The following is a 72,089-nucleotide window of genomic DNA, read 5'->3' on the forward strand; positions in this document are numbered from 1 at the left end:
CCCATGCATGCAACACTGAAACGTACCCTTGCACGCACGCCTGCATGCACACAGCACACGATGCAAGACACGCGTTCAACCTATACGTGCATGCACCCTTTGTTAAGGACATGGATTGTTACGGGTATTAATCAATCTTATCTGTGATAAGCAGAACATTGATGTTTGCAGCGGTCTTTATGAATCACAATGTATCGAACGGGCTATCAACATAGTAGGCTTATCTACATGGAAAAGATGACGTCACACTCAATGAACAATCATCGGTTTATGAAATGCCCGCTTCTGACCGCCCTGGCCCACCAAAGGTTCCTCTGCTGTGCGCTGCCTGCGTTGGGTCACTGACATGCAGGCCATGCACCCAAAGAGCCCACACGCCGGCCAAGAATCGCACACCTCCGCCGCTCCCCTATCTCCTCCACCATTTTGTCTACTCTTACAATGGCTTACGAAGAGTAGTTATTCCGCATCCAAGCCGGCTGTGTAGCCTGCCGGATACGAGCTATGCAGCTCGCTGATCCACCTTCCTCCCCTCGCCTGATGGAGCCAGTTGCCGCCCCAAGCCGGCGCGCGGTTCAGCAACTCGCCGCTCCAGGCCAGCTCGACGAGGAGCGGCGCACGGGCGTCGTTGCTGCCGTCCACGCCGCCGCCTCGTGCCGCGTCTCCCGTTTTTGTGGCCGAGACTTCCACGCCGGCGGCCGCACCATGCAAGCAGTGACAGAAGCTGGGTGCGCGGAGAGTGACGAGTCGGTGGCCAGCGCCTCCGCGTCCGCCGCCATCATCGAGGAGAAGTAGAACACGAGAGGCCGCCGCCGCTTGGGTCCCATGAAGGCCATCGTGGAGGCGGCGCCGGCGTACACAACAGGTGTCTTGCCAGATCCTTTTTTTGCGAGGACCTTCGTCGACCCCGCATGGGCTCCACAGAAGAGGGGAATGTTAGGATGAACTCGAGCCAGTGTCGGCCATGGCGAAGTAGTGGCCGGTGATGAACTCGAACAGGTGCCGGCCACCATCATCTTCAGCACCAGCCAATGATATCAGTTGGGCAGTGGGGAAGCGAGCCGTCCTTTGCGCTGAAGCATATACCTCCGAGGCTCCCGGCAGTCTGGTGATCGTGTTGCCGGACATGAGGAACACAAATCGATCGGCGGGCAACCATTTAGGCCAGGTATTATATACCCGTGTTTTCCAGAACTAGCACCACGTAGTTCATTTGAATGTAATGAAATCCATCATGTTTGTATGAAAATCTGGTATTTTATATGATTTCCGTCGTTGTTTATATGAAATATCAGTTTGTCTACGTGTTCGCGTGAATTTCGTCCGGTTGGTTGAGTTGCTGTCATAATGTTTGCGGCTATGGTTGGATGGCGTAATTTGCGGGTCGCCGGTCGGTCTGTGGGCGGCTCGGGCGGCGTTGTGGGACAAAAAAACACAGCTCATGCAAGCTCGTCTCCAACGTGCGCGCTAGAGGATGCATGACAGCATGAGCATCCGAGCCATTCCTCGTTCATCGGTGGCAAAGGCACCGGTGGACAAAAGGGTCGCCAATATTTTGGCTACCCCAGGCAAGATCCAAACAACCCCTCCCAATAGATTCAAATCCCTCGTTCGCTGTGGAATTTTGCCATGTGGTGTTTTCATGGACTAGCAAGATGCCCGTGCATTGCACGGAACATCAAGATGCATCTTTTTTACAAACTCCCGCATGCATGCAAGGGATAATTAATGTCCTCCTTTGCTAGTACTACGAGGCAAACACCATTAATATTGGATCGATTAGTGTTAGTGGCCTTGTATATCTGCAAATTATAATTTTGATAGTGGCCTCTTGTATAAAAAATGGAGGGAGAAAGATGAGAGATAAGGTGAGGAGGAATGGGGCATGGTGGTGACTGGTGGTCGGACTGGCCGGAGGCATGGGGATGGACGGCGCATTATGTCTAGGTTTGTATCTCTCTCACACACACCCACGTAGGTGGGGGACGTGCATGAAGAGAAGAGGTGCACGCATGGCGCACGTACTCCCGTCTCTTTCCCAACCACATCCGCGCGGGTACACGGTGGAGCTCATTTCTGTACGAAAAAGGCAGCCTACGTGGTAATTTGGCACGTGTACTGGTTGTCCACTTGGTGGAGGGAGGATCGTCTATCATGGGTGAACAAACAAATTGTGACTTGACGCGTTATGTTAAATTAAAAAAAGAGGCAAACCATGTTGGGCCTACCATAGAGGCAAGGCTCTATACACTGGAGTACTTTTAATGTGTCCCGTCAACTCGCAGAACGAGGAGAAACTTGCTTAGTACGTCGTCTCCCCCGCCCACGGGCGCGGTGGCTCGCAGGATGAGGTGAAGCTTGCTTACTATGCCTTACGCCCACTCCCTCGCCCACGCGTGCGATGGCTCGCAGCACGATGAGAAGATTTTACTACCCCCTCCGTTTACTCCTCGTCCCTACTACGTACTATGGTTAGTACTCCCTCCATTTACTTATACAAGGCCACTATAAAAAAATACATTTTGCATCTATATAAGGTCACAAATAGTAATGGAGACAAAAGTTACTACTCCCTCCTTTTCAGTTTATGGCTCAATTTCAAAATCTCTCCAACCAAGATAGACGGTGAGTGGTCAAATTAGTTTCGTAGTTTGCACAAGTAATTAGTACGCTCGTTTTTCTCAATAAGTTATGTTTACCGAGGCATTAATTAGAATGAATGCATGAATGACCACTAAATTTCCATGAACTTGTACATGCATTGGTTAGTTTCCTCTTGACACTGCTTGCGTCGGGTGATCTAACGCACCTCGAAATCCAACATGTAATGGTACTACTAGTAGTATAGTAGAATTGAGACTTATCAAACGGAAAAACGAATGTTTTTTAGATGAGCCCTATAAACCCTAGTGGGTACGTACTCCGTAAAAACAGATTTTTCCAAAACTAAGTCGCTCCCTTTCATGAATTCTGTACTTCATTAGTATACATTAGTATACTCCTCCGTCGACGCTCCCTTTCATGAATTCTATACTTCATGTCGCCGACATGTGGGACATATAGCAACCGGGTCGACGTGTCAAGCACCAAATAACAGTGCAGAACAGCAAGGGGGACGCACCCCACTCGTACCGGCCCAGTAGTAGTAATGAGCAATGAGACGTCAAATCACAATGCCGCACTTACCAGACGGACGAAGCAACCATTATTTCACACTTCGGTTCGCCATCATCTCAAACCACGTACTCCCTCCTTCCATCTATATAGGGCCTAATGTGTTTTTCAAGACAGCATTTGACTATTGACAAGATTAATAGCACATGAGATGTATACTATGAAAATTATATTATTGGAAGCTCCTTTGACATACAAAATTGAATGTATGCTTTGTGTAAGTTGCATGTCATATATTATTGCTCTAACGTTTGGTCAAAGTTAGCCTCGAAAAACGCATTAGGACCTATATAGATGAAAGGAGGGAGTACTAGTATTGCTTCTGCCTCAAGAGGGACACGCGCATCGCCTTGGTACATCATGACACGTGGGACCGCATGTCAGGCCATGCTCCCCCGCCGATCGCTTGGTAAAATCACCTCATTTTTACTATACTTCCTCCATATCGGTTAACTACATGGCATGCACGTCGTTCTAGGTTGAGAATTTACCTAGCTATATATGTGATGAACAGTACTCTAGCCTTTTAAAAAATGTATACTTTTGTACAGTAGTACTATCGATGGATTGCGCCATGGAGCAAAAAATGAAATTAAAAAAAGGTGGTACATATAGAGAGCGCTCGACGCCAAATTATGCATATAGTACTATTAAAAAAGCTAGTACGTGCTTAATTGGGGTGCTAAATTCTATTAAAGTAATACTAGTAGTATGTACATACTGAAGAGTTAAAGTAACAAGAAGAAACATAACATAGTTCTGCTGGGGGCTCAGCACAACACACCCCTCAAATTAAACTAAGCACACCTGAAATTAAACTATACAACTAATCCGGTAGACACTGCATTAGAAGTTTAGAACCACCATGAGCAACGACACTGTCACCTTACTCGGAGTCCTCGTCCACGTCCTCGACTTCATCCTTGTCCCTATTCCTCTTGGTCGATACTTCTTTGCTTGAACCGACACTTGGCTATTGCTCTTCATCCAATCCTTGTAGATATTGAAACAAAGGTAGCCATCCATTGCAGCGTAGTGGATGTGGTCTATATCCAATACATTCCGCTGCCATGCATGACGATGAAACGTGTATGGAGGTTTCTCCAATTTACCATACGAAGGATGAACCATGGCTCCTGCCAGGGTCAGCATTGAAGGCTGACGAGAGGGCACCAGCCGATTCTTCTGGAGGTCGAAGGGGTTGCCTACAACGAGGCCTATCCGACCCAGGACTTCTTCGTCGTTCGTAAAGTCTACAGTAACGAATTTCACTGTTTTGTCCTTGAGGAAGTTCTTAAAATCCTGGCACTCAACGTTGGCATGGCATATGTGGTAGACCAAGCAAACGTTATGTATGCAAACCTGGATCACGGCGGGCTTCTTCCTCTCTTCGTCCTTTAGATCCTTCTCTCGTCCCAGGACCGTGTACTCAACATCTAGCCCAACGACCCACTCATCATCTGAGTTTTCGAACATGCGTCTGAAGCGAGAAAGGCATCCTTTCACAGTCGTGGAAGAACGGGTGTAGATGACGTCGAACTCATCGCCGTTGATGGTTCTAACCTTGTACTCACCGCCGATCGTGGAGATTTGGGACGCCGTGCATTTGGGAGGAGGGTTAGGATTAGTGGAACTGCCGTAATGTGAATGGACGGGACGACTAGGAGCGAACCGCCGTAGTATTGAAGGACGTGCGGAGACGAGTAGGAGCGAACTGCCAGCGTGCGAACGGCAGGTTTCCATTCTCCCATGATACGGGCTTCCGAGAGCCCTTGGATCTGAGATCGAACGGTTGCATGGCGTGATTCTAGACCTATGGGTGAATATCCTATCCTGGAGGGTTATTCTGCAAATTTTCAGCAACTTAGCATGCGACCGTTTGATCTCAGATCCAAGGGCTGCCAGCAGCCCGTATCATGGTCGCGCCTACCACGACCGTCACGTCGCTCGTGCGGTCGCGCCCTTGGAGATTTAACACGGTGCGTTAGGCTATGTGATGTTGGCATGTCATACATAGTCATAACTTACTCATTCATACTACAACAAGGTTGGCTATAAGTGTATTTTTTACTCCTCTCTATCTCTTTCTTCGTACTCAAGGAAGAAACAATGCTAAGCGCATGTATTTATTGCATTTGCCAAGGAGTGACCACTTTCAATAAAATGGTGTTGCTAAGTTTGCTTCATTTAATTAGCTATAGACTCAAAATTGTCTTTTCACCTAGGTACACGCGCTTAGCACCGTTTCTTCCTTGGGTCACCAAACTAGTCTCTCTCTTCTTGATTAACTTGCCACATCAGACTTTATGTCTATGTGGCAAGCTTAAGCACCTGTAGGAGCAAGTAAAAGTAAGTACAATAGTGCGCTTTACATGGCATTTTTGCATATGTGGAGGAAAGAGAGGCAAGGAAAAAATGGAGAAGTGGGCTCTCATGCAAGAGCCAGCCTCTACTACATGGTGCAACATTGGGAGAGGCACCTATATGGAAGTGGTCAGGAATCTGGGAGACTCACGCCGGTCGTAGCGCCGCAGTTAAAATGATAATGTCAAGTCAAATCACGGGGCCCCACCTGTCCAGCAGTAACTCGCTGTCAAATCACACAACCCTACATTTGCAGCAGCCTACTCCCTTGTCTTCTCGCGTCTCTGTCGAACCGACTAGGCGGAACTGCCCCGCCGCCTACCGCGCAGGAAAAGCCCCGCCCTCGACATTTAAATACAACTACATCCGCTTAAGAATCCAATGATATACTTTTTGTGACATAGTAACTCATATTTAGTTAGTCAAATGGATGACCTAGAACTATGTGCAGGCCCTATAAACCGAGACGCCTAAAAATAAAAAAAACCGAGACGGAGAAGGTAGTTCAGCATGTATCTTTTTAGATCAATATAGTCGGGATTCACCAAGGAGCAAAACCAAGTGGTAGGTTGCTCCTCTCGTGTTGGCGTAGCAACTCAAGCAGGGTCAGTCCGCACACGAAATGGCGACACACTTAGCAGGACCCCTTTGGCCGACATGTGGCTCATCCACCGTCTTGTTCCACGTGCGATGCACCAAATTACAGTTCGGAGCAGTGGATGGAATTGGAGGCACCCCGTTCGTAGCGCCGCAGTAGTAGAAAATGAGCGACGAGGGGTCAAATCACAAAGCCCCACCTTTCCCGCATTAAGCTAGACGGACAAAGCAACCGTCATTTCACTCTAGGGCGCAAGAGCATAACGAAAAGAGAAAACAATGATGTGTGCGGCAGCTACCTAGGGCACCCTAGGGTAGGGGTCTCCACTACAGATCCTTTTTTTGAAAGCGCCTCCACTACAAATCGGCTTCTCCCTCGTCCTCTTGAAGAAAATCGATGATGAGTGCGGCGGTAGGGTTTGTAGGAGTACTATGGCGTACGGGGCCACGTCGTAGTAAACGGGTTCGAGCCGACACCTTAAATATGTGTAGGCCGCTTGGTTTTACGGGAACGAGGCAGCATTTTGGGTTCGGGGACCAGTGGAGATATAGTACATACAAAAAATTGTGGACGTAGGTTCGACCAAAAGGCAATGATGCATGGGCCCTGCATTTTGATATACCCGGGGTCGCGTGAAATTTGCTACTCTACTCAAAACTAGTAAGGTACACATGTATTGAACGCATGAGATTTCGGAACCAAATTATGAATAAATACACACTATAGCATGTAAAGCTTTGAGTCATATATGCATGATGCAAATGTTCGTTTAGTTCTTATAGTTCATCTCATTCAAAATCAATAAGTTCTATAAAAATGTTAAGATTCATGGGGTTGTGCATTGTACAAAGTTAGTGCAAAGTTGGGTCATCTATTTTGGAATGAAGGGAATAAATCATAGAGTAAAAAACAAATAATGGCAATTCATTTAGAAAAAAATAATCAATTATGATACAGAAGATTCTAGAACAAAGGAGAAGTGCTTGTGTTTTGAGGTTTGTGCATTATGCTTAAGTTCAACCATGGAGTCTTCTAAATTGTACATGTGGCAGATCTGGTGGAATGTTGATGATATCCAACGGCCAGTAGTGCTCGGATTTGCCTATCTCTGCACTGTCGGGTTAGCTTCATCCAGCGACCATCTTTCAAAGTTATTGGCACACTATATAGTTCTTGTGCCATAGTTGTATGTTTTGGAAAAAAACTACTAGTGGGTTGTACTATCTATTTAGGAATAGAAGATGTACACATGGAAGTTGTGGGGAAAGAGATGACATGGGGCATCTCAATTCTTATGGGTAGGGATTGGAAAAGAGATGTCATTTGGTTCACATCATAGGAACTTTTCTATTGAATCTAGAGATGACATGTTTCTCAATTCCTATGAGGAGGGATTAGAAAAAGATGTAATTTGGTTCACATCATAGGAACTTTTCTATTGAATATACGCTAATGCTTATTTTCCTTTGAAATTAAGGGAGTATAGGAATCCATTCATATGAACCAAGTGGCTCTAAAGCTATAGAAATGATATCTTGTTTATTTCCTTTGAAATGTGGAGTATATGAATCTATTCCTATGAACCAATTGGCTCTAAAGGAAAAAATTCTATAAAAATCATATCATATAGAGTTCCTATGATATTCCTCGACACTAAAGGATGCTTGAAATTGCTGCGGGTGATACAATGGTCTTTCTTTGTAGACTCCTCACCCAACTTTATAGTTACCTCTCGAAGATGAATGAAATGATATATACATGGTATTCTACATGTGCAATTTGGTACACGAAAACTCGGTAAAAGTTTGCGAGGTTTGAATTTTCAATAAATCTATATGCACTGCATTTTGAATCGGAGGGATCATATGGAAGTTGCTAACACTCACGTGGAAGATTTGTGTATAGGAGGAGTGGCTGTTCTGTTAAATGATATGGCAAAACTGACACTGTCGGATGCCGATCTAACGGTCCTTACGGCGTTCGTCAGGAAAAGGCTTGTGGCGAACGTTTGTCGGATAATGATTTATGGACACATGCATTGCATTGATACGTGCCGCCCTCTCTCTCACGCACACGCACCCTCATGAGTCACGACTCTCTCGAGTCCTCTCGTAGACTCGCACATCGCACCCACCGTCTATCTGCAGGTAGACGTCACGCACATATGTGCTCTTCACACCCTACCCTCAGAACTTCTAGAAAACAAAAGACGACACGCACATTTTATTTTAGCTCACACGTCACACACTTGTACTATTACTCTTGCGGCGAACGTTCTTTGCGCATAGTATATTGTACTCTCACAAAGAGAAGCGGTGCACGCACGCACTAGTTCTCTCACACCCACTCGCGGGTACACATAGGAGCGCATTTTTTTGAAGCTGGTACAACGAAATCACTCCACTATATATAAAAGTAGGAGCCTTAGCGCTTGCTTTACTAGGGTTCCTCTCGTTCACTCTCTCATGCTCTCCAGATCTAAGCAACACACAGGTGGCCACACTCTCTCTCAGCTCACGGCTGGTCACAAATCCGGCCGGACAACCTCGACCGGGGCAGGGGTGTAGGTGCATCGTTCATGCCGTCGTCGGCGGCGAGGGAGGAGACCAACGGCTGCCCGCGCGTCCCAATCGGCGGCCGTGCCATTCTCTCCGAGACAGCGCCGGCTCGGGAGGGCCTCCGACCCCTTCTTCCTCCTTGCGGTATTGTGGCCAAGATGCGGCCTCCCGACGCCGTCTTTGCGACATGCCGACGACCCTCAGGTATATATTCCTTCGAAACCTGCCTTGCTCTACTGCCCCAGCTCCCTTCGTGTGTATCCTTTTCTACTCCCGTCCGTTGTTCCAAAGCCACCTAGACTTCTACTAAGGCACGTGCTTTGCACGTATGTTCTGTATGATAGATACTCATATACCTTCTTTTTAGAGAGAGAAATGGGTACTCGTATCTTGAGTAGATATCATAGTGTGTTTGTTTGCATGATCTAAGGACTACTCTAAAATAAGAAGCAAATCAATCAAACTGAGTTCCAAGTAAGAATTTGATTACAAGATAAAAGTTGTAGTTTTATTATATGATGTTTCCTGGGTTCCACTGTATAGTTCCAGAGTTGTTTGACGGTTTATATGCATGTTTATGGACTATTTTGTGCAACTAAATAAGTCATTTAGGTCTGACAGACACTCATGTCCTGTATTAGCTTGAGCTATAGCTTATGTATGACTGAAATAAAATTACACTTTTTCTGCGAATAATAAAAATATTACATTTCTTGATGAAGCAGAATAAAACTTTAGCTAGCATCAGCCATGCAATGTTATGTTATGTGAACAGTGTAAACTTTGCAGTATAGCGGCATCTAAAAAATTCATTTTTACAGTAATCTAAAAAAATAAGTTAGTAGTAGAGCGTTTATTTCCCAGGTGACAACGGGGAACCAAAATGTGCTAGCTATTTGCCAACTTGTCGTACTTGCATGTGAGGAGGTGGCAGCAGTTTCTAGACATTTCTCAACTTCAGTAGGTGCAATCCAGATTCAACGGGGACTTCTTTATTTGTTTACTTGGAGAGCAGAGTCGGCCATGTGCACAAGGAGCGGGAGCGAATCCGACAGCTCTTAGCCGTCAGATCATGTCATCCTTTGTTTGATGGACGGCAGTGATATGCATGAGAGGGGAAATGAACGGTGGATTTTGAGCCAATGCTTGTTTGGGCGAGAGAACCGAAGATGGAGTGGTAAATCCAATTTCAAAACTGCCGCATTATAGTAGTAGTAGATTAGAAGTAAAGCTATTTCATACAGTCGACTCAAAGCGTTGGTTCAAACAGGGAAGAAAGTGAGAAAGTTGTAGCATGAATCTAGGACTTGGTTCTAAGAGGAAACGGGGGAAAGTAGTAATGTCTGTCACTGTTTAAATAACCGTATTTCTCATTTGCACAAACAGGGATGTCTGTCTCCATATCGTTTCGGGGTGTCTGTCTCTGTATCGTTTCTATCCCGTAATCAAAAGCACACACCTCAGTTTTAGTACAACTGTGCAAAATGAGATGGCTATCCCTCGCTGCCGTCGTCTAACCTCCCGTCTTCAAGGTATCCCTACATTGGTAGTAACTAAGGTAGAATGACCAACACGATCTAAAAGAAGTTGATTCGTACGTTTTACTTCTTGATTGCAGTGCAGGGACGAGCGAAAACAACTCTATCCTAGTCCGGAATGCACTTTCTACCAGTTCATCCATGGACCAAGGACTAGCTGGCACGGCTGCACGGCGGTTTTTTGGACAGGTGCGCGGACAAGAGGCATTGTGGTCTGCTTATTTCTGCAAATAGCGGTGCTTAAATTTAGTGGAATGCACAAGCATTTCAGCTGGTCAGTACACTGCATGATTCAGTTCAGCATTCCAGCTGAGACCACAATTATAATTGGTTATTCTGGAATGAGAGAACCTAACCCTGAATGATGGCAACAAGAAAAAACCAAAGTGAACTCCGGGAAATTTAAGCCTGCCAGGAGGCCCTTTGCTCAGAGAGAAGCCTTGTTTGTTTTTTCTTGATTTATAAACCTTCTCACAACTTTGTCTTTTGCTGTGAACTAGTATATATTTGTTATGTTCTATGAATCATTGAGATGTATAAAATTGCTTAACTTATGCTTTTCAAGTTTTTTATGAAGACGAGTTTAATGTGAGTGTTCCACATGAGCACTATACTAGCGTGTGAACGTTTGGAATTTATTACATTGTGGCCTCAATTAACTGCATGAACCACTGTAACAAGATACATAGTTGCTTAAATGCCAGACAGCAGATTGTTGATTGTTAGCTGGTCGATAGCCGTGTTGAAGCGAGCTGAGTCAATGTGACGTGTTTTGCACAACTGCTTACAAGTGGGGTAGCACCAACAGTGTTTACAAGTACTTATGTATACGTCGGCGCACGGTTCTCGAACGAGTACTCTATTTCATCAAAACACACACTGCTCGTATGATAAATCATGACAACTTATGTCTTACCATGCTATATTCATGAAAAAACTAGTGAGGACGCATCTGTTTTGGCAACAATTACGATGGTTCTCACATGATTCACGGGCACACAAAAGTAGCAGCAGTTCCCATAGACGGATTCAAACAAAGTACTAGCCCTAGAGGGGTCGATAACAGGCAAGGTTCGGATAATTAGACACAATTCAAACTATTATTAAACACTAGTTGGGGCAACTATTTCATGCCTCGATCTAATTTGGGATGGACACAAGACGGACCTTGCCATGAACATCATCGAGGACGTCCCGCAGCAGCTCAATCCTGTGAACCTTCATGAAGACAACCTTGTGGCCTTGCCACTGATAAACTTGTTTGTGGAGGCATGCCACGTCATCTTCCTGTGTAAGCTTGACAAGAACAGTATTCCTCACAAACGAAGGAGTAGCTTTGAACTTCTTGTGCTTCAGTACACCCTGGACAACACGCCTGACAACAGTGAGGCTGGAATACAACTCTTCATTGGTATAACCGCAAATGGCTACCAGGATCCAACAGCCTAAGAACTCTGTTTTTCCAGTGCGTATATTCAGGTCGTCCGCCTCATAGCAAATGACATGTACAACCACACAATCCTTGTCTACATCAGGGCTCTAATTGAAACAGAAACAAATTCTGAATTACTTTTCAGTATAAGAAACACAAGTTATTTAAACCACTACGTATACCATGGCATCGAAGCTAATAAAATTTTACATTATTAATCACCACATACTTCATTTTCTAAAAAAAATCACCACATACTTAGATGAAAAACCATAATTAAGATCGGCAAAGAAGGAAATCACCTTGGTCAGCTCAGCCGGGGGGGACACATCCTCAAAGAGGGAAAACTGCTCCTTCAGTGCCACGGGGGCTGTAACCTCAAACGGGGCGTTGACCATCTCAATATCTGGGGTCGCCTCGGTGGTTGCCTCCATCTTCTTGGAGCTCTCTATCTCGTGGGGATCAGCCTCCCGCGTCTGCTCCAATATCGGCAGATCTTTGCCTGGTTCTCCTTGGTCCATCATGAAACTGACGAATACTAGGAGTCCACTAAAAGGAAAACACAATCGCAATGACAATGAAACAAAAAAGAGAGTGAGGATCGGTTACTGCTTTGCAAAAAAAATTCCTCTGAACGAAAATATACCAACATCACGGATCCGCTTATCTTTCCTTCATTCGGAGAGAAGAACAGTGGCAGATGCAAGTGTTGCCTTTCTTGAAGACGGTGAGGGAGAAGGGGATTCAGCGAAGAGTGAAATAATGGTTGATTCGTCCGTCAAACTTAGACTGCGGGGAGGTGGGATTTTGTGATACGACGGCTCATTACTGCCACGCTACGACCCAGGTGACTCTCTGCCTGCATACTGCCTTCTAATTTGGTGGATAGCATTTGGAGCCGAGCGCTGCATGGCCCGCATGTTAGTGAACAAAAGTATAACGGCATTCAGTAGAGGGAGGCGTTTCAATTACCTAGGAGGAGCCAGAAGCGGTATAGTGTCTGCACTGTACTAGTAGTAATTGTTTTTCTGGGTAGCTGTAGAGTGTCTCCACCTATACTAGTAGTAATTGTTTCTCGGGTCCCAAGACAAAATAGTCCATCCACACTAGTAAATAGTAAAATCAATTCAAAAACCCATATATTTACTGAATGAGAGGCGCTACCCACCCACCTCACGTTAGCTCGCTCCACTTGTACCCCCAAATTCCTCACCTCACTCCTACAGAAAACCCCAGCTCCCCTTCTTCCTCACTCCTACAGAAAACCCCCAGCTCCCCTTCTTCTTCGCTCGCACTGCAACTAGGCTCATCATTCGTTACTCTGCTCAAATCCGTGAGCGCGACGCGACGTCCTCGAGGAAAATGGAGTCGGCTAACCCTAGCGCCAAGAAGATGAGGCTCCCGCCAGCGGCGATGCCTGTTGTAGATCCCATACCCGGCAGCGCGGGGAGAAGCGGCGACCCCGCCCCCACCGGATCCCAGGAACCCGTAGAATCTCGGGTGGACCGCATAAGCGATCTCCCGGATGCCATCCTTGGGAAGATCATCTCGCTTCTCCCCACCAAGGATTGCTGCCGCACCCAAGTCCTCTCAATTCGGTGGCGCCTTTCATGGCGCGCTGTTCCCCTTAATCTCGACTGTCGTCAGCTATCTCTTTTCAATGATTTTGAAATTCCCAGAGCTGTCATCTCCTCCCACCAGGGCTCCGTTCAAAGCCTCTGCATCCCGTCATGCTACCTGAGCAAGCATACCATGCCCTGCACGGTGGACGCCTGGCTGGAGTCCCCTGAATTCATAGAACTACAGCTGCTTGAGTTCTACTATTTCCCTGAAAATCACATACCACATACCGAACGCCATGAACTTGTTCCCTCAGCACCGATGTCCATCTCGGGATTTTCGTCCTCTCTCCACACCGCCACCTTTGCGCAGTGCTACCTACCAGACAATCTGGTACTAAACCTTCGACTCCCATTTCTCAAAAAACTTTCACTTGTGCGGGTTCGTATATCTGAGGCCTCATTGCACATCATCATCCACTCCAGTTGCCCTGCGCTAGAGTGCTTGGTGCTTATTTTCACAGTTAGAATCGGTTGTCTCCAAATAAAGTCGCCTAACCTTGTAAGAATTGGAATTTCTTTTGACGGAAGGCAGCTCATCATCCAAGGTGCCCCTTCACTTCAAAGGTTGATCCTTGATTCTAGTTATTCACCGTTGCAAATAACCATCCTCTCTGCGCCTAAACTGGAAACCTTGGGTGTAATACATGATCTCTGTGCTCATTTCAATATGGTGTTTGGCTCCATAGTTCTTCAGATACTTTATATTATCATCTACACTTGTAACCATAAGCTGCATTTTAAATTTCTGCGCATAATTTATATATCATCTTGGAGTACACATTTTGTACTAATATTATGTTCTATGCTCAATGAAGAGTTTCTTCATAGATGGCCTATGAATGGTGCTGGATTCTGTCAAGATCTTATATATCCAAATGAATAGTTTTGATCTGAACAAGATTATTGGCTTGCTGCAATGCTTTCCATGTCTGGAGAAGTTGTATATAAAGGTGATAATTTGACGCACATTGGAAGCCCGCATATAGTGTATTAGAATTAACCGTTCAACTGTTGCTCTTTTGACACTCTTCTTTTAGACCTTAATTGTTTTCAATCGTCATGTCTATTTAGGCAACAGGACGGGGTAAGAAAGTTATAATCAATCAGTGGATTCGTAAGAATCGGGATTTTCTCACTTCTCATGAGATTCAATTGAAGACAATAACGCTAGAACAATATGTAGCCAACCGTGCAAACACAAGATTTGTCATATTCTTCTTGCTGAATGCGAGGTTACTATTGTCCATCAGGCTTAAGTTTATCAGCAGCATGGTTTTGACGGATGGGTATGTCGAAGAGCAAAAAAAAAAGGAGTTTCAGGTGGGCAAAAGAGCTTCTGGACGTGTCGGGCTTCTATTTACAACATATTGTGGTCATAATCCAGTAAATTTTACGACCCAGGATGTTCATTCTATGGACCTGGACCTGACCGATCCATTTGACTGTGACTGTCGAAAACAGTGCTGGAGTTAGATGTTGTTGCCCTTTTCAATCTGCTTTTTTTGTAAACCCGATGAACAATTAACCCTCGTGCTTTTGTACAGTTTGTAAGCTGGAGTTAGATGTTCCTGCCCTTTTCAACTCGGCTATGACTGTTATACTTTTTAAAAAACAAAGCAAATGGCTTGCCATTCGTTTAATTTAGAGTGAAATATTGTAACAAATCCAAACCAAGGGAAATAACATTACTCTTGTCGGCTGCTTGAGCTCATTGTGCATTACAGAAGCCAAGTGATTAGCCCCCACCAGCACCCACAAACTTATTTCAAACTAGCACATCAAATGGGCTGTAAATTTTCATAGGAAAGGCTACATGAACGTGACAGATTTAGATTCTGACATTTGGGACCCGCGAGAAAATAGCCTATCCAAGGTGGTGTCGACTTACTAGCCAGTCAACAAACGATTCTGCCTACCAGCCGTTGGATTGACATCCAACATCTGTCGTGTATCTTTTATCTCTTGTCTTCTTCTTCCTCCAATCGCCCAAACCAAACCACCCCGTCGGCTTCGCCTGCTCCCGCCTCGCATGGCTGCGCCTCCGCCGCCCTACCGTACGTACCCTTCAACGTTGGCCAGTCCCTCCCTCTATTCCCCCACACGTCCTGTTATTCTCCAGCGACGTCAGCCCCAACATGCACCCGCGCCCGAACCAGTCAACCCTCGTACTCCCCTCCGTCTGCGACTGGACCGACGCATCTTCAATGGCTCCTGTTCGTTCCGTCCGAGGCCTCGTCGTCGTCCTCCGTCTTGCGGCCTTGGTTCGCTCGCCGTGCGCGGTGCGCCACCCTCTTGTGTTGTCAATGTCGTCAACAACCGAGAGGAACAAAGAGATGATTGTACGTGGAGAGGATGACAGTAGGGACCCACTAGCGTCATGGCAATACGCAAGCAAGTGCCTCTATAGTACAAGCCCAAAAATATGGTTCCTCCTAATGGTTGGACATCTGGGGCTCACGCCATTGTCAACATAGTCAATAAATGAGAGAATTACACTACGAGCGGCTGACACCAGGGACCCAGCAAGTCGCGCAGTTTTTTTAAGGAACAAGCAGTTGTTATTTATACTAGTTTTAGCGACGGATCAGGGTAACAACAGGGTTGTGCGGGGGCTATGACCCGTCTAGCCAGGGTTTTATTTATGTTTACCACATCATGAGCCCAGTTGTATTTTTTTCTTGCTGAAAATGGCTAGCCCAGTTCTATTTTTTTTAAGAAATACCCAAACAAGGCCTACTTGCTTTATCGGTCCTGCTGGGCTGCAAATCTTTCAAGACGAGGAGAGTTTTATTCGGTTTGCCCAGAAATGGGCTGTACATTTTTAAAACACATTAAACCAGGAATTAGTTTCAGTTTTTTTTCATTACAAGATCTTAAATTCCATTGATTTTTATGCGTGGACAATTATTTGGACTTTATATTTATATAAATTATTTTTCAAAATAGTTTGAATGTGAATCGATATTTCTGGATTAAAAACAGTTGACTGCACCGAAATATGCAAAATTTCGTATACTTTTTAACCGTGGCCACAATATGGGGTGTGATGCTAAAAAAAGAAGATGGGCTCAAAAAAATTCTTAAGAATTAGCAAATGAGCTATACATTATTAGAAATAATGGCAGATGGGTTGTATGCTATTTTCCATAGATTTGGGGCTGACTTGTGCGCCTACTACAGGTTGACGCATATGCTTTCATAAAAAAAAGTTGACGCACACGCAATGCCCTGTCAACTTAGTCAACACATGAGAGCAGTGACTGTTGGATGTCCATCAAACGGCTGTCGTGTTTGTTCAATCTCTGCTCTTCATGCTCAAGCCGCTCAAACAAGCGCCGGCGGGACTGCCTGCTCCCTCCTCCCGCGGCCAGCTATGCTGCCACGCAGGCCTCACGGCCCCACCGTACTCCCATCGCTGGCCTAGCCATCCCTTTACTCACCCACACATGATGTTATTCTCCGGCGACGGCAGACGAACCAGTAAACCCTCGTACTCTTCCGCGTGGGAAACAACTAGCGAGTATTCCCTGGCTCCGTGTCGTTCCCTTCCTAGGCCTCACCTTCGTCCACCGCCCTGGTGCTCTCGGCACGGCCTGGTCAATGTGGTCAATGAACGACATCCATCGGAAATGGACTGTACGTGGAGAGGCTGACAACTGGGTCCACGGCCGCGCGCAAGAAAATGCCTCTTTATTACGCGCAAAATAATGATTCCTCCACATAACAGTTAGGACCCACAGGAAGGGCCTCTGTATTTCACGAAAAAAATGTTCCCCCTGCTGACAGGTCGGACCCACCAGCTATATCTTCGCACGCAAGAAAGTACCTTCTTATTACGCCCAAAAAATGAATACCCCTGCTAGCTGGGACCCACCATATTGTTGGGTTGACTTGTGGGCCTACTAAGTTGACAGGGATGGAGAGCTTTGTCAACTTAGCCAATACTCAAGTGATCGTATGATGTCCATCCAATGGCCATAGTGCTTCTTCAACCTCTGGTCTTCTTACTCCAGCCGCCCAAAACAGCGCCGGTCGTGTCGCCTGCTCCTGCCTCCTGTGGCCGATTGTGCTACCGCGAAGGCCTCACCGCCCCCATACTACTCCTACCACTGACCAGGCCATCCCTCCACTCACCCACCCTCTGTTATTCTGCGGCGATGGCAGCTTCACACCACAGCCGAATCAGGGAACGCTCGTACTCCTCTTCGCGTGGGCATCCATTGCCGCGTCTTGCACGACTCCGCGTCGTTCCCTTCCTAGGCCTCGCCGTCGTCCATCGTCGTGGTGCTATCGGCGCGGCGTGGTCAATGTGATCAATGACCGACTTTCATCGGAAGAGTACTGTACGTGGAGAGGCTGATAGCTGGGTCTACGGCAGCCGCAAGGAAGTGCCTCCTTATTACGCGAAAAATAATTATTCCTCCACCTCACAGTGGGGACCCATCGGACGGGCCACCAGTATTTTGCGAAAAAAATCGTTTCCCCATGACTGCTGGGACCCACCGGACGGGCCACCGTATTTCGCAAAAAAAACGTTCCCCCCGCTGTCAGTTCGGACCCACCGGAAATGCCTCCTTATTACGCACAAAAAAATGAATACTCCCCCGGCTAGCTGGGACCCACCTTGCTAGGAGGCTGACTTGTGGGCCTACTAAGTTGACGGGGACGAAGGGCTTTGTCAACTTAGTCAATATGAACGATTCTAGCTCCAGTGACCGTACGATGTCCATCCAATGGCCGTAGTGCTTCTTCAACCTCTGGTCTTCTTGCTCCAGCCGCCCAAAGCAGCGCCGGTCGTGCCGCATGCTCCTGCCTCACGTGGCCGGCTGTGCTGCCGCAGAGGCCTCACCGCCCCCTACTATTCTCACCGCTGGCCAGGCCCTGCGGCGACGACAGCCTCACACCGCAGCAGAACCAGTGAACCCTCGTAGTCCTCTCCGCGCGGGCTTGCACTGCCGCGTCGTCCCCTTCCTAGGCCTTGTCGTCATCCACCGCCGTGGTGCTCTCCGCGCGGCGTGGTCAACATGGTCAAGGAACGACTTCCATCGAAAGAGTACTGTACGTGGAGAGGCTGACAGCTGGGTCCACGGCCACATCCCAGTTTTTTTTGTGATTTGCCAAGTAAGTCGCTTTGTCAATCTTATTGGGCTGCAAATCTTTCAAGACGAGGAGAGCTTTCATTTGACTGGCCGAGAAAATGGCCCATCAGTAATGAGAAATGGGTTGTACATTTTAAAATAGATCAAACCGGCAATTAATTTCAAATATTTTTTTCCATTTCAAGATTTTAAATTATATTAATTTTTATGCACGGAGAATTTGTTGATTTTATATTGATATACATTTATTTTTAAAATCAATTTGAATGTGAGTCAAAATTTCGGGATTAAAAACAGTTCGGACCGCACCGAAATATGCAAAATTTCATATAATTTTTTAACCGTTGCCACAATATGGGTTGTAATGCTAACAAAAAGAATATGGACTCAAAAAAACCTTAAGAATTAGCAAATGGGCTCTAAATTATTAGAAATAATGGAGATGGGATGTATGCTGTTTTCCACAAATTTGAGGCTTTCCTAAAAAAAGGTTGACAACAAGCACTGACTGTTGGATGTCCATCCAACGGCCGTCGTGCTTCTTCAATCTCTGCTCTTCCTGCTCCAGCCGCTCAAACAAGCGTCGGCGGGACTGCCTGCTCCCTCCTCCTCGCGGTCGGCTGTGCTGCCGCGCAGGCCTCACCGCCCGACCGTACTCCCATCGCTAGCCTAGCCATTCCTCTACTCACCCACACCTGTTGTTATTCTCCGGCGACAGCAGACGAACAAGTAAACCCTCGTACAGTCGTACTCCCCTCCGCATGGGAAACAACTGTCGAGTCTTCCCTGTCTCCGTGTCGTCCCCTTCCTAGGCCTCGCCATCGTCCATCGGCCTGGTGCTCTCGACGCGGCGTGGTCAACATGGTCAAGGAACGACTTCCATCGGACGTGGACTGTATGTGGAGAGGCTAACAGCTAGGTCCACGGCCGCAGCAAGGAAGTGCCTCCTTATTACGCGGAAAATAATGATTCCTCTACCTGACAACTGGGACCCACCGGACGGGCCACTTTATTTCGCAAAAAAACGTTTCCCCCTGACTGCTGGGACCCACCAGCTACATTTTCGCACGCAAGGAAATGCGTCCGGGCAAAAAAAACGATTCGCCCCCTGACTGCTGGGACCCACCAGCTACATCTTCGCAGACAAGGAAGTGCCTGACAGTCGGGACCCACCTGGTCGAAGCGTACGTAGCGTTGTCATTCTGGTCGCGAACGTGTACGTACATACTGGTCGATGTAGAGGCGCGCACGTGTCGTAGTAGAGGCGCGCACGTAGCATGTACATGTACGTACAGCGGCCAGGGTGCAAGAAATAAAATACAACCACGTATGTGTACATACGGGCAGGGTCTCGAACGCCTACTCGCGCATACGTACGGTCAGGGCTCGTGTACATGGCTGGATCGGAACGGAGAAACAGCGTTGTCGTCGTGTTCATGAGGAGACAACGGAATGCGTCGTGTTCATGGGAAGGCAACGAAATGCGTCGTGTTCATGGGAGGCAACGGAACGCGTGGGAGCCAACCGGCTGGGTCGAAACGAAATGCGTGGTCGTGTTCATCGGGAGGGCTTGGACGGAACAGGTGATGGAAACGAGGCATGGCGTACCGCAAAACGGAGGAAACGGCCTTGTGTTCGACCGGCCACGTTCGAAACAGAATCCTGTTCATCGGGAAGGGCTGGCGTACCGCAAAACGGAGGAAACGGACCTCCTACGATCGAAACGGGGGTCCTGTTGATCGGGAGGGGTGTGGCGTACCGCAAAACGGACAAAATGGACTTGTGTTGGAGCGCTACGGTCGAAACGGGGGTCCTGTTCATCGGGAGGGGTGTGGCGTACCGCAAAACGGAACTCCACGGGATACTGTTCATCTTCACCGTTGACCCCCTCCAGCCTCCACGAGCTACTGTTCATCCACCGTCGACCTCCTCCAGCCTCCACCTGCGACTGTTCATCCACGGACTCATGTTCATCCAGCCTCCACCGCGCGCTACTCCACCGGCTACTGTTCAACCAGCCCTCTCCACAGGCTTCTGTTCAACCACCCCTCCACGGGCTACTGTTCATCCTGCCCTCCACCGTCTACTGTTCATCCTGCCCTCCACGGGGTGGTCCTGTTCATCCAGCCCTCCACGGGGTCCTGTTCATCCAGCCCCAACTGGCTCGATCGATCGGGGTCCTGTTCATCCAGAGGCAACACCACGGGGTCATGTTCATCCACCCCCACCAGGAACTGTTCATCCAACCCCCCCCCCCCCCCCCCCCGCGCGCGCAACGCTCACTGTTCATCCAGAGGCAGTATCAATCGGCTTCAGTTAGTAGCAGTAGCGAAGGAACCGCTCGATCGGGTTCAGTTAACAGTCATCGATCGATCGCTCGGGTTCAGTAACGCGTAGCCTGCAGTGCAATCGCTCGGGTTCAGTTAGAGCCCAACGCCTCGCTCGGGTTCAGTTAGAGCCAACGCCTCGCACACATGCGCGTACGTGTACGAGAGAAACACGCATCGCTCGGCCCCCGACCTTCACCGTAACCGGGAACTCCCTGAAATTTTCCTCGCCCTCGCTTCTACCACGGTTTTTTCCGTTATGGACGGCCCAAAGAATGTCATGCAGCTGAGTCTCCGGCCCGCCCAGGACGAAAAGCCCATTTTCTATCATGATTTTTTGTCATAGAAGTAAGAGCCCACCACATCTATGATGATACCGGGTTTTGTCATAATTATCGTCATAGAAGTGTCATATGTATGACAGAATTTTTTTTCGTTCGGCCCAAAATGTCATGGATGTGTCTTTTTTTATAGTGCTCCATGACTATATTTTTTATTTGTCTTTTTCTAAAGTTTTATGAACACTTCTGTTTTTCTGTCGAGCACTAACAAAGAGCAAATTGTGATCTTATTTTAAGAGGGAGCAAACTGCATAGCAAGATCAATAATGAATGGTTCAAGTCATGTATTACAAGTTACAATGAGCAGGAGGTAGTCAAATCAGTTGATGATAAGGATATTATTTAAACATTTACTACAATGAGGTCTCGGAAAGGGCATTTGCCTCGTGATTGTCTTTAGTGCGCTATTGGTATTCGGTATGTTCCATGTGACCATCTCTATTCTTCCAAGCTTTCAATTTTTAATATATTCACATCTCACAACTAAATTATTTTAATTACAAATCTATTTTTTTGTCTTGTAGTGCCTTCTAGGATTTTGGCAACACGGCGAGCTTGCAGCAGGGTCAGAGAAGGGCGCGTTGTGATGGACCTCCGCTCCTCTGCGAATGCCTAAGCAGCGATGAGACGCTTCACGGAATCGAGTCTCTGAGTCTCTCTGCATGCGCTGCGGCGAGAGTATAAGTGCCTTGATCTGTGGCACAGCTCCTAACCCCATTCCGGGATGAGGAGAAGGATGGGAGGTGTGTAGAATTCGGCGCCAAGGGAGACGATCGAGATGGTGGAGCAGAATCCAGAGGATGCCGGGAGACCAGGTAGAGGAGAGACAACACCCGGAGCCCATCGATCAAGTGAGCAGTGTGTGCTGTTCTTGGTGACCGATTTCGTGATGCAGGTGTTCTGGCCCAACTTCTTATTTTCCTTCTTTGTGGTTCATCTGCTGCAGTGAGCGGGGGATTGCTAACTTTGTGGTATTTTTCTGCTCTGAATGATGCCCATGATTTGATCTATGAACTTAACACGATCATGGTTCTGATTTGGTTGCTCCTTGCAGATCACCGCACGGGTAACCTGCTAAGCCGACATCAACGCCAAGTGCGTCGATGCCTCTTCCGATGATTGGGAGGGCGAGTTCTTCCTGGCCTTTACCAAGATCAACTATGAGGTGAGGCCATTGACCTTGAACTGAACAGATTAATTGTTGTTAAAAGGTTGCTTCCAGTTTAACATTTGTTTTTGAAATAATGTACTGCATGGTCCAACTAGCAAGAGGACGCTTTCTTACAAGTGGTATAACGCAGAGGAAGTGATTCTTGTAAAGAAAATGTAAGTATGATTTGCACAACTATGCCTTTTTGGTATATATCCTTTTAATTTACTTGTACATTATGTGCTGCACTAGGATTATATATATGTTTTGTGCTACAGGTTAGGTTGCGGTTTAGTGTGGCATTCTGGCATATGTTTCGGGGTACTGGAGGAGATCCTTTTGGTGCACCTACAAAGAACTGGCCTTGGGAGGATGGCACAAATTCCCTGGCCATGGCTAAGACTAAGAGAAGAAGTATGGGAATTACTTGATCTTGTGTCTTAGGTCCATGGCTGGAACCAACAACTTATGCTTCGATTTCTGTTTCGGTGATATCTTAATTCGAGTTCATGAAGAAGCTTGGAGTTGACAGGTGGTGCTTCCATGACAGGGATATCGCCCCTGATGGCAAAACACTCGCGGTTGGATTTTATTAGAATGATTCTTGAAGTTGCAAGTTGCAACCTCGAGTTAGGGGAATTGAGATGGGTAGTGACCGACATTAGAGAAGGTTTATTATGATTGTATTTACAAGGGTACATGACTATGTTTTCAGCACAAAGAATATGGTTGTTGATGGTTTACGCCCCGGCTGCACCCACATCTTCCCGACACCAAGTTCGAGACCAAGTTCTAACCCATGTACCCAATCTACCTCCATGGATCTTGTCTCTCACTAACCAAGAGCACCAATTCAACTCAACAGATTGACAAAAGAGATGAACCTAGAGTTTGAGGCTTGGGTAGTGTGGACATTGACCTGATGATGACTGTTGTATGGTGGTCAAGTGATGCCACTTCCCGTCGCCACATGCTGCTTAGTCTGCTCATTGAAGGTGCTCTCTATTGGCGTTTGGCTGCTGCTGCTGCTGTAGGTCAAGGTATGTATGTAGCATCTTCTTGCAATGGATTTTGTTTTATGGCTATATACAAATTATTTTGGTATAGATTTGTGATTTTTGTTCCATCCACTTAACCCAGTATATAGTAGCAGCTTTTGATGTCCTTTCCTCACCGGCGAATGTCAAAATTTATCATGTGTGCAAAAAAATTTGACTAGTACGAATACAAGGTTTAGAGAAGTTCGGTCAAATGGCAAGGCATTTATTTTGGGACAGAGGGAGTATCTGATAGGCTATTCCATTTTAACGTTGCACTATCCATAAAACATATATAAACATTTTGGGACGGAGGCATTTATTCTCAGCGAGCTGGGGTTCCGGATATACATATATAAATCAGGTCTGCACCACCCTTTATCTGAGCAGAAATGCTTGTCACGTCTCTCCTCATTTTATTAGTAGTAGAAAAATTAGAGGATTGCAAGTGTGAACCGTTCTTGGGCTTGTGTGGTCGAAGAACTAGCTATTTTGTTTCTTATATAAGGGCAGTGACTTCACTACGTTAGGCTGGATGGTTCGATATTTAGTAGCATCATCAAACTGGATGCTAGCAAAGTGATAAAATTTGGATGTTTTCGAAAATATAGCATCACGAGCCCAATAAGAGAAAAAAAATCAAACATCATTATGAATGCCTTAGGATAATGATTTTACCTTGCGGTTATACTCTGCATTGCGTGCCTGGAGAGCTATTGCTTTCAGATCCAATTTACAGTCCAGGTTGACCGTCGACACAATATTCTTGCCATCAGATCAGACACTAGAAAGCATAGTACACCCAGGAGAAATCAGACCAGAAAATAGCTCTGGCTCATACTGTCAAGCAACCATATAAAAAACATCAGTTCCAAAACAAGGAAAGAGACAAGTTCTGGGAAAGAATGAGAAAATATCATACATGATAAAATAGTGCTGACGGAACAGAATTCACATCCTAACCTTGTCACATGATTCAAAGTTAGATTTTGGCCCATTATCTATTTAATGTGTACAGTTCACCGAAATAATAATGTTTTGTTTTATTTCATCACAAGCGCCGACAGGCCATGACGCTTGAAGATATGGAGGCGACAAATCTGTGCTGACCCCCACTTGGTGATAACTCGGTCGGAGCCACTCTTGGCGACATCTCGAAAAGGAGTACTCTACAACTACTGCTTAACAAGGGAGGCAAAAGGAACATACTCCATCTTATAAGCAGTTCATTACAAAACTTGAATTTGCAAAAGGAACTTGAATGATCATTTAAATTGTGTGGAGTGATTAGCCAGAAAGAGAAGAGAAAGAAATGCTTGTAGGAGTGACAATTAAAAATAAGATAATTGTTGGAGTAAACAACACTCGATTCATGACAGTTGAGTGACAATTAAAGAGGGCAAGATGATATGATAATTACTGTAACTACTCTACGTTAATTGAGGAGTACTCCATTTGACCATTTTGATCATCTTGGTCATTTTCAAATGGTTTTGTACTCCATTTGATCAGTTTCAGTTTCAGTATGCACATTTTCAGTTTCAGTACTCTATATTAACTGAAAAGGAGTACATTTTGATCATTTTCAAATGGTTCTGTGATCACCAGATAATGGTACTGGTAATAGTGGATTTATATCTTGTGATCACCAGATAAGTATCACCAGAAAATGGAGTAGTGTGTTTTCTGGTATAGAACCAAGAAAAGACATTCAAAATCTACTGGGAAATTAAACTTTAAATTAGGCGCATAAACTTTAAACTACAATGCAAGTCCTAATTCATTTGGTTTTAAAGAAAACTTGTCTGAAGTAAAGCAGTATAGTCTCTACATGAAGGATAGGAAGAAGGAGTGGAAAGATAAATTTCTGAAATGAAGATAACAAAACGAACACTGAACAATTGAACAGTCACTTCAACCAACACTCGGCTACTGATACTGAATCTTGGTACTGCACAAGCATCATCATTAACATGGTCTCAAGCAGTGAAGTTCCACAAAATTTACTGCAATCTTGGTACTGGAAATGTTTTACTCCTTGAATGAAGTTCCACCAATATCTTGGTACTTCAACCAACAAATGTACTCCAAATGTTTTACGGGAGTATGCTTGAGACCATTAGGAGTGCCACACGGCTCCAGCAATGTGTCCACCTAAAACACTTCAGAACATTTATTCAGGCGAGGTTAATAAGATGAACTGACTTGCAAACGTTTCAGAATTGGCTGCCAATGAGAGGAGGGTGATGAATTGACTTGCAACAAGTGCATGAAGTAAGATTTATACAGATTTACAGAGATTCAGATACAGTCATTGAGGTCTGCTTGGCCTAGGCTGCAGTGCATTCAGATTCAGTCATGGAATGGGATGAGATGGAGATGGTGCCTCACCTCTGTATTTGGAGCTGCGGAGGATCCTGGATATGACGACGCAGTCGACGAGGCTGTCGTCCACCGCCAGGACGAGCAGCGGCTCCTGGACCGTCCTCGACATGGCAGCAGCAGAAGGGGATGAAGTTGCCCTGCACCTCCCTCCAGACGTTGCTGGCCTTGTTGCTGCTGATGAACAGGAGGCCGCAGAGCGCCCGGTGCACGCAGGAGCAATGAATCCGCTCCATCTGGCCGCCGCACTTGTGGGACGCCATGGAGCTCCAGATTAAAGCCCTGGCCAAGTTAAATGAGCTCCAGATTAAAGCCCTGGTCGGTAATGAGCAGCAGCGAGGGAGGGAGGGGGGATGTACCGCAGCTGCCGGCGTTGCAGGTCGAGCCACCGCGCTTCGGATCCACCTGTCGGAAAGTAAAAATGGGATCCTGAAGGGGCGACGGCAAGAGGGCCAATGGAGTGGCGGCGACGACGCGAGAAGGAGAGGCAGAGCGACGCGGGCGAGGGAGAGGCGCCGGCAACACGGGCGACGGAGAGGCGCTCACGACGAGTGCGAGGGAGAGGCGGCGGCGGCGGCGGCGAGCCAGAGAGTGGGTGAGTGAGCGAGAGAGTGGACGAGAGAGGTGGGAGGGTAGTTTAGGAAACAACCAAAAAAATTGTACGTGACGAATTTTACACTAGAAACGTAGAACAACAATTATTTCAGTATAGAGAGAGTACTATATATTAAAGTGTATACATATTAATTAAACATGGATCATACAAAAAATATTTTTTATACTTATTAGATATATTCAAAGTATCACACAAAAAACACAATTTTTGAGAGAAGAACCCGAATATACTTGGTTTGTGTTGGATTGCTTGCATGCTGTTATCTTTCGTCGGACAATTTTCCTTAGCATATATAAATAAATTAAAATGATTTAAGAAATTTCAGATGATTGTTTATTTATATATGAACGTACAATTGAACATTATAGTTGTTTGTTTGCTTCAAGAGAAATGCAACATCCTTTTTTTATAATATGAAAAATGGATTTTCTATTTTACAAAATAAAATTGTTGTGTTAGTTTCACTTTTATTTTCATTATATATATTATATATGTTTCTTTCATCATAGATAGAAAGTGATGGGTTCCGACATACGCACTGATATAACGATGACTGGCCTGACTGAAACACTACGAGAGAAGGTGCATATAGCTAATCCTTTGTATATAGTTAAAGGTGTATTCTTTATGTATTTTTTTCAGAATATAGGAGACATAGATATGGAACTTGAAGATGCACAAAAAGAATCCATCGACAAGGGTTCCGAACCGATGCCACTAAAAAGGGCTAAAAATTCATCAAAAACTTTACGACATAATAATATGGAAGCGGTGATATCTCATAAACAAACAAAAAAGGATGCTAATTTAAATGCTACCATAGAAGGTATTTTTTCAATGTCGTTATCAGTCTTTCCTTCGTCATATTGCCTACTTTCACTCGTTTTTTTATCAGGCCAACAAATTATGTATGTACACATTGTCAATTTGTCATTTCGTGATCACTTTACATTACAAGTGAAGTGACCTTCAATTATTATGCAATTGTGATCATGTCATATTGTCTTTATCTGTGAAATTTATCATGCATTATATTTACATAACTTCAGAAAAATATTTCAGAAGCCCGTGGCAACGCACGGGCAGTCTACTAGTAATTAATAAAGTGGCTGCATGCATCGTCCAGATGCAGAGGCCGGGGGTCCTCCTCCATTTCCAAAAAAAAAATCTTTCTCTCACACACAAGTTTAGGTGGTCATATATGTATACATCATGTACATTGTACTAATGAAGTGCATTTTTTTACCTTTTTCAAATTTGATTGAATTATCACCGGAAGCAATTTCACAATATATTTTTTTCTGTACACATGTAACCTTTTCTCATTTTGTTTCGTGTTTTTGCTAACTTATCTTTTTTTTGTTATTATTCTTCTTTGCACACAAAATACCCAACAAAGTCCGTGAGATGCTGAACATTGCAGAGATAAGGTTCGTTGGCGTTCGTTTGGGAGAAGGATAGCGCTCAAGGGTTGCGTACAAGACGGACAGAGATGGATGCACGGTTTCCAACAAGGAGTGGGGAGTCTTTGCAACAATGTCCAACATGCAAGTTGGCACTGCTGCTCTCTTCACATTTCAGATCAGCAATGTCAGCGGGTTTGATGTTATGTGTGTTGTTGACATCCTAAGCCCGGTGGTAGGAGTTTAGAAGTTGTAGACATAGTAACCACGACATGGTGGCAAAAGCTGTTTTTAATTCTATGTTTTTTGTTAGCTACTTTTGTATGCAAGAACAAGAAGACTAGGGGCATATACATTTCAGTTATGTTTTGTGGTTCTTAGAATTTTGGTCAGAATGATTAAACAATGAAAAATGTGGGTTGGAATGATGGTTTTTTCCCGGATGTGTGTGGTGATGTTTTTGCGTTTGCCAGAACTAGATGTGTTTGATGATGTTTATTAGTTGTGTGATGATGCCTTTTTGTCTTTGTATGAGTGAATTTTAATTAAAATATTGTGTTTGAGATTATTTTTTGGCTTTGCATTAATCAGCTACATTTTTTCACAAGTTTTAAAACATAAAAAAATCACAAAAATGTCTCATAGAAAGAGTTTTTCGATCCACATAACTGAAAAAATATCATCAAATGCATCCACGTTTTCCGTCATTTTAACAAAACATCATCAAAATTATAAGCTTCATATGCTAGTCTACTTCAACAGAAGAAAGATAGAAATATGAAAATGCACAAAAACACCACAACACATACATGCTCACAAAATGGCCAAAAAAATTGTAACCCTCACAATCGTAGGCTTTAATTTTTTTTGCAGAAATCATATCGTGACTTGGGGCAACTCGGTCACACCACAAAGTAAGATTGGACGTGGTTGCGTAGAGTTTTGACCTTTTTTAGGGAGGTTGCATGCATGAAATAAGGCACTCCACACAATCACTTCCCGCAAAACTAAAACCACACAAACAGAACCCCCTATCCCGCACATGCACTATAAATTCATTACCTCTCTTTCTGTTAAGGCACCAATACACCCCTCCAAAATTTGCCTTAGTAGTACTATTCTACCAACAAGAGTCAATTACATCGGTGGTGTTTGAACTTGGCGCAAACGGTCACTTTGGTGCTAGAACTTGTGGCATACATCGAACTGATGTAACAATTTGGCTCATGCGTGCAAATATGGTGCAAACCTCGGTTGTGTACGCCCGAGCCGCTGATTAGGCGCGCCAACATGGCATGGGTCCCGCCGTCAGTGACCCAAAGGCAAACAGGAGGGCGTGCAGCCAATTTTTTTGCGTAAACCCCTTTGAATTATTATTTTCCCACAAAAAGGCCATGTCGACGTTGGAAGATGGCATTTCATTTTTTCCGACTATATAGCCAGCGGGCCCCGTGCATACATACCGAGAATTATTAACAAGAAAAAAGGAGGTCTCCACGTCTCAAACTGCGACCCTTGCCCATGTCACAGTCTGGCTTCAGTCTTCACAACTTTAGATAAATTTTTGTATTCATCAATTTGAATATTAAATATAAGCAGAAAATGTATATTTTTCTATTAAATAAACATTTTAAATGTCCATATTTGATAAACAATTTTATATAATAGATGTGTGTATGTTTAAATGTTTTTATCTACTAATTATTGTTTGTATGTCTAATATTTATAAAAAATAAATATTTGAACATTATTTTAATTACTTACGTTTCACAAATATTTCAAAAAGAATTAGCGCGTGCAAATGGGTTGCACTATCAGCAGCCAATTTAAGCCCCACATGTATCATCCTTACACTACATTAACGACTGTTATCCTTGTTAGACATCCGAATGTAATTGGTGCAGTGGCTATGAGCGCAAGCGCCTTAACAGTAGGTTGTCATGTTGAATTCTCAAAAAAAAATGGTCACGTGTTGGAGTGTAGGAGTCTAACATTTTCCTTTTTAATTCCCGCCAAAAAAAACATTTTGCCCTTTAATTTTCACGTCGGGACTCACCTACCATACAGCAAACAGAATACAATACCATCTACCACGTGGACAGGGTCTTTTTTTGTGAGAAATAAAAAATGTCAAGGTTTTTCTGCAAAGAGAAAAAAAACAGGCCACACACTTCTAGTCTTTGACAAAGGGCCCCACGCCATGCTGGCGGCCAAGTCAGCGTTGATTTCGTATCCAAGTGCGGTTAGCACTGTATTTGCACACCCGAGTCAAGTTATTGCACCAGTTCAATGTATGCCACAAGTTCTAGCACCAAAGTGACCGTTTACGTCAAGTTCAAGCACCACCGGTGTAATTGACTCTACCAACAACAAGTACGAAGGAGCGCATCATTTTTGTTTTGTAAGTTAGTTTTCTTTATTGTCTTGTTTTTTATCTTCTAGTATGATTTGATGTTTTAGTTTACTTTTTTGTATCTTTCAATATGCCATTTTTATAAGCATGTGTTTCTTTTTTTTAGTTGTCTCCCAAGGTTCAAAAATCCCCAAAAGAAATGACAAATGAATGCTCCTTTTGTTATTAACCAACGGGATTTTGTCGTAGGTCTGACAGGAGAACTAGAGTGTTCAAAGCAATGATGGTTCAAGGCTTTGAAGAATCAATGCTAATTGTTTCACATTTTTAGCTTTTTTTACAGCCTTTTTTAGTTTTTAAATATTTTTAAGATGAAAAAAATCATCAGGTGGTGCCCTAATACTCCAAAGAAACTTTGAGGAGCCACTTGGATCTTTTCATGGAAGTTATATTTGCTCATGGTCGAAATTACAAACTTTTCATAGAGAAACATGACATGAAGACATACATCTACGGTGCATACCGGGCAGCATTTGTGCGAGCACACAATATAAAGATTGGCGATATTGTTCATTTTGATCCGATTACCCTAGGCTACGGGATAGAAATGAACAATATCGCCAATCTTTATATTGCGTGCTCACACAAATGCTGCCTAGTATGCACCGTAGATGTATGTCTCGCGTCCTGTTCCTCTACGAAAAATCGTAACTTCGACCATGAGCACTTATATCTTCCATGAAAAGATCCAAGTGACTCCTAAAAGTTTCTTTGAGGTAGAAGGGCACCACTTGATAACTTTTTTACATTAAAAAACTTTTCAGAAAAGTTGTAAAAAGCTAAAGATGTTAAATAATTACCATTGATTCTTCAAAGCCTTGAAGCATCATTACTTTGAACGCTCTAGTTCTCCTGTCAGACCTACGACAAAATCCCTTTGGTTGATGACAAAAAGAGCATTCATTTGCCATTTCTTTTGGGGATTTTTTAAACCTTGGAGACAACTAAAAAAGAAACACATGCTTATAAAAAAATGGCATCATGAAAGACACAAAAAATAAACTAAAACATCAAATCATAATAGAAGATGAAAAAAAAGAAAACTAACTTACAGAACAAAAATGATGCCCTCCTTCGTCCTTGTTGTTGATAGAACAGTACTACTAAGACAGAACTTGGAGGGGTGTGTTGGTGCCCAGTGGCGGAGGCAAGCCCCGGGCCGGGGGGGGGGGGGGGGGGGGGGGGGCTGGGCCCGGGGCGTGTGGATATATTCCTTTGTTGACTGTAGTATTTTTTGCACCGCTGAACAATGTAGCGGTGAAGCAGGCCCAGGGCCCAGTGCTAGGCTCGATCTGCCCCTGTTGATGCCTTGACAGAAGCAGAGGTAATGAATTTATAGGCCATGGGTGCGGGAAAGGGGTTCTGTTTGTGTGGTTGTGGTTCGCGGGAAGTGATCGACTGGAGTGCCTTGTTTCACGTATGCAACCTCCCTTAAAAAGGCCAAAACTCCCCTCAACCACGTCCAATCTTATTTGGCGCTGTCACCGACTTGCCCCAAGTCGCGGTACGACTTCTGCAAAAAAATGAAGCCTCCGATTGTGAGGATTATAAAAAATAATGGCCATTTTGTGAGCATGTATGCACTATGGTGTTTCTGTGCATTTTCATATTTCTATCTTTATGCTGTCGAAGTAGACTAGCATATGGAGCTTATAAGTTTGATGATTTTTGTCAAAATGATGAAAAACATGAATGCATTTGATGATGTTTTTTCAGTTATGTGGATCGAAAAACTCTTCCTATGAGACGCTTTTGTGAATTGTTTTATGTTTTAAAACTTGGAAAACAATGTAGCTGATTAACGCAAAGCCCAAAAGTAATCTCAAACACATTTTTTATATTAAAATTCACTCATACAATGATGAAAATACATCATCACACAACTGAATAAACATCATCAAACACACCTAGTTCTGGCAAACACAAAATATCATCACACACATCTGGAAAAAAATCCATCATTCCAACCCACATTTTTCATCGTTTCATCATTCTAACCAAAAGTCTAAGCACCACAAAACATAACTAAAATGCATACGCCCCTAGTCTGCTTGTTTTTGCATACATCTGGAAAAAGTCTGAGCACCACAAAACGCATACACCACAAAAACATCATCACACACATCTGGGAAAAAAAATCCATCATTCCAACCCACATTTTTCATCCTTTAACCATTCTAACCAAAAGTCTGAGCACCACAAAACATAACTGAAACACATACGCCCCTAGTCTGCTTGCTGAGCGGAAGTTTCTTCATGCTCAGGCCACTTGTTTCACTCTCTCCATCAAGACCACCAGGGTTCGAAGCCTCCCCCACCCCACCGTTGATCTCCAGGGAGTCACCGAGGCTTCAGGACCCCGTTCCCTTGCGCCGCCGCTTGTTGCAGCACCACCATCGTACCCCCTGCCAGCCCTTTTGCTGAAGTTCGTCCGTCGCCGCACGTCGCGTTTGTAGCTCGCGAACCAGGCCATTGCAGCTCCAGCGCATGGCGGGTCCCAACGCTTTCACCATGGTTGGAGCACCACCGGCGTCGCGGCAGTCGTCGACTTACACAATCATGCCCAGCAAAATAATTCCGAAAGCAACAAATCCTCCATTTGTCAGTTGAAGCAAAAAAATTACCCGATTCCAGCAAAACAACACATTAGGAAGAACTCTGGGGGATCGATTGCAGCAAAAATTTACCCGGTTCCAGCAAAGTAGAACACCGGTAGCAGCAAAAACGACTCACCAGCGAGAACTCCCGTCAATCTATTGTAGCAAAAAATTACCCGGTTCCAGCAAAATTAAATACAGGTTCCAGCAAAAAATAACACATTAGGAAGGACTCGGGGGGGGGGGGGGGGTCGATTGTAGCAAAAAATTACCCGGTTCCAGGTTGTTGCTCGCTATGGCAGCAAATTGGGATGCCGGTTCCAACAAAACAGAGAATTGGTTCTGGCAAAAAAGGAAAAAATGGTCGTCCCCATCCTCACCGGTCGGTGCTCGTCGCAGCAAATTGGGACAACGGTTGTTGTCGCCATGGCCGGTTGCAGCATTGATGGCCATCGTCTCTAGCACCCGTGGATGTCCTTTTCAGCACCCGCCGTCCGCCGCAGCCGCCCCAAAGCCATGACCAAGCAATGGTTGCAACACGCCCCCGCCGCGCACAGCCATGAGGATGGAGGACCTGCATGCCATGACCTCCTCCCCTTGCCGCGCGCGGTGGTGGGTGCCTCTAGAAGTAGGCGCCTGTTTGCGGGGATCATCGGCGGCGAGAAGGTGATTTTGGATGCCATGGGGAAGAAGATGGGGGGGTACGAATGGCCAGGAGCGCTCTGTGCGAGCGGATAAGAAAACTAAAGCGGTGATGCGTGTGGGTCCTTGCGAGAGTGGGACGTGACCGGCGGAACGTTTCGCCGGCCCTCCGGCTGGAAACATTTACCTATTTTATATATTTAACGATTAGATCTGATTGATGACATGTATAATGGTTCATAAGATAGTCTTATCTTAATACTTGCATGTAATTTAGAGATGAGAAAAAAATATGTCTACAATTAGTCATCTCTTAGCTTTATCTTCAATAACTAGTCATTCCTGAAAATATGGTGAGACATATTATGCTAAGAGGTCATCTCTTGTCTTCTCAAGACATGTCTTTTCTTATGAGTTCTCACTCCTTTACCTCATCATTTATCCTACATGATACTCCTAAGATAACATCATTGTACATGCTCTGAGTGGGTCTGATTGTGTGGCATGACGAATCCCTCGGGCCTCCGCCCCGCACCGGAAGGGGCCGAAAGGGCCGCCTGCATGCATGCACGCAGGTGCAGCACAGGGGTGAGGATGGAAAGGGAGAAACACGTAGCTGCGAGATTCCCCTTTTGCGTGGTCCACTCAGTTGCCACTGTCTCCGCTACACCTCATTCACTGCATGGTTGTTCATCCATCCATGCACTGTACGCCCAACCGGCGGCCGGTGGACGGAGGAGGCAAGCAAAGCGAATGCAGCTCGCCTAGCGGCCAAATTTCGTGTGTTGACCCTTTTTGCATAGAAATTCAGGATCTGACCCCTGTTGGAAAGAATTTCGGGATCTGACCATTTTTCCTACTGCCAGGGGTTTTGGCGGTAGGGTTAGACAGCCTACCGCCAGAACCTGCGGCGATAGGATACTTATCCACGTCAGCAGCGTTAACGGTCTTCGTCCCACCCTACCGCCGCTGGTCCTAGCGGTAGGCTGTCCGACACTACCGCCAGGGACCCTGGCGATAGGGTTTAGGGCAGTTATAAGCCGTGGGCCGCCCCACCCCTCCCCCTTCTCCTCCCAACCAACCGCCCCAAGAACAGAGGAGTTCTTCCTCTCGCCCCCTCTCTCATCTCCTCCACTCCCCCCTCTGATCTTCGTCGTTTGTTCACTGTTTTTGAGGATCGAGATGGCCCCGAAGAAAGCAAAGTAAGCTCATTCGATCCCTTCAGTTATTTTTAGTCAAATAGCTTCCGATTCGTCGCATTATTTGATTCAAATCACTCCCCTTTTTGCACTAGATTTAATTATTTTGAACCCTAGGATTGATTTAGGTTGATTTTAGATGTTATATTGTGTTAGATATGAACTCTAGTCACTAGTTGGTATGGTTATGTGAAGATGAACCCTAGTTCATATTATCTTTGGAGGATTGTTTTTGGTATGATGCATGTTGGAGGATTTTATTGTGATATGATGATGCATGTTGATATGCTATGATGCAAGTAGTGGATATAGTTGGAGAACAAATGTTGAACCCTCAAGATGAACCTAGTTCATAATTTTTTGTGTTAAATTTTTTTATCATATGATGAATATTGGAGATATGATGCATGTTGGATGTGGTTGGAGAAATATGATATGGTATGATGCATTTGACCACATGATGAACCCTAGGTTTAGATTTTTTTTTCAAGGTGATTAACCTTTGTGTGATGAATCTATATGTTTAGGTACGAAAGCTTGGAGCAAGCACCGCCGACCCCATCACCGCCTGCTCCTCCCACTCCTCTCCAGCACATTCCGTCAGAGATGCCGCTCCCGTACATGTACGAGACCTTCCCCGAGCTGCTATAGCCGGTGGGATCTGTCTCAGACGAGGTCCTAGAGGCCACGAGGGAAATGCGGTGGCACGAGAGGGCAGAGCGGGTCCTTGACGATGTCATGGTTTGGTCGCAGAGCGTGAAGGAGTGGAAGGAAGTGAAGGGATGGAGGCAGGTCCAAGTATCTACCGTGTCCGTCGGGAAGCGTGCATTGAAGTTGCGTAGAATTACGCCAACTATCTCCTGAGCAATTTGGGCCGGAGAATCTACTTCGAGAGCAATGCGGAGGTGAGAGCCACGATGCCGCCCCCAATTGCATCTGCGTTCGATATCATCAACTGGGGAAGGGCGGAGGCGAAAACTCCAGCGGGCAGGGCAAGGTGGGAGTGCTTGAACGGTCGGATGCCGACCAGCGTTCCGCCTCCGCCTGAACCAGTGGATCCGCTGCCGTTTCTGTCTCCACGGCCCGGGCTAACATACGAGGAGCTCTGAAGATGATGATGTCTGCCCGCTCTTCGAACTTATCAGCAAATCGTCCTATTAGTTTGTCTTGTGCCTTTCAGTTATGTTCTCGATGAATAATGAAACTATGTGCCTCTTGTAATGCCATTTGTTCATTATCTATTCAATTTGAACATTAAGTTAACTTCATGCCATTTGTTTTTGTCAATATGAGTATGCTTTCATGGTAAAAGAAATGAGTATATACTTTCATGGTAAAATACATTGATTTTGAAAAGAAGCAATCAATTAAACTTGAAACTCATAAAACACATGACCCTCCCGCCATGGACCCTGGCGGTAAAGTCACATAACCTACCGCCAGGGCACTTCGATATTTCGTTACAGAAACTTTCCGAGGCAAAAACCAGCAACCACCTACCGCCAGGGGTTCTGGCGGTGGGGTTAGACAGGCTACCGCCAGGGCCTCTAGCGATAGGGTACTTATCCACGTCAGCTCGGGCAAACGGTTGCCGTTCCCCTCCGTCGCACCCTGCCGCCAGGTGCCCTGGCGGTAGGATGTCTAACCCTACCGCCAGAACCCCTGACGGTAGCGAAAGGGTCAGATCCCGAAATTCTTTCCAACAGGGGTCAGATTCTGAATTTCTATGCGAAATGCGAAAAGGGTCAAAACATGAAATTTGGCCTCGCCTAGCTGCCACCTGCTGGTTCTGCACCGGAGCTATACAGTGTGAGTCGTCTCACGATCTCAAGTACGCCTACGTCTGTACTTCCACTCTTCCAGTTCTGGAGGACTTGAGAGACGCCCTACGAAGAAAAGGTTGAGAACCTGAGAGGCCTTCTCTTACTGGCTGCGCTATCATTTTTTTCTGAGACATCTTTATTTTCTGAGGGAATGCTGACTGCGCTATCTGAGCCGCCCACGATCGACTGGGGCCATTTGAATTGTTTGGGCTACAGCCCTAGGGCAACATGGCCAGCCAGTCATACGGCGGGCCAAACGGGCCAGTGCAGACCAGAACGATAACCTGCTGAATTTTGTGATTTGTGTGGGAAAGCAGTTACTCCAGTGTGTGTGTTGCCAGGCCGCCTGCAGATGCTGAGACCCCTGTCCATATGCTTCAGTAGTGCCCAGGTGTGTGTTGCCAGGCCGCCTGCAGATGCCGAGACCAATGTTCGATTAATCCCAGTGCAGAGGTTCCAGACTGTAACTCGTTTCCAGCTTCAGCCGCACACCGGAGTCACTGACGCCCGCCTAAAGCTACTCTTCGCCTTGCCGCCCCTGCGGTTAATCAGTCCACCTCACCTGACGACGCAGGTAACTTAAGGCAAGGCTCCAGAGAGCAAAAGGCAAGTAAAATTCATGGAACGTTCAGCGGAGTACAAAACTAGCCGGTCAGTGTCCATTCAGACACCAAATGGATCCGAGAGAGAGAGAGAGAGAGAGAGATCTGCTAGACAAACGAAAGGAACAGCTACGCAGCCTTTGGCTCGCAGGTTCGGTCGGGCAGAAATCTCGCAGCACATGGCGGGCGATCGATAGACCCGGATCGAATCATGCATTTTTTCCTTCCTCTCGTCGCTGCAGCGGCACTGTGCTGTTCGTACGTGCAGGCTGGTTTGCATGCAGGGGGGGGGGGGGGGGGGGGGGGATGGATCGTCAGGTGGTCCTCCGCTCATTGTCGTCTCTCGCTGCATCCATGCATCCGTGCATGGATCGTCGACCACGTCCCTCTCAAATCTCAATCATCCTCTGATCCCTCTGATCTGAATAACGACCCAGTGAGTTTTGTTTGTGCCGTGCGGCTGTTGACTGTTGACTGCATCTGCTCCTGTGGCGCTTCATAAAGAAGAGAGTAGACTCTAATTTTACTCTCTCATCAGATGAAGTTTGCGATAACGCTTGATGTCGGTTCCCACCTGGCAGAACGAGGTCAAATATTTTAGAAAGAAGAAATTGGAAGAGACTTTGCTAAACAAGGTAGTAGTTTTCATGAATTTCCATTGAAGGGGTAAACGCTGTCACAAACTTCATCGCCTTATAGGAGGTAAAAACTGGAATTTACATTTACAAAAACAAAATGGGAGTAACTATGCTGTGCTTTAAGCGACATTGATCGTGTCAGATCAATGTCAGCCTAGATTCCCAGCTTTCCCAAGCCTACAAACACCAAGCTGCAATTCCATCATTCCAGGCTTCAGCTGCCACAGTTACTGACGCCTGCCGACCTGATGGCGCGGCTGCCGCAGATCAAATTGACGGAGGCACCTGACGGGCAGGTCGTAGCAGACCCAAGCAGAAGGTGAGTAAGCGATATGAATGCAATACTGATCACTGATAAAACCGGTCGATCTGTACGTCCAAGTCCATCAGGCAAACGAATTGAACCAAGAGGAGGTCCTCAGTCACTTCAGAGGGATCGACAATTGGGCGCTGGCTTTCAGAAGAACAGCAGCATGGTTGCATAGCAGCAGCGGTCGACAACCGAAAGTAGCAGCAGCAGCAGCATGCATAGGCGCAGCCTTGCAGTCCGCAGATGCGGATGAATTTGCAGCGCATAAATGCCCGATCCCCTCCTCCTACCTCCTCCCCGGACCGGACGAGTGACTCAAGAACACGCGGAGGCAGTACAGCATCACTGTTGGCGCCGGGGAAAAGGGCGGAGGAGATGCCTGCAAACATCGCCTTTTCCATTCCTCAGGTGGTCCTCGGCGTCGTCGTCTCCGCATCCATGCAAGCATTGCATGCATGGATCCATCGTCGACGACGTACCAATCATCCTCTGATGATCCCTCTGACAGACGGCCGGACAGCCGGCGCCGCGGGCCTGCGGGGCCAGCCCACACGCATCGGTCGGCGCCGGCCCCGTGCGTACGCCGGGCACGTTGGATCGTCGACAGCATGTCCCGGCCGTATGTTCGATCATTTGAGGGGGGTCACCACGGCATGGCTGTATATAGCTTTAGCGGCTGTAGGGCGGTGAATGATATCTGCAGGCCCGGCCCTGAGGGGGGGCAGGGGGGGCGGCCGCCCCGGGCCCCTCCCCCAGGGTGTATGCAGGTAGCCTGTGGGCTTATGCTATGGGCCGTGGCCAGGCGCGGACGCCGGAAGATCTAGCGACGGCTTTGTATTCCTTTTTGCTTTTGCGATTCAATTCCTTCCTATTCCATCACGTAGCCATCCTCAAATCATGCGCCATACCTAATTTCAACCGGCATACACCGCCGCCGCCCCGTTCACGAAAAATGAAGGAGGGGGAGAGATGCGGAGTAGCCGCCGTCCTGTTCGTGATAACAAACTTGCGTTCCTGCTCCTTTTCTCCTAATTTCGTTTCTATTTCTGATCGGCAGTACGTGGTCTCGCCGATTTCTATTCTAAGGCTTCCCAATCGTGCGAGTGTCTAGCCAGTATTCGTACGCGCTTTGCTCTCCTACCTTTGTGCGCTGGACAAGCACACGCACATCATCGCCGATCCGTGGAGCTCTGGAGCCAGATGCAAACGAGTACACATCGCTGAACGCCCGATCGCCGACAACGCCGACCCATCCGAGGTACTATATTATATTGCCGTTCTCTTTTCGCTACCCTCTATATGTAAATTACTAATTAAGTATTTTATCCCTCATATACATGATGCATTGCTCGCATCCTTGAATCATCGACATCAACATCGGTGGAAATAATGTTAGTGTTCTTGAGCGTACAGTTAATTCATTGGGGGCACATGCATAATCTACTAGTGTCGATGAACATCCAATTTTGCCTTTTTCTCTATTATAAAGATTCTAAAATTCATTTTGACAGATGCTATAATGCTAAAAAAGATTCTAAAATTCACTTGCCTGATGGTATAATGCTATGGAGATTTTTAAGAATGTCACTGAATTTAATTGTTATCCTAATGTCTCAGGTTTTTTAGAGAATTTCTCTGTTGTTTATTGCATCTTATTAACGGTGGCATCAGTTGAATGATGAAGCTTTTCAAAGTTAAAATTATCGAGGAACTATTTGAGGTCAAGAATGACTAATGAGAATTTAAATGGCTTGGCATGTATATGCACCAAGAAGAAATCATTGGAAGAGATTGACATGAACCACATCACAAGTGACTTTGCATGGAAAAATCATACAAGTTTTTAAGGTATTTAATTATTTCACTCGTATATTGTTTTGGATGCGTTTCATTGTTCATACGTAAATTTTCATATGTAAGTATATTCATTATTATTATATGTTATTTATACTAAGGGCCCCGAATTTTAGTTTCGCCCTGGGCCCCCGAAATATCAGGACCGGCCCTGGATATCTGATGCATCCATCATGCATGGATGCATGGCATGGGTGGGCACGAAACTAAAATGAAGGGGCCTGGGCTAGGCTAGCAGCAAGTGAGGATCGATTATAGCCAGGCCCGGCCCTGAGGGGGCAGGGGGGCGGCCGCCCCGGGCCCCCGAAATCCAGGGGCCCCTCCCCCAGGGTGTATGCAGGTAGCCTGTGGGCTTATGCTATGGGCCGTGGCCAGGCGTGGACGCCGGAAGATCTAGCGACGGCTTTGTATTCCTTTTTGCTTTTTGCGATTCAATTCCTTCCTATTCCATCACGTAGCCATCCTCAAATCATGCGCCATACCTAATTCCAACCGGCATACACCGCCGCCGCCCGTTCACGAAAAATGAAGGAGGGGGAGAGATGCGGAGTAGCCGCCGTCCTGTTCGTGATAACAAACTTGCGTTCCTGCTCCTTTTCTCCTAATTTCGTTTCTATTTCTGATCGGCAGTACGTGGTCTCGCCGATTTCTATTCTGAGGCTTCCCAATCGTGCGAGTGTCTAGCCAGTATTCGTACGCGCTTTGCTCTCCTACCTTTGTGCGCTGGACAAGCACACGCACATCATCGCCGATCCGTGGAGCTCTGGAGCCAGATGCAAACGAGTACACATCGCTGAACGCCCGATCGCCGACAACGCCGACCCATCCGAGGTACTATATTATATTGCCGTTCTCTTTTCGCTACCCTCTATATGTAAATTACTAATTAAGTATTTTATCCCTCATATACATGATGCATTGCTCGCATCCTTGAATCATCGACATCAACATCGGTGGAAATAATGTTAGTGTTCTTGAGCGTACAGTTAATTCATTGGGGGGCACATGCATAATCTACTAGTGTCGATGAACATCCAATTTTGCCTTTTTCTCTATTATAAAGATTCTAAAATTCATTTTGACAGATGGTATAATGCTAAAAAAAGATTCTAAAATTCACTTGCCTGATGGTATAATGCTATGGAGATTTTTAAGAATGTCACTGAATTTAATTGTTATCCTAATGTCTCAGGTTTTTTAGAGAATTTCTCTGTTGTTTATTGCATCTTATTAACGGTGGCATCAGTTGAACGATGAAGCTTTTCAAAGTTAAAATTATCGAGGAACTATTTGAGGTCAAGAATGACTAATGAGAATTTAAATGGCTTGGCATGTATATGCACCAAGAAGAAATCATTGGAAGAGATTGACATGAACCACATCACAAGTGACTTTGCATGGAAAAATCATACAAGTTTTTAAGGTATTTAATTATTTCACTCGTATATTGTTTTGGATGCGTTTCATTGTTCATACGTAAATTTTCATATGTAAGTATATTCATTATTATTATATGTTATTTATACTAAGGGCCCCGAATTTTAGTTTCGCCCTGGGCCCCCGAAATATCAGGACCGGCCCTGGATATCTGATGCATCCATCATGCATGGATGCATGGCATGGGTGGGCACGAAACTAAAATGAAGGGGCCTGGGCTAGGCTAGCAGCACGTGAGGATCGATCATAGCCAGGCCCGGCCCTGAGGGGGGGCAGGGGGGGCGGCCGCCCCGGGCCCCCGAAATCCAGGGGCCCCTCCCCCAGGGTGTATGCAGGTAGCCTGTGGGCTTATGCTATGGGCCGTGGCCAGGCGTGGACGCCGGAAGATCTAGCGACGGCTTTGTATTCCTTTTTGCTTTTTGCGATTCAATTCCTTCCTATTCCATCACGTAGCCATCCTCAAATCATGCGCCATACCTAATTCCAACCGGCATACACCGCCGCCGCCCGTTCACGAAAAATGAAGGAGGGGGAGAGATGCGGAGTAGCCGCCGTCCTGTTCGTGATAACAAACTTGCGTTCCTGCTCCTTTTCTCCTAATTTCGTTTCTATTTCTGATCGGCAGTACGTGGTCTCGCCGATTTCTATTCTGAGGCTTCCCAATCGTGCGAGTGTCTAGCCAGTATTCGTACGCGCTTTGCTCTCCTACCTTTGTGCGCTGGACAAGCACACGCACATCATCGCCGATCCGTGGAGCTCTGGAGCCAGATGCAAACGAGTACACATCGCTGAACGCCCGATCGCCGACAACGCCGACCCATCCGAGGTACTATATTATATTGCCGTTCTCTTTTCGCTACCCTCTATATGTAAATTACTAATTAAGTATTTTATCCCTCATATACATGATGCATTGCTCGCATCCTTGAATCATCGACATCAACATCGGTGGAAATAATGTTAGTGTTCTTGAGCGTACAGTTAATTCATTGGGGGGCACATGCATAATCTACTAGTGTCGATGAACATCCAATTTTGCCTTTTTCTCTATTATAAAGATTCTAAAATTCATTTTGACAGATGGTATAATGCTAAAAAAAGATTCTAAAATTCACTTGCCTGATGGTATAATGCTATGGAGATTTTTAAGAATGTCACTGAATTTAATTGTTATCCTAATGTCTCAGGTTTTTTAGAGAATTTCTCTGTTGTTTATTGCATCTTATTAACGGTGGCATCAGTTGAACGATGAAGCTTTTCAAAGTTAAAATTATCGAGGAACTATTTGAGGTCAAGAATGACTAATGAGAATTTAAATGGCTTGGCATGTATATGCACCAAGAAGAAATCATTGGAAGAGATTGACATGAACCACATCACAAGTGACTTTGCATGGAAAAATCATACAAGTTTTTAAGGTATTTAATTATTTCACTCGTATATTGTTTTGGATGCGTTTCATTGTTCATACGTAAATTTTCATATGTAAGTATATTCATTATTATTATATGTTATTTATACTAAGGGCCCCGAATTTTAGTTTCGCCCTGGGCCCCCGAAATATCAGGACCGGCCCTGGATATCTGATGCATCCATCATGCATGGATGCATGGCATGGGTGGGCACGAAACTAAAATGAAGGGGCCTGGGCTAGGCTAGCAGCACGTGAGGATCGATCATAGCCAGGCCCGGCCCTGAGGGGGGGCAGGGGGGGCGGCCGCCCCGGGCCCCCGAAATCCAGGGGCCCCTCCCCCAGGGTGTATGCAGGTAGCCTGTGGGCTTATGCTATGGGCCGTGGCCAGGCGTGGACGCCGGAAGATCTAGCGACGGCTTTGTATTCCTTTTTGCTTTTTGCGATTCAATTCCTTCCTATTCCATCACGTAGCCATCCTCAAATCATGCGCCATACCTAATTCCAACCGGCATACACCGCCGCCGCCCGTTCACGAAAAATGAAGGAGGGGGAGAGATGCGGAGTAGCCGCCGTCCTGTTCGTGATAACAAACTTGCGTTCCTGCTCCTTTTCTCCTAATTTCGTTTCTATTTCTGATCGGCAGTACGTGGTCTCGCCGATTTCTATTCTGAGGCTTCCCAATCGTGCGAGTGTCTAGCCAGTATTCGTACGCGCTTTGCTCTCCTACCTTTGTGCGCTGGACAAGCACACGCACATCATCGCCGATCCGTGGAGCTCTGGAGCCAGATGCAAACGAGTACACATCGCTGAACGCCCGATCGCCGACAACGCCGACCCATCCGAGGTACTATATTATATTGCCGTTCTCTTTTCGCTACCCTCTATATGTAAATTACTAATTAAGTATTTTATCCCTCATATACATGATGCATTGCTCGCATCCTTGAATCATCGACATCAACATCGGTGGAAATAATGTTAGTGTTCTTGAGCGTACAGTTAATTCATTGGGGGGCACATGCATAATCTACTAGTGTCGATGAACATCCAATTTTGCCTTTTTCTCTATTATAAAGATTCTAAAATTCATTTTGACAGATGGTATAATGCTAAAAAAAGATTCTAAAATTCACTTGCCTGATGGTATAATGCTATGGAGATTTTTAAGAATGTCACTGAATTTAATTGTTATCCTAATGTCTCAGGTTTTTTAGAGAATTTCTCTGTTGTTTATTGCATCTTATTAACGGTGGCATCAGTTGAACGATGAAGCTTTTCAAAGTTAAAATTATCGAGGAACTATTTGAGGTCAAGAATGACTAATGAGAATTTAAATGGCTTGGCATGTATATGCACCAAGAAGAAATCATTGGAAGAGATTGACATGAACCACATCACAAGTGACTTTGCATGGAAAAATCATACAAGTTTTTAAGGTATTTAATTATTTCACTCGTATATTGTTTTGGATGCGTTTCATTGTTCATACGTAAATTTTCATATGTAAGTATATTCATTATTATTATATGTTATTTATACTAAGGGCCCCGAATTTTAGTTTCGCCCTGGGCCCCCGAAATATCAGGACCGGCCCTGGATATCTGATGCATCCATCATGCATGGATGCATGGCATGGGTGGGCACGAAACTAAAATGAAGGGGCCTGGGCTAGGCTAGCAGCACGTGAGGATCGATCATAGCCAGGCCCGGCCCTGAGGGGGGGCAGGGGGGGCGGCCGCCCCGGGCCCCCGAAATCCAGGGGCCCCTCCCCCAGGGTGTATGCAGGTAGCCTGTGGGCTTATGCTATGGGCCGTGGCCAGGCGTGGACGCCGGAAGATCTAGCGACGGCTTTGTATTCCTTTTTGCTTTTTGCGATTCAATTCCTTCCTATTCCATCACGTAGCCATCCTCAAATCATGCGCCATACCTAATTCCAACCGGCATACACCGCCGCCGCCCGTTCACGAAAAATGAAGGAGGGGGAGAGATGCGGAGTAGCCGCCGTCCTGTTCGTGATAACAAACTTGCGTTCCTGCTCCTTTTCTCCTAATTTCGTTTCTATTTCTGATCGGCAGTACGTGGTCTCGCCGATTTCTATTCTGAGGCTTCCCAATCGTGCGAGTGTCTAGCCAGTATTCGTACGCGCTTTGCTCTCCTACCTTTGTGCGCTGGACAAGCACACGCACATCATCGCCGATCCGTGGAGCTCTGGAGCCAGATGCAAACGAGTACACATCGCTGAACGCCCGATCGCCGACAACGCCGACCCATCCGAGGTACTATATTATATTGCCGTTCTCTTTTCGCTACCCTCTATATGTAAATTACTAATTAAGTATTTTATCCCTCATATACATGATGCATTGCTCGCATCCTTGAATCATCGACATCAACATCGGTGGAAATAATGTTAGTGTTCTTGAGCGTACAGTTAATTCATTGGGGGGCACATGCATAATCTACTAGTGTCGATGAACATCCAATTTTGCCTTTTTCTCTATTATAAAGATTCTAAAATTCATTTTGACAGATGGTATAATGCTAAAAAAAGATTCTAAAATTCACTTGCCTGATGGTATAATGCTATGGAGATTTTTAAGAATGTCACTGAATTTAATTGTTATCCTAATGTCTCAGGTTTTTTAGAGAATTTCTCTGTTGTTTATTGCATCTTATTAACGGTGGCATCAGTTGAACGATGAAGCTTTTCAAAGTTAAAATTATCGAGGAACTATTTGAGGTCAAGAATGACTAATGAGAATTTAAATGGCTTGGCATGTATATGCACCAAGAAGAAATCATTGGAAGAGATTGACATGAACCACATCACAAGTGACTTTGCATGGAAAAATCATACAAGTTTTTAAGGTATTTAATTATTTCACTCGTATATTGTTTTGGATGCGTTTCATTGTTCATACGTAAATTTTCATATGTAAGTATATTCATTATTATTATATGTTATTTATACTAAGGGCCCCGAATTTTAGTTTCGCCCTGGGCCCCCGAAATATCAGGACCGGCCCTGGATATCTGATGCATCCATCATGCATGGATGCATGGCATGGGTGGGCACGAAACTAAAATGAAGGGGCCTGGGCTAGGCTAGCAGCACGTGAGGATCGATCATAGCCAGGCCCGGCCCTGAGGGGGGGCAGGGGGGCGGCCGCCCCGGGCCCCCGAAATCCAGGGGCCCCTCCCCCAGGGTGTATGCAGGTAGCCTGTGGGCTTATGTTATGGGCCGTGGCCAGGCGTGGACGCCGGAAGATCTAGCGACGGCTTTGTATTCCTTTTTGCTTTTGCGATTCAATTCCTTCCTATTCCATCACGTAGCCATCCTCAAATCATGCGCCATACCTAATTCCAACCGGCATACACCGCCGCCGCCCCGTTCACGAAAAATGAAGGAGGGGGAGAGATGCGGAGTAGCCGCCGTCCTGTTCGTGATAACAAACTTGCGTTCCTGCTCCTTTTCTCCTAATTTCGTTTCTATTTCTGATCGGCAGTACGTGGTCTCGCCGATTTCTATTCTGAGGCTTCCCAATCGTGCGAGTGTCTAGCCAGTATTCGTACGCGCTTTGCTCTCCTACCTTTGTGCGCTGGACAAGCACACGCATATCATCGCCGATCCGTGGAGCTCTGGAGCCAGATGCAAACGAGTACACATCGCCGAACGCCCGATCGCCGACAACGCCGACCCATCCGAGGTACTATATTATATTGCCGTTCTCTTTTCGCTACCCTCTATATGTAAATTACTAATTAAGTATTTTATCCCTCATATACATGATGCATTGCTCGCATCCTTGAATCATCGACATCAACATCGGTGGAAATAATGTTAGTGTTCTTGAGCGTACAGTTAATTCATTGGGGGGCACATGCATAATCTACTAGTGTCGATGAACATCCAATTTTGCCTTTTTCTCTATTATAAAGATTCTAAAATTCATTTTGACAGATGGTATAATGCTAAAAAAGATTCTAAAATTTACTTGCCTGATGGTATAATGCTATGGAGATTTTTAAGAATGTCACTGAATTTAATTGTTATCCTAATGTCTCAGGTTTTTTAGAGAATTTCTCTGTTGTTTATTGCATCTTATTAACGGTGGCATCAGTTGAACGATGAAGCTTTTCAAAGTTAAAATTATCGAGGAACTATTTGAGGTCAAGAATGACTAATGAGAATTTAAATGGCTTGGCATGTATATGCACCAAGAAGAAATCATTGGAAGAGATTGACATGAACCACATCACAAGTGACTTTGCATGGAAAAATCATACAAGTTTTTAAGGTATTTAATTATTTCACTTGTATATTGTTTTGGATGCATTTCATTGTTCATACGTAAATTTTCATATGTAAGTATATTCATTATTATTATATGTTATTTATACTAAGGGTCCCGAATTTTAGTTTCGCCCCGGGCCCCCGAAATATTAGGACCGGCCCTGATCATAGCCCTGTTCCAGACACATACAACTCCTGTTCCCAAGTCCTCTCTACCGTGGTGCAATTGCTACCTCGCTTTCCTGGCGACGACGTTCCGTCATGTATGGGTGTGTTGAATTTTAGAGAAACTGACATTTTGTATGATATTCTTCTGAGAAATGAACTGATAGACGCTTATACTAGTTGGCATCAATGTGGTATATATGGAGCGTTCCTGATGTTACAAATATGCGTCCACGTATCTACTGTCAACCAGCTCGTGATTTCTATTTGTTTCCTCCCGATCCTCAAATAACATGCATTCATGTAAGTTTATGTTTTCACTTCGAACGTGGGTGTGTACATAAGAAACGGAATTTTTTGTTACAAGTTATCATCAACAAAGAAGAATTTTTCCATTTGCTTCGCAAGTATTGTCTATTCAACAACGAGCAGTGTTCAACAACAAGGTAGTCCTGTCGTCTCGCCGAGAATTTTCAATAAGAAATTAAACCAGAATCTGGAGATGGTTTTTTGCCCATACTGTTTTTTTATAGAACTCTGGAGTTTGCAGGTGGAGTGGCTCCACCGGTGAGGTTGGGAGCAGAGCTGAAACTAGATGGAGCTGGATCCGCTCTCCCGGACTATCTCTTTCTTCAGGTCAGTCCTGAAGGTTGGTAATACTACACCCAGATCCATTTCCATTTCCTTCAATACTACGATACTTTTCAGGTCGTCTAATGGTCAACTAAATTAAGTGCAATAAGGAGACGCGTGCACAAGTATGGCACGTGCAAATTAACAAATAGTAAAACAAGTCTTGCTTTCCCTATGCCAACCAAATACTACAAGTCAATCTTCAATCATGCAGGTCCTTCTGAATGTATGTGATATTCTGATGTCCTGACATGGGCTGGTAGACCATACACGCACGCATGCACCTACGTGCTTTCCTAGCTAGTAGCCAGTGATGATATCCCAGCTGCAAAATTCAAAAGAATCGGTCAGCTGTGTAGTATGCCAAATGCTGTTTGTCCAAAAAATATATGCCAGACGCAACATGCTATATATTCTGTCATGTGAAAGTCACTATTTCCTGACTGTTTACACGTCAGATAAAGATTGGTAATGGGACAAACTTACTGTCGGCGATGATCCTTTAGGGTAAAAGTTCTCTGCAGAAAACTGCCATGTAGAATGCTAATCTGCTAGCTATGCGGAACGAGATCAGTAACACGGTTGCAGAGATTCAAACTATCGGCGAAAGCAAAAGTTATCAATTAGGGGTCGAAAACGCCGATCCGTGTGATACGTTAGCAAGTAGCCGGGATAAGGTAAAGCCAGGACCCAACGCCACCATAGTGTTCTTGTGACTCGTGGGTGTATATACCCCGTCAGAGAAAAACTATCGATGGATGAAAAACATCAGGTCTACCCCCTTATCCCGGCCGATTTTATTTTGGTCTTCCAAAAACATTTGGTCTTCCAAAAATATATCCGGGTATGTTAAATTACAAAAAGCATTCGATTTTATTTTGGTCTTCCAAATTAAACATCAGGAAGTGCCGACAGATGAAACATCGGCGAAGAAGCACCATTCGTCGGCAATACTTACTAGGGCTGGCCATGTTCTGTCGGCAAAAACATTTGCCGACAGGCTAGTCGTGAGCGAAGCCGAGCTTTGCGCGGCCGAATGCGGAGGGCAGTTTGGGCATGGGCGGGATATGAGGATTGACTCCAACCATGGTTACAGATTCTTTTAACAGGAATGTCTTTCACCCTGTTGCGGCCAGTTAAGCGGCGAGAACATGCAGGCCACGCGCAGTCCCCTGCACGACACAGGATCGGTGGAGGGGCCACTGCCAAGAGTTCAATCGTCGTATATTGTTTTTCTATGGATCGAGCATACCTGTTCACGTACGTACGTAGCCGTGGCATGTTAGGCGGCTTATTTGGCCGCTTAAACAAATCGCTTATCCACATGCATCGTCCATGGGATCCTTCCGTCGAGGATGGGCACGCAGAGGCGCACGAACTCGCATGTGCATGCATGGGATCGTGCACGCCACATGGCCCACATGATTGGTGCCGGTGCATGAGGTGTCTCGAGAGACCGAATGCATGCATGCCAAGACGTCATCGACCCGCCCTTCCAAACCCGCGTATTAAACTCTGCGCAGGGTGCGGCTTGCGGATCCACATGATCCTTCCGCCCGTATCTAGCCAGTGGCAATACAGACTACAGTGGTACATTTGTTACCACTGTACACACACGCCACATGCATGGGTGATATACGTCTACACGGTACACGGTACACTGCTGCACGCACAGTTTTACGTGCATGGAGTTTATCACTGCGGCGACTTGTGAGCGCCCTGCGCCCGCCAGCTTCTCCTACCATGAATGATCACGGCGTGAAATGAATTGTGTCCCGTCGGTTGCGTTGCATGGATGAGGACGTGATGTACTCCCTCCGTTCCTAAATATTTGTCTTTCTAGACATTTCAAATGACTATTACATACGGATGTATGTAGACATATTTTAGAGTGTAGATTCATTCATTTTGCTTCGTATGTAGTCATTTGTTGAAATGCCTAGAAAGACAAGTATTTAGGAGTAGTCCAGGATTGGGAACAGCGAAAATTGTCTCAACACGGATCCTTCCAACCCAGCATGACCCATGTGACGGAATCATCAGCTTTCGAACTCGCCGGAGATGGCCTAGCCACCTACCAGATCTGCCACCGCTCTTCCTTCCCTTCCCTTCCACCGCAAGCCAGTGGCACACTGTGTAGTTTCCTCATAATTCAAGGCTTCTCTCGCTCCCACCGTCGGCTAGGTAGGTAGTTTCGGTGCCTTCCGGGGTCTGGACGCACGCTTGGAATGGGAGGTTGGGACTTGGGACTAGACTAGACTAGACTAGGGAATTTTCATCCCATTCCCATGCTTGCTTGGGATGGACAAATGAAAGGGAATATATATGTGTGCTTCACTATTGCGCCCTTTAATTCGAAAAATGAGGTAGGTTTTGCTTTATTTGTAGGCATCTTTTGTGGGTTTAATCCGAATCTCACAGCCTCTCCTTTTCCATACACCTACCTAGAAGAGGCCTAGAGTGCCAAAGCGAGGGATCAAAAGCTTAATTATTCAGCCCACTCTTTCCCATTCCCATTCCCGTGCACCGCAAACCGAGTTTAGTCCGTACCAGCAGTAGCTTAGCACCAAAAAGAAGAAAAGCTTAGCTTAAAAGGCAATCCATAGTGGCGCCCACTCACGGCAGTCACCATCGGTGGGATTGGGAATGGATGAAAAGCATTTCATTCTCGTAGGTGGTGTTTAATTTGCGATGCTTGGTCATCATTCACCTATGTCTGGTTCGGTCGATCATCTCCGGTTAAAAGTGGTTGGAGATTATATCAGTAATTTTCCAATGCTTTTAGTGGAGTCTCTGTTCTTTGAGAAAGGTATTTCTCTAAGAGACACTAATGTAGTAGACATACACGCACACCACCTTCCTTAATGTCACACATTTCTTAGAGCATCTCCAGCCATTGGCCCTCCCCCCCCCCCCCCCCCCCCCCCCCCCCCCCTAAGGCATAAAAATCGTCGCCTGAGGGCAAGCCGGTGGTAGAATCGGCGCTGGGGCGGTTGGGCATCCAGCCGTCGCCCCCAGTCGCCGATATCGGCCCATTCGTGGCCGCTTTACGGCTCAGATAAATAGAAAAAGTGGCTTGATATCGGCGAGAAACGGCCCATATTCGACGTGGTTCGGCGTTGAATTCTCAGCATAAATAATTTTTTATCACATAATTCATCACAAAAAATCAAATAATTCAACAAAATAGTGCAACAACAAATAGTTCAATACAAATTATATAGTTCAACAAATAAAAACTCATATTTCATCACAGGTCGAGCCCGGCATCGCCCTTGATCTTCCATAGGTGCTCCACCAGATCCTGCTGCAGTTGATGATGCACTTGTGGGTCTCGGATCTCCTGATGCATACTGAGATAGGCAGTCCAGGTTGCCGGTAGCTGGTGATCAACTTCGGCTAGAGGACCCTGCCTGTAGTATGGTTCAGTGTCAAACACTGGATCTTCCTGCTCGCTCTTGATGATCATGTTGTCCAAGATGACACAACAAGTCATGATCTCCCACATTTGATCTTTCGACCAGGTCTGAGCAGGGTACCGAACAACAGCAAATCAAGATTGGAGCACATCAAATGCCCGATCGACATCCTTCCTGCAAGCCTCCTGCACCTTGTCAAAGTGGGACTTCTTGCCTCCTGGCACAACATTTGAGATAGTCTTCATAAATGTAGACCATCTCGGATAGATGCCATCGGCTAGGTAGTACCCCTTGTTGTAGTGCCGCCCATTGACCTCAAAGTTCACCGGAGGAGAATGACCTTCAACAAGTTTGGCAAAGACAGGGGAGCACTGCAGCACGTTGATGTCATTGTGAGTTCCTGGCATACCAAAGAATGAGTGCCAAATCCAGAGGTCCTGTGTTGCCATGCCTCAAGTATCACACTGCAACCGCCTTTGGCGCCTTTGTACATCCCCTACCAAGCAAATGGGCAGTTCTTCCATTTCCAATGCATTCAGTCGATGCTTCCAAGTATCCCAGGAAATCCTCTTGCTGCATTCTGTGCTAGGATCCGAGCAGTGTCTTCCGCATTGGGCGTTCGCAAGTATTGCGGTCCAAACACTGCCACCACTCCGCGGAACTTGTAGAAACACTCAATGATGGTGGACTCGGCCATGCGCCCATAGCCGTCGAGTGAATCACCGGGAGCTCCGTATGAATGCATCCTCATCGCTCTCGTGCACATCTGGATTGAGGTGAATCCAAGTTTGCAGGTGCAATCCTTCTTGCACTTGAAGTAGCTGTCGAACTCCCGGATGGAATTCACAATCCTGAGGGAAAGCTTTCGGCTCATCCGATAATGGCGCCAAAATGTATTGTCGCCGTGCAGTGGAGCGTCGGTGAAGTAGTCAGAGTAGAGCATGTAGTAGCCCTCGAGACGATGCCGGTTCTTTACTTTCATCTGCCCCGCCGCCGAGCCACCTCGTCGCGGCTTTTCATTGCTCGTCAGCAGGTCGGCGAGGGCGATGAGGACCATGAGATGTTCCTCTTCCTGGACGTTGGCCTCGGCTTCCTCCTCCAGCAGCGGGTGAGCGCTTCCTTGTTGTCCAAGTCCATTGTCGAGACAGGCAAATCGCCGAACACCTTGCGGGCGCGGTGGGCGCGTACCTGCCGCTACACTGCCCCTCCGCGGCCGGAAACGCCGGAAAAATCGCCCAGCCGGTGGTGGAGAGGCTGCCTCGGTGAAACCTCTGCTCTTTTTCTGGCGGGGATGGGCTATCTGGCGGTGGCGGACGGTGGGCGGCGCCGGGATCAGCCGGTTGGCAGCCGAGCGCGTGGGGGGTGGGAGGCGAATCTGAAAGAAAGACTTGACTTTTCGCCTGACGGTGTGGGCTAGATGTAACGCCCTCGATGCGGCTATAGCTCCCACGTGTCGAGGCACAACTTAGAGACATAACCGCATGAAAAGCAATGTCGCAAGTTAGGCAATCTTCACAACATCCCATGTAATATAGATAATAAAAGGGGAGATACATAGTTGGCTTACACTCGCCACGTCAAACAAAGTACATAAATAGCATTACAACAATCAAACACTCATGGCCCGACTACGGCGCCAAAAGAAAAGATAACCGAACATGCGACACGGTCCCGATCACCCCAACTGGGCACCCCTACTGATCATCAGGGAAAGACACATAGTAACAGCGTGAGTCCTCATCGAACTCCCACTTGAGCTCAAGCGCGTCATCTGGAACGGAATCATCAGGCCCTGCATCTGGTTTGGAAGTAATCTGTGAGTCACAGGGACTCAGCAATCTCGCACCCTCGCGATCAAGACTATTTAAGCTCATAGGTAAGGCAAGGTAAATATGTGGAGCTGCAGCAAGCGACTAGCATGTATGGTGGCTAACCTGTTCGCAAAAGAGAGCGAGAAGAGAGGGCAAGGCACGAACGAGTAACTAAAAGAGCATCCTGCGGCAAGCATTACTCCAACACCGTGTTCACTTCCCGGACTTCGCCGAGAAGAGACCATCACGGTAACTCAGACTGTTGAGTCATTTTAATTAAGTTAACGTTCAAGTTATCTACAAGCGGACATTAACAAATTCCCATCTGCCCATAACCGCGGGCACGGCTTTCAAAAGTTCAAAACCCTGCAGGGGAGTCCCAACTTAGCCCATGACAAGCTCTCACGGTCAACGAAGGAATAGACCTCCTCCCGAGACATTCCGATCAGACTCGGTATCCCGGTTCTACAAGACACTTCGACAAGTTAAAACAAATCCAGCAACACCGCCCGAATGTGCCGACAAATCCCGATAGGAGCTGCACATATCTCGTTCTCAGGGCACACTCAGATTGTCTTAACTTCCGGTAGGCCAGCCCAGAGTTGCCCCTTGTGGCCACCGGCGGCTGACGAGTCGGACCAACACTCAGAGGAGCACTGGCCCGGGGGGGGGGGGGGGGTTTAAAATAAGATGACCCTCGGGCTCCGGAAACCCAAGGGAAAAAGAGGCTAGGTGGCAAATGGTAAAACCAAGGTTGGGCATTGCTGGAAAAGCTTTAATCAAGGCAAACTATCAAGGGGTTCCCATTATCACCCAACCGCGTAAGGAACGCAAAATCCGGGAACATAACACCGATATGACGGAAACTAGGGCGGCAAGAGTGGAACAAAACACTAGGCGAGAGGCCGAGCCTTCCACCCTTTACCAAATATATAGATGCATTAAGATAACATGGCAATATAATGATATCCCAACAAGTAAATAATGTTCCAACAAGGAACGGTCTCCAATCTTCACCTGCAACTAGCAACGCTATAAGAGGGGCTGAGCAAAGCGGTAACATAGCCAATCAACGGTTTGCTAGGACATGGTGGGTTAGAGGTTTGACATGGCAATTTGGAAGGCATGATAAGCAAGTGGTAGGCATCGTAGCATAGGCATAGCAAAAGAGCGAGCATCTAGCAAAGCAAAGATAGTAGTGATTTCGAGGGTATGATCATCTTGCCTGCAAAGTTATCAGAGTTAACTGAATCCTCGAAAGCAAACCCAACGGGCTCCTCGTTAGCGAACTCGTCTCCCGGCTCTACCCAAACAAGACAAACAAGCAAACGGAACGCAATCAACCACGTGCAAAGCTCAAACAATATGATGCAAAGATGGTATGCTATGCGGGATGCAATATGCGATGCATATGCAAGATTTAACAAGAAATGCATGAACCTGGCCTCAACATGGAAATCCAAGTATGCCACTGGAAAGGTGAGATGAAATCGCTTGAAAACGATATAAAGAACGCCGGAATCAGAGTTACGATTTGGGAATGGCAAGCAATTCAAATATGACCACGTTCTGCGATTTACATCAAGTAGCCATCTAAATGCAACAAGATGAATATGCTACATCACCCAAACATGGCATCAAAATACATGGCAGGGATCCATTCATGATTCTTAACAAAAGACTAGCACTGAGCTACGACCAATTCATCCATTAACAGGTTCAAACCAGCATGGCAAAAATGCATTTGGTAAACAAATTTCAGACTTGGTGAAATTACCACTTGTCTAGGATTTCAGATCAGATAGCCCACTTTGGAGCATGAAAACTATATGCTACAGGACCTGAACATGGCAAAGTAAAGCATGGCATGGAGCTACTCAAAGAGCTTAACAAAAGTCCCTTAGTGACCTTGAGCCAAAAGGGATCAGAAAATACATTTGCAAGCATGTGAACATGGCAAAAACATAATCAGTTCTCAGACTTAGTGAAAACTGGAGCATGCTGAAATAGATATCAAGTAGGCATGTTTACGAGCTCGATGCACTCACTATAGAGCAAGTCATGACAATCTAAGCATACATCCATCAAGAATACATAAAATACAAGCTAGACATGGCAAGAACAATAACATAGCATGCACGGATCAACTACAACATCCTCGGCAAAATTGCTAACAAGTAGACAATCTGCCCAGATTCACGAAATAGCAAAAGTAGAGCTCGATTGACTCAAGCTAAGGTGCTCCATAATTGCAAACAAAGACATGGATGGATAGAGCACTAAAAGATTAACAAAACATCCTTACTGATCATCCTCAAAAGAGGCACGGATCACTAGGAAACAACATGAACATATGGCATAAAGAGATAAACAGCCCAAGGACTTAGTGGAAATGCTAAGTCCCTGAAATCAGCATTAACGAATGCTCCACTTTGCAAGCTTGTGCTAGTAACCACACACATCACAAAAATATATGGGTTGCACCTCTGGATAGATGGCAAAACATATAACAAAACTCATGTATAACTCCTGGGCATATCATGCACACAATAATCATGGCAAAAATGACAAATATCTAATTGGAGCAGCAGATCTGACAATTATCTCAAATAGCACTCTCCCAATAGCATTTCGGGCATCAAGATAAACTCAAATGAAAATGATGCAATGAGATGAAATGATGTGCTTTCTGAGGCGAACATTTTGATATGCTATATGCCCAAAACGGAGCTACGGATGAGGAGTTACGATGTGATGAACATAGCCAAAATAATTAGAGACTTAGAGAAAAACTGAGAGCTCAACCCCTAGGGTTTCAGATCTGGATCGCCGGCGCGCGAACCAAGGTTGGCGGCGGGCTCGCCGGAGAAGGGGCAGGGTGTCGCCGGAGTAGAGGAGATCGTCGGATCCGATGCTCTCCTAGCCGGATCCGGTCGGGGCGGCAAGGCGACGAGGTCGGCGGGGTCGGCGGCGGTCTTGGGAGGCGGCGGAGCCGGGTCGGGCGAGCTTGCACCGGCCGGCGTTGATGGCGGGCGGCGGCTCCGGTCGCCTCGGGCGCCGGACGCGAAGAGGGCGGCGGCGGCTTGAGGTGTGAGGCGCGGCAGACGGGCGGCGCTGCCGGGCCGGGGGAGGGCCCCGCACGGGCCTTGCGGGCCCGCGGCGCGGGGGTCGGCGAAGTGGTCACGGGGGCGCGGGCGAATGGCAGCGCGCCACGTGGCGGCGGCGGGGCGGACCGAACACGTTCGGCCCGGCGGATTTTGTCCGGCGGCGGCGGGTGGAGAGGAGTTAGGTTAGGGGAAGAAGATCCGGGAATTGAAATGGGGGTTCTTTATATAGGCATAGAGGGAGTTAGGAGAGTTCAAATGAGGTGCGGTTTTCGGGCACGCGATCGTGATCGGACGCTCTAGATGATGGAGAAGGTTTTGGTAGGTTTTGGGCCAACTTGGAGGGGTGTTGGGCTGCAACACACACGAGGCCTTTTCGGTCCCTCGGTTAACCGTTGGAGCATCAAACGAAGTCCAAATTGTACGAAACTTGACAGGCGGTCTACCGATAGTAAACCAAGGCCGCTTGGCAAGTCTTGATCCAATCCGGAAATGTTTAATCCCCACACACGAAAGAAAGGTAGAAATGACCACCGGAGGAGAACGGAGCGCCGGAATGCGAAACGGACAACGGGGAAAATGCTCGGATGCATGAGACGAACACGTATGCAAATACAATGCACATGATGACATGATATGAGATGCTTGACAACGACAACAACACACGGAGACAAAAACTCGAACCCGAGAAAATAAAATAACTTAACGCCGGAAACGGCAAGAGTTGGAGTACATATTGGGAAAATCATATCCGGGGTGTTACACTAGACGTGCTTTTCCCGAGCGCCGGAGCCCCGAGCGCCCCCCCCCCCCCCCCCCAGTGCGCCGGGTTCGGCCTGCGATCGCCGGGCCCAAAAACGGGCCGAGCCGGCGGATTTCGGCATCTTGGGACGCGACTAGGGCGTTTTTTCCGCGCCGGCGCCGAAAAAGTCGCTGGGGGGGCCTGTTGGGGGCGCGGCTGGAGATGCTCTTGAAGGAAATATGCCCTAGAGGCAATAATAAAGTTATTATTTATTTCCCTATATCATGATAAATGTTTATTATTCATGCTAGAATTGTATTAACCGGAAACATAATACATGTGTGAATACATAGACAAACAGAGTGTCACTAGTATGCCTCTACTTGACTAGCTCGTTAATCAAAGATGGTTAAGTTTCCTAACCATAGACATGAGTTGTCATTTGATTAACGGGATCACATCATTAGGAGAATGATGTGATTGACATGACCCATTCCGTTAGCTTAGCACACGATCGTTTAGTATGTTGCTATTGCTTTCTTCATGACTTATACATGTTTCTATGACTATGAGATTATGCAACTTCCGTTTACCGGAGGAATACTTTGTGTGCTACCAAACGTCACAACGTAACTGGGTGATTATAAAGGTGCTCTACAGGTGTCTCCGAAGGTAATTGTTGGGTTGGCGTATTTCGAGATTAGGATTTGTCACTCCGATTGTCGGAGAGGTATCTCTAGGCCCTCTCGGTAATGCACATCACTTAAGTCTTGCAAGCATTGCAACTAATGAGTTAGTTGCGGGATGATGTATTACGGAACGAGTAAAGAGACTTGCCGGTAACGAGATTGAACTAGGTATTGAGATACCGACGATCGAATCTCGGGCAAGTAACATACCGATGACAAAGGGAATAACGTATGTTGTTATGCGGTCTGACCGATAAAGATCTTTGTAGAATATGTAGGAGCCAATATGAGCATCCAGGTTCCGCTATTTGTTATTGACCGGAGACGTGTCTCGGTCATGTCTACATAGTTCTCGAACCCGTAGGGTCCGCACGCTTAACGTTACGATGACAGTTATATTATGAGTTTATATGTTTCGATGTACCGAAGGTTGTTCGGAGTCCCAAATGTGATCACGGACATGACGAGGAGTCTCGAAATGGTTGAGACATGAAGATTGATATATTGAAAGCCTATGTTTGGATATCGGAAGTGTTCCGAGTGAAATAGTGATTTTATCGGAGTACCGGGAGGTTACTGGAACCCCCCGGGAATCAAATGGGCCTTAGTAGGCCTAGGTGGAAGAGAGGAGAGGAGGCAAGGGCTGGTCGCGCGCCCCTCCCCCCTAGTCCGAATAGGACAAGGGGAGGGGGGCGCCTCCTTCCTTCTCCTCCACTCCTTCCCCCTCAAGTCCTAATCCAACTAGGAAAGGGGGGGGAGTCCTACTCCCGGTGGGAGTAGGACTCCTCCTGGCGCGCCCTCTCCCTTGGCCGGCCGCACCCCCCTTGCTCCTTTATATACGGGGGCAGGGGGCACCCTAGTGACACAACAATTGATCATTGATCTCTTAGCCGTGTGCGGTGCCCCCCTCCACCATAGTCCACCTCGATAATACTGTAGCGGTGCTTAGGCGAAGCCCTGCGTCGGTAAAACATCAACATCGTCACCACGCCGTCGTGCCGACGAAACTCTCCCTCAACACTCGGCTGGATCGGAATTCGAGGGACGTCATCGGGCTGAACGTGTGCTGAACTCGGAGGTGCCGTACGTTCGGTACTTGATCGGTCGGATCGTGAAGACGTATGACTACATAAACTGCGTTGTGCTAACGCTTCCGTTTTCGGTCTTCGATGGTATGTGGACAACACTCTCCCTCTCGTTGCTATGCATCACCATAATCTTGCGTGTGCATAGGATTTTTTTTGAAATTACTACGTTCCCCAACAGCTCTTACTGTCACCCATTCATTCAACGCCTACTCAAGGCAGGGGTCGTAAATATTTCGCCACGATGAGACTTATAGAGCGCCAAACCCGTGGTTTGGTCTGTGGCTACGTGATTGTATAATCAACCCGGAAACCATCGAACCACATGTTGGTATTTCTATATATATCATTTACACTGCTTATCAAGGTCTTCGCCTCATTCTTCATGAATAGAATTTTTGCAAGTATGTCTGAGAGTTCTCATTTTTTTCCCTGGACGCTGGATAAAATGGGGAAAAGCCTATTATTTTACTTTTCATGGAAAACAGAGATAAATTGTGCCATTGAAGATATTTCTTCCCTACTTTTCCTCATGTTTTCCTGTGAATCAAAGGGAAAAGAGGCATAATTAAGTCGAGTGTGCATATTTTCAATTTCAGTGTGGAATGAAGCACGCTTCGTGTCAAAGTATGTTACAAAATTAAATGTCATGATCTAATCTTGTCTGTTGTTATCACATCTATCTCGATAGTGTATTTTACAGCACACATCCTCTTGTTGAATGATGATTTCCTCAATTTTTCTCATGCATCTGATATAACATATCATTTGGTCAGTTGGTGCTCGAACTTCTTCCCAGCATGTGCGTGCCTCTGACTGTAGGAGATGTTGGCCCTTGATTAGGAGAGACCTTAGGGCATCTTCAATGCATATACTCATTTCTCCCGTATAAGTTCGAATCAGACAGTCTACATACTTTTAGACCTCCAAGACATACACTTATAATGGATCAGACACGAGCAGACATCCAAATTCCTTAGTCCGGCCCCAACTCGAGGGGCGGTGTAGGCGAGTCCGACATCCACCACATCGGCCCGGCAGCCGATCCGCCACCTCTTTTTAATCGGACCCCGCCCCTCACTATCACTGCTCCCTCCCAAAATCCTAGCTAGCCGCAGCCGACCCCCTAGCTCTTTTTAATTGGACCCCGCCCCTCACTATCACCACTCCCTCCCAAAATCCTAGCCGTCGTTGACCAAACCGCTTCCGGTCATTGCTTTGCCGCGATGGAAAAGAAGAAGATGCCGTCGGAGTAGGCTTTGAGGAGCTAGACAAGGCAAGACCTCCTCCAGCTCGGGGTGACTGATTCGGAATGCAAGCTATGCCAAAAAGGAGGAGAAGGCGTGACACAAGGCGGAGGCGGATGCACGACGACTATGATGCCAACACGATGTCGTGACCGGGGAACAGATGATGCGGCGGCTGGGGTGGCTTTCGCAACTTATACAATGGCGACGACCATGGTAGTCCAAGCATCCTCGGAGGCCATGTGTACGAGGTCACCGTCCGCTCTTTGTTTTTACGTTAATTTTGAGTAGTATGCATGTATTATATATCGAACTAGTCAAATTCATCAAATTCGCATGTAACGTAACAAACTGGTCTAAATTTCGTCAAATCTACGAGCTTGAACTATTGAATTGTGGAAAAATTGAGAGATAGCCTTGGAAGGCCTACGTCCGACTTGAGAGTGTCCTTTTAAGTGGCAAATGATGCGTGAAGCCCTTACGCAATTCCTCCACTAAACAGGTTAATTTGTTGATTATAGTTAACTAATTAGTAACCACTAGAACAAAATAAAATATCGCTTCCATTGGAAGTTCTTTTTTAGTTGGCTTCCCTTGGAAGCTGAGCTACAAACTTGAACCGGAGATCCCGCCACCAATCTGGCCCTGGCTGGCTAGGCACCAATAGTCATACCCGCAATGAGTCACCGAAACAAACCCACGAGGGGAAACAAACCCCCGGGCCCAGGCCCATCCCATGCACAGACGTACGCGGTACGCAGCCAGCGCCGGTCCGTCCGTCCATCCGCCCCATCTACACACTCCTCAGACGCAATCCCATCCCGGTCGGGACCGTGCACCCCCGACTGACGCCGGGGCCCAAAGGGCATGCCGACCGGGGAAGGTGGCGGCCGCTCTGAAGAAGCTGCGCCCGCAGAAGAAAGCGCCGTCCCCGCACCGCTCTTCTTCCCTTTCCTCCCCCCCGTTCGTTGTCCGCTTCCTCTTAGCTTGTCCCTTGGTGGCTAGTGGCTACTGCCAGCAGCCCCCGCCGCTACCTTCCAATTGCTGCTGCCTCGAGAACTAGGCTGTAGCCTAGTGGCAAGGGAGCGCAGTGGCGTCTCCAGCAACCAGGGTTCGAGCCACGTCGGAGACGAATTTCTGGTTTTTCACAGGGGATGCTTTTTCTATATCAATAAACCATGGGTGCTAGTGCCCATGAGTTTCATCTTAATTGCTGCTGCCTCCGCTGTAGCTGCAGCGCCCCAGCCCAGGGCCAAACCACCCACTGTGCGCCCGCCCGTTTCCCTTCTCCACCGCCTCATCGCCACCCACTTTTTGTTGCGTGCCACCGCCCACCGCGCCACATTAACCCCGCCCAGCCCGCAACCGGGGACGACACAGACACTCCACCCCTCTACTACCAGTAACCGCCGGCCCTCGCATCAACGGCCAGCGTGCGTGCACACACACGCGGCGCCGCTGCTACGTGCCGTCTCGCTGGCTGTGTACGTACGCGGGCCCTTTTCCACCGAAAGCACTAGGAGAGGGTCCAAAAATGGCCATGGCGGAATTAGACAGTGAGCATTTTGTCCGCCGGGCCAGCGCGTGTATCGGCGTACAGTACTGTATTGGCTGGACATACATACGTACACCGAATTCAGTACGCGCTATAGATAGACGACGCGCCCCGGGGCCACTTTTCCACCGAAAGAGAGCAGGGTCCAAGAAACGCTCTGGTCTGGCGGAATTAGCCGGTATTTTGTCCGTGTATCGGCGTGCAGTAGCTGTATTATTAGCGGGACGCTGAATTTGATTCAAAGCTTATTAGAGAGGATAAGCATGCGGTGGCGTCATCGGGCTTCCGTTGGTGATGAGAATCCGTCCGTGGGATGGAGGCGGGCAATTAATTATACGGGCTTTTGTTGGGTGCCTCCGTGTGAATTTGGGATTCATACTCTATCCTTTTTTGCAAAGGAGCCCCTCAGTCTGTTAAACTACCCGGCAGTGCAAAAACACTTGTAGAAAAATGGAAATTGCAAAAACCCTTGTAGAAAAACCCTTGCAAAGGAACCCGCCAACTCCAGCCTCCCGAGCAGGCCAGTGGCGTGCCGGTGCCGCCGTTGCAGACCACTCCTTGAATGATGTGGGGCATGGGAAGTCGTAGTACCTAGGCCCTGGAGGACCCACGCTCATGAAGCGAAATCGGCGCCGCCCGAAAGAGATGCATTGGCCGAGCCGTGCACAACACCCTAGGAGCTCCGCAACGACAAAAGAGTGTTGCTACGACGAGGAAGGAGCAAGGGGACAAAACTCCATTGTACAAGCGCCATCCCCTGCCTTGACGCCGACATCTGCGACCACCAAATCCACCGCCCCTGCATGACCACGGCCAAAGCACGCTCTGCCCTCCTCCATGCCATCGATAAAATCATCGCCGACGCGATGGACAAAAGAGATGGGGGGAAACTTATTCCACTCGATGACATCGTTGCCCCCATCGTGCCGCCACCGAAGAATCCTAGCCTAACCCTAGATGAACTATCTACAACGACAAAGGCAGATCCAGGGCCCACATCCCCTCCAATCGCCTAGCTGATCGACAGAAGAGGTAGGGACCCGCTGACTCGTCGATGACGAGTAGGTGAAGTGAGGGAAACTCCGTATCGTGAGAGAGGCAAAGATGGCACTTGCCTAGCCTTTCTCTCATACGTACACTATGGGTATTTTAATCGATGTGGTGGAGTAGCAATTAGATCTTTGCCATAATTTGTGCTTCATAGTCAGTTCATGGAAACTATCTGGTTGAGAATGCAAAGATCCATTTGTACAATACAAAAAAAATCACCGCCTATGCAAGTGAAATTCACTCATGCAATAATCAACATGAGTAAATTTGTAAGAAAAATGACACCGTTGGTAAAGAATAATTCAAAACTCAATTATTAATCCCCGCTTTTCAGGGCGCCTCACCACATTCTAGTTCCTCACAACAATGCACATGCTACATGCCATATTTCTACCTTCCTCCTTTCCAGACATAAAGAATGCAATGTTCTTACATTGTTAATTTTGTCTATCATGTGAATCTAGGAGTTGGCGCTGAACATAATGCACGCTAGATAGGATAAGGCGTCATCCATTTTCACGGGCCTTACATGAATTTCTTGGCTACTGGTTGCACCCTGCTGGCAGACAGTTTGTGAAATAGAGGGAGTAAGTATTGGATTCGTTAGAGCTGGATATAGATATACCGACAATGTGGATGGTGCATAATGCTATTAAAAGTTGGGGTGACTTATATGGATACACACAAACATTTATTACGATGGTATTGAGATGAAAAGAAGTATTGCCGATTTCAATGTTTTGGCGAATTAGGTTTGCGAATTTGAGTCACTTTCGTAGTTGAACTTAAGTGAAATTTACTCATGTAGTAAAAAATATTACTTGTTGTCACCATCACTTAAGAACAGTTCAGAACACCACTATTAATCCCCGTCAGCGTGTCCACCCTCACACCCTAGTTCCTCGCTACAATGTACATGCTAGATGCCATTTTGCTACCAACCACCTTTTCGACTTCCAAAGAAAAAAAGTGCAAATGTTCTCTTAATATTAATTTTCTTCGCCAACCTTATCTATGGGCCATCCACATAATTTGATGCATGCTAGATAGATTAAGGTGTCATCCGTTTTGGCGGGACGCTACATGAATACGCTGGCTACTTGTTACACTTGCTGACAAACTGTTTATGAAACAGAAGGAGTAAGTATTGGATTCGTTAGATATCGATGGGGATATACTAACAATGTTGATGGTGTGCAATGCTATTACAAGTGGGTGAATTATATGGATATGTGCAGACATTTTTTGTGATAGTGAGATGAAAAAATATCAGTTTCAATTGTTTTAGTGAATTAGGTTTATGTATTTGTGTCCCCTTCGTAGGTGAACTTAAGTGAATTGTCACCACCAGTTAAGAACAATGTAGAACACAACTATTAATCACTGCCTGCCATTCCACCCCATGCTTAATTTTGTCCATGGCACGTATCTAGGGGCTACACGCGAAATTTAATGCATGCTAGATAGGATAAAGGGTCATCCATTTTGGTGGGACGTTGCATGAATGTTTTCCCATTTGTTACACTTGCCGACAAACTGTCTGTGAAAGCAAGGGGACAATTATAGGATTCTTTAGAGCTGGATATAGACATACCGACAATATGTATGGTAAGTAATGGTATAAAATGCTGGGGTGAATTGTACGGATATGTAGAGACATTTATTCCGTGGTATTGGAAGGAAAGAAGTATATCGATTTCGGTTATTTTAGCGAGTTAGTTTATTTGTGTCACCATCGTAGCTGAACTTAAGTGAAAAAATTCATGATATTACGTGCTGGTTGTCACCATTTGATAAGATGTCATCTGTTTTGGCGGGACGGTACATGAACTTTCTTGCCAGTTGTTACACTTGCCGACAAATTGTCTTTGAAATGAAGGGGTAACTATAGGATTCATTAGAGCTGGATATTGATAATACCGACAATGCGGATAGTGCGTAATGCTATTACAAGTTTGGGTGAATTGTACGGATGTATAAAACATTTATTTTGTGATAGTGAGATGGAGATAAGTATATCATTTGAATTGTTTTAGCGAATTAGGTTTGTGTATTCGTGTCACTTCCGTAGATGAACTTAAGGGAAATTTCCTCATGTAGTTAAATATATTACTAGTTGTCACCAGTACTTAAAAACAATCCAGAACATCGCTATTAATCGCCGACGGCAAGCCACCCCGATGCTCTAATTCATCGCAACAATGTACATGATGCATGCCATTTTGCTACCTACTACCTTTTCGACTTTCAAAGAAAAATGTAAATGTTCCCGCAATATTAATTTTGCCCGCGCCGCATGAAATTTAATGCATGCTAGATAGGATAAGGTGCCATCATATGGTGGGACATTGCATGAACATTCTGGCTACTTGTTATACTTGTTGACAAACGGTCTGTGAAACGGATGGAGCTGAATTTAAGTTAAATTTACTCGTATAGTTGGTTGTCACCACTAGTTAAGAACAATTCAAAAAACAACTATTAATGCCCCCCCCCCCCCCCCCCCCGCCGCCGCTAGGCCACCCCAAAGCTCTAGTTCCTTGCAACAATGCATATGCTACATGCCATTTGGCTACCTACAACCTTTTTTTACTTTGAAAGAATAATGCAAATGTTGTCATAATGCTAAATTTTTTCGTCAACCATATATCTATGGGCTAGGCGTCAAATTTTAGTGCACGCTAGATAGGATAAGGCGTCATCCGTTTTGGCGGGACGTTGCATGAGTTTTCTTCCCAGTTGTTACACATGTCGACAAATTGTCTGTGATATGAAGGGGGCAAATTATAGGATTTATTAGAGCTGGATATAGACATACCGACAATATGGAAGGTAAGTAGTGCTACTAAAAGGTTCGGGGGGGGGGGGGGGGTTCAATTGTAGGGATATGTACATACATTTATTCTGTGGTATTGCGATGGAAATAAGTGTATAGATTTTGTATTTGTGTCACCTTTGTAGACGAACTTAAGTGAAAATTTCTCATGTGGTAAAAACATTACTAGTTGCGACCATCACTTTAGAACAATTCAGAATACCACTATTAATACCCAACTTGCCAGCCCAGTGCCATGCTCTAGCTCATCACAACTATGTACTCCCTCCGTTCCTAAATACTTGTCTTTCTAGTCATTTCAACAAGTGACTACATACGGAGCAAAATGAGTGAATCTACACTCTAAAATATGTCTACATACATTCGTATGTAGTGATCATTTAAAATGTCTAGAAAGACAAATATTTAGGAACGGAGGGAGTACATGCTACATGCCATTTTGCTACCTACCACCTTTTCAACTTCCAAAGAAAAATGCAAAGGCTCTCACAATATTAGTTTTGTCCGCCGCACGTATCTATGGGATGCATGCTAGATAGGATACACTGTCATCCGTTTTGGTGAGACGTCACCTGAATATTCTGGCTACTTGTTATACGTGGTGAGCAACAGTCCCTGAAAACGAAGGGAGTAAGTATTGGATTCGTCGGAGATGTATATAGATATACCGACAATGCAGACGGTGTGTAATGCTATTAAAAGTTGGCGTTAGTTATATATATATATATATATATATATATATATATATATATATATATATATATATATATATATATATATATATATATATATATATACAGTCATTTATGCCGTGATCTTGAGATGAAAAGAAAAGTCGGAGTTTGTGCGTGAGTATATGGATATTTACAGACATTTATTTCGTGATCTTGAGATGAAAAGAAAAGTTGGGGTATATATATTTGTGTCACCTTTGTAGCTAAACTTAAGTGAAATTTACTTATATAGTAATAAATATTACTGTTATCATCACCGGTTAAGAACAATTTAGAACACAACTATTAATATGCATGCCAGGCCACCCCACACTCTAGTTCCTCGTAACAATGCATAAGCTACATGCCATTTTTCTACCTCCGACCTTTTTCATGATATTACGTACTGGTTGTCACCGCCCGTTAAGAACAATTCAGAACTTAGCTATTAATCCCTGCCAGTGAGGCCACCCTAGTTTGTCACACCAAATGTACATGCTACTCTAACCTTTCAACTTCGAAAAAAGAATTGCAATGTTCTCCCGATATTAATAGTTTTTCCACCGCATATATCTAGGAGCTAGGCGCAAAATTCAGTGCAGGCTAGATAGGATATGGCTCATCCAGTTTCGTTGGGCATTACTAGAAATTTATGGTTGCTTGTTACGTGCGCTAAAACACTATCAAAAATAGTGTCGCGGGGGGAGGGGGAGGATACTTACTTGGATTCGTTGGAGGTTCATACATGTATATCAAATGTGTACATGTTGTGTCATGCTAGTAATAGTTGGGGGTGCATTATACAGATATACTTATATGTTTTTGGTACTGAGATGGAAGGAAGTAACCGAGGTTGTGCTCTATTTTACGACACCCGGAGAATTCCTATTGATTCATATCTTTTTAGAAAGAATTCTTTATTTTTCTCGCGATAATTTTGATACAAATTGCATGGTTCAAGTGTCATATGTGACATTGCAAACCAAATAGGTCCCGAGAATTGGAGGATCCATTTGTAAAATGCCCCAAAGTCTTGCCTCCTCCTACCACTAAAGTAAAATTCACTCGTTGTAATAAACAGCACCACTCGCTGTCAGCAGTTAATAAGGACATAACTCATGGCAAACTAAACCCCCCACAAAGTTTGCAATTACACCCTTCATGAATGCCTTTCTTTTCATTCGCCTCCCTGTCTCCCTCCTCTATTCGGTGCCGCTACTATTTAACGCCTTGGCGCTACAGGCCTACAGCCCCAACCTCTCTCTCTTTCCTCGGCAGCAATGGCCTCCTCCGCCGACGAGTCCCTGCCTTCCCTACCGCCGATCAAGACGGCGCCTTCGCCGCCCTCCGACGCCGCCTCGGCCTCTCCGTCGCCGGCGTCGTCCACGCAGGAGTCGGCGGCAGCGGAGGGCAAGACGACGGAGGCCGCAGCGGCGGCGGAGGAGAAGGACCCGTCGACGCCGACGTCCAAGGAGTGCCGGATCCTGCTGCCCGAGGAGTGCCCAGCGGCGCCGCGCAAGCCGCCGGTGCCCCGGCTCCCGGCGCTGAAGCGGAAGTCGCGGCCGACGCTGACGGCGGCGACGACGGCGCGGGTGTGCCTCGCCGTCCCGCGGGACCTCTCCACCGTGTTCCGGTCGATGCCCATGCCCGTGCCCGCCGAGAAGCGGATCCGGGCGTCGTGAGGTGCTGCGATCTGGTCGGCGTCCATGCCCGCCCCGGTTCGGTCGATTCATCTCCCGGAGAATTCTCCCAGTCGCTTGCTTCTTTCTCCTCTCCTCTCCTCTCTTGGGGTCGTGTCCATGGTAAATTATGAGTCGTCTCCTCATCGTATACATAAATAAGGTGTTGTTCTTAGTAGTGGTATGTGTGCTTCCTTTCGCCATCGCCATGGCTCCGTGAAATTCTCATGCAAGCTGTACAATAAGGTAGGCTGTTAATTACTGGGCGGAAGTGGTTAAGGGCGGAAGAAGGCTGTAAGAAAATTCAGAGAGATCCCGGTAATTAATCAATCAATTAATTATGATAGCCACTACTACCAGAATTGTGCAATTATCCTCATTCCCCCCTGTTCCAATTCAGCCAGAATCCTCTTCTTGTTAATCGATCGATCGCCGCTCAGAGCATCCATGGCGGATGCGCGCGGCCGGCTGTCCGCTGCTGCAGGCTGCATGAAGGACGAGACGAGGCGACTAATCAATCCGGGTGGATAGATCCACCGTTCTCGCTAATTAATTGGGATGCCATGTCCGTCCGGCAATCCATGGAGATTTGGGAGGGCGAGTGTGCTTTTCGGTGGCGCCGCTGTCCGGCCCAATGCCGAGAGAGAACAGACACGGAGAATCTTCCATGCTAATCGGGACATGACACAGTCTCCTTCCCCCCTCTCCTTTTCTCCTCTCCGGTCCAGTCTCCAGTGGTGAATTATTTTTCTCTTCTGATGAAGATCCTGATTTGTCTCTACCCTAACATCCTACACCGCGCGCCTCCAAAATCCGGCAGTCCTAATTTGTCCCTGCTGTAACAGTGTAGTACATGATGTAGTCGTAGTGTTATACTACTGTATACTGTAAATTCTACTGTGTAGCTGGTTAACCCCGCTGTTGAAGTTCATCCACACGCACAGATGAAAAAAATTCATTCAGTTGTGTTGTTAGCCCCCCTGGCTCTCTGCGCAACTGAGTGAAGTTGCCGGTGGAGTATGTGACGAGTGAAATAAATCCAGAGCTTCCAGTCGTAGGAACAGACGACATGCAGGGCCATCGTCCAGAGTCTGCCCTGAGGGGCCTTTTGTCCGGTGCTCCATTTGGTCACCACGGCTTCTGGCCTTGCAAGCCATAACTGGCAGCAGTAACACGAAATTACACACACCACATGTGGCCACCTCTCTGCCACGCCGTATAGTCGGTACTAGGTGCCTTGGCGGCCATGAAAACTAAGGCCCAAAAACTTGTACACACAGAGTGATTTTCTTCAGTTGAGTAATTGGCATCGGCCGCACGCATAATTTTCTTTCAGTTCACCCAACCCCAACCCAAAACATGAGCTTGCCTCTAGGAGAAGGCGGGCACACGGTGATGCTGCTGTCACATGGGTTGTTCGTTACTTGCAGTTGCAGTTACGGGCGGTGCTGTTGCCCCGAGGAACAGTCACAGGGTCTCGGTGCGCTTTTATCAGCCAGTCCTACTCCTAGGAGCAGCCGGTGAACAGACACACTGGATTTTCAGGATCAATTTTTTCTTTTAAAGATGATTTTAGAATCAGCTGCCAGGAAGGAAGGTTGGTAGAAATCGGCGTTGCCGAAGTCAAATGGGGCCCAGGGCATGCGAGATTCTTCGGATTCTGTGGGGCGGGTAGACTTTCCAACGGTAAAAAAAATACACGTAGAAAATTCTTCCTCCAGCAGTTTCTGGCGGTAATTAAAAGGCACCATGCATGGTCGGGCAAAACGCTCTGTGATCGTGGTTGTAGTAATTAAAAGCGGCTTTGGCTGGACCTCCATCCACCTAGTAGTACTTACGTACTACTACGTACGTTTCTTGTGGTAATTAAAAGACAGCTCGTGCATGGCCAGGCAAACGCTGTGCGGTCGTGGTAATTAACAGCACCTTTGTCAGTAGTATGTTTCTTCAGTTCTTCCCGATGGCGCTCGCGTGTCAGGTCTGCTGTGGCTGCCCGCATCAGGAGGCATGCTGTGTACGCGGCGCAGGCAGCTTTTCAACTACTGTAAGATTCTGCGGCAATCAGTGTGTGTAAGACTGTAATCGCTAGCATAGCTCTCAAGAAACTAACCCAGCTTATAAAATCGAACTCATCGATCGACCGATCGATCTCAATATAGTTTAATCTGCTCCGCGATTGCGTTTTGACCTTTTCATCAGTGTTATAAAGTGTGGCTCATGGCAGGTACATGCGACGGATTTTCCTTTAATTGTGAATGTCAGAGGCAGGCAGCCGCTGCCTGCACCAAGAGGCATGTTGTGTGACGTACAGTACATGACTAACTAATACTTTTTTTTACTGCGATTCTTCGGAGGTAATGTCAGGAACAGGGTGACAAATATAATTGTTCGGTCTCTGAAAGACTGAAACCAACTCCGATCCCCCTGTATTAATTGTTCAGCTATGCAGTACGTATGTCAGGGCCTGTCTAACTCTGAATCCAAGCCGGTTCTCTATAACTCTGAACCCAAACCAGTTCTTTTTTTTCTTTTTTTTTTTGAAGGAACCCAAACCAGTTCTGCGGTAGTATAAGATATGCAGCCTGTCATCAGCCGCTCTGCCTAGTTAGTTTATTATACGGGCTGATCCCCTCCCCACCTAATGCAGTACCGGCAAAAATACTACTCCTTCAGACTAGCAGAGAAGCTACCTATTGCTTTTACCTCTAGGCTAGCAGTACGTATTATTTGCTTTGTGCAGCTAGCAATGGGAAACGCACACAGCAATGAGGGATTGAGCAGTAAATCCACATGACTAGACACAACAACAAGCACCGGGTTAATTAGGCAGCTAGCCATGGTAGATCCAGACTTTACTACAGCCATATGTCTCTAACAGTAACAGTACTCCTGCTGCTGCGACGAACTCGCCCACCGTCACCGGCCGCTTTAAGCTTTGCTACAGAAACCAACCACCTTCCTTGCAAGATAAGCCATCCATGAGCCGTCCGCTGGCCGCCAATGGCATCTTTCCTTGATTAGCTGCACGGTTTCCATCTTTCTTCTTTTGCTAGTACGTATACACCTTTCCCTTTTCTTCTGAATGCAAGCAAGTTATTGTTCAGTTCTTTGGGAAAACTTGCTTTCCATGATAATTCATTTACCTATCTTGTAGACTACCTACCTATGCTGTATCCGTGAAGGCTCCAAGTGGCAACTTCGCGTGCAGGAGCCTGCCATGTGTGCTTCCTTGATTTCTGGAGCATAGGAGATAACATATCCTCCTCCTCATCGTCATCATCATAGTATAATATCGGATTCGACTGTTGTGAGTATGTTTCTGGTCAGATGAATCGTTTGCTGTGCACATATGTGAATGAAGAGGTGAATTGATGATGACAAGTTCGAACCTTAGAGGTGCAAGCAACTGTTCCCTTTTCAAGGCTTTTTGACCACTTGCTGGCTAGGCCTTTTGGGCAGAAGGGGCCTAGGGCCCTAGGGGACAAGCATAGGATGCCAGGGCCATCGGTCCAACAGGCCCCGGACTGCATATCCTGTAGCTGGATGAACAGCACATGTCATCTTTCGCCCTCTCTTATCCTGTGCGCTGTGGCCTTGCGGAGGGCCGGGTCACTGTCAGGCTAGGCTATCACCCCTGGTGATGAAAGATATGCGTTGTCTGCATCTTCTCTAATGTATGTATGTACATACATAAAGCTGAATCTATCTATCTGTCTCTGCATGTACATTCCAGCACCAAGATGGCAAGATCACAGACAGCAAATTTAGGCTTTGCGATCCGCAGGCAACTGCGATGTCATGAATATCGATTCGTGTGCTGCAACATGTGCTGAGAAGGAAATGATTGCAAAACCATAATATGATCCCATCTGTTGTTACCAACGAAACAAGTGCTCAGTGTTCAGCAGGCCTGAGAATGCCATCACCTGCCTGGCTTGGAATCTACAGTAGAACCATACAAGTAGACGTTCCAGAAGGCAATTCCACAACCAGACCTCGCTCGAGTGGGTTAGCTACCTACCTACCTACTCCCTCCGTTCGGAATTACTTGTCGCATAAATGGATGTATCTAGAACTAACAGAGGGAGTACTTCATCCTGCATCTACTTGTACAGTTCTTCGATGTCGATCCATACTTGAAAGAAATTATCGCTAAGCTTGACCAGAAGTTGCTGGCAGCTAACAAATGCCTTTTCTAGTGTGCATGCGTGTTCTTGAGGCAGAACGGTGGTAACACAGTCTACATGTAACACACACACTGGCACCTAAAGACAAGAAACAGGAAATGATACAAGCAGAACAAGTCCTGCAGATGCTAGTCATGCTACAAGATTAGAACAGGGGGATGGTTTCAGCACTAGTTTGGATTACGAAACTAATAACCAGATAAAGTTGAGCTGCCGGCAATCAATTCCATGCATAGGAAAGCTTCAGAGCCTGGTACATGTGTCCTAACTGCAGAAGTGCAGATCTGTTCACTACTCAACATAGCTTCCA

At 46.2% G+C, this 72,089-nt stretch overlaps 2 protein-coding genes and 1 long non-coding RNA gene across 5 annotated transcripts in view; 1 reads left to right on the forward strand and 2 right to left on the reverse strand.

Moving 5' to 3' along the window:
* Positions 1-11,198: 11,198 nt before the first annotated feature.
* Positions 11,199-26,336, reverse strand: LOC123104255 (uncharacterized). 3 transcript variants are annotated; one of them, XM_044526036.1, is made up of 6 exons: positions 25,982-26,298; positions 25,632-25,904; positions 25,133-25,394; positions 23,919-24,080; positions 11,967-12,213; positions 11,199-11,771 (listed from the first exon to the last, which is right to left on the reverse strand). In XM_044526036.1, the coding sequence occupies exons 4-6, from the start codon at positions 23,936-23,938 to the stop codon at positions 11,373-11,375; spliced, it is 666 nt and encodes a 221-aa protein (XP_044381971.1). In that variant the 5' UTR covers positions 23,939-24,080; positions 25,133-25,394; positions 25,632-25,904; positions 25,982-26,298; the 3' UTR covers positions 11,199-11,372. The 3 variants fall into 3 exon arrangements, with proteins under 3 accessions (XP_044381971.1, XP_044381972.1, XP_044381970.1); XM_044526037.1 differs by lacking the exon at positions 25,133-25,394 and having other exon boundaries at positions 25,982-26,336; XM_044526035.1 differs by having other exon boundaries at positions 23,919-25,402; positions 25,982-26,299.
* Positions 26,337-67,150: 40,814 nt separating this feature from the next.
* Positions 67,151-67,948, forward strand: LOC123107303 (uncharacterized protein KIAA0754). The gene has a single exon (XM_044529288.1). It carries the CDS (start codon positions 67,194-67,196, stop codon positions 67,593-67,595), a length of 402 nt encoding a protein of 133 aa, XP_044385223.1. The 5' UTR covers positions 67,151-67,193; the 3' UTR covers positions 67,596-67,948.
* A 3,817-nt stretch (positions 67,949-71,765) lies between these two features.
* The window catches only part of LOC123104257 (uncharacterized), a 976-nt gene continuing 652 nt past the window's right edge, over positions 71,766-72,089 (reverse strand). Inside the window, exon 2 of the long non-coding RNA XR_006450225.1 lies at positions 71,766-72,089. This exon is cut by the window's right edge and continues 326 nt beyond it. This is a non-coding gene — a long non-coding RNA (uncharacterized lncRNA).

Source organism: Triticum aestivum, chromosome 5A, assembly GCF_018294505.1.
Source record: "Triticum aestivum cultivar Chinese Spring chromosome 5A, IWGSC CS RefSeq v2.1, whole genome shotgun sequence".
NCBI classification, from domain to species: domain Eukaryota; kingdom Viridiplantae; phylum Streptophyta; class Magnoliopsida; order Poales; family Poaceae; genus Triticum; species Triticum aestivum.

What these genes read in the sequence shown, in the direction of transcription:
- LOC123104255 (XM_044526037.1), bottom strand. Translation starts at nt 23,938, where the DNA reads ATGCAGAGTATAACCGCAAG. An exon ending in ATGCAGAGTATAACCGCAAG is followed by an intron (nt 12,214 to 23,918) that starts GTAAAATCATTA and finishes TTTTCCTTTTAG; the next exon opens with TGGACTCCTAGTATTCGTCA. An exon ending in CCCCGGCTGAGCTGACCAAG is followed by an intron (nt 11,772 to 11,966) that starts GTGATTTCCTTC and finishes TGTTTCAATTAG; the next exon opens with AGCCCTGATGTAGACAAGGA.
- LOC123107303 (XM_044529288.1), top strand. Translation starts at nt 67,194, where the DNA reads ATGGCCTCCTCCGCCGACGAGTCCCTGCCTTCCCTACCGCCGATCAAG.